General features: G+C 40.5%; 1 protein-coding gene across 2 annotated transcripts; it reads right to left on the bottom strand.

Moving 5' to 3' along the window:
- Window positions 1-12182: 12182 nt before the first annotated feature.
- nr2e1 (nuclear receptor subfamily 2, group E, member 1) lies at window positions 12183-49747 on the bottom strand. 2 transcript variants are annotated; one of them, XM_043687081.1, is made up of 9 exons: window positions 49053-49747; window positions 43522-43667; window positions 42439-42526; window positions 37144-37370; window positions 24572-24718; window positions 21304-21400; window positions 20041-20190; window positions 19376-19481; window positions 12183-13594 (listed from the first exon to the last, which is right to left on the bottom strand). In XM_043687081.1, exons 1-9 carry the CDS (start codon window positions 49075-49077, stop codon window positions 13432-13434), a joined length of 1149 nt encoding a protein of 382 aa, XP_043543016.1. In that variant the 5' UTR covers window positions 49078-49747; the 3' UTR covers window positions 12183-13431. The 2 variants fall into 2 exon arrangements, with proteins under 2 accessions (XP_043543016.1, XP_043543018.1); XM_043687083.1 differs by having other exon boundaries at window positions 49359-49747.
- Between the last annotated feature and the right edge of the window lie 22342 nt (window positions 49748-72089).

Genomic DNA, 72089 nt, shown 5'->3' with positions numbered 1-72089 from the left:
AAGCTGTTCAAATACAGTCCCAACACTGGCATCTACTCAACAGTGTGAAACAACGGACAAATCCTAATCAGCCAAATGTCACCCCATCTATTCTCAAAGGGAAGGTGTCAGTAACAAAATTATCAAGTTGAGGGACTCTTGCATTTACCTACCTGCTTCAGTTCCATACCTTAAATCCCATATAATCTGAAGTGCACCCTTTTTTATTCAATGTCTAACTTGACAATTGAATGGCTCCAATAACTATAGTGGAAAGCAGTTACTTTGTTGACCAGTTACCAGAATATTTCTCTTGGTGCTCATATGAATTTACCACTCTGTAGAGCCAGTTTATAACTGTATCTACACTGTTTTAATAAATATAAATAATTGTTTAATACAGAAACCTGGTCTGTGCTTTCTATTTTTCTGCATCCGAAAGTCAGAAAAATTGGAACATTTTGTGGACTTCATAAATCTTTAGCTTGTCTAATGACTCCAGGAACAGCAGGGCTTGATTTCCAGCATGCTATCCCAGTGAGTTGCATACCTCAGCAGTTTCATGTCCTGCAAACCTTTCCTCTTAACCCAGTACAATCACTCCTTGAGTTTGAAAGCTCCAATCTTTGCCTCCTTCCTATTCTGCAACCAATTATGCCTCATGGCACCATTGTCATTCATATTGCACCACTTACTGTTTGCATGGTGATGACACCCTGCCTACCCATCCATTGTCCCTTTGCCACTTAATGTCCACTCTAGGTATTGATGAGCCAAAATCTTTCCATTTTTCTTCCAGCACTGACATCAGTGATATTTGTTGGTCTATATTTTCCTGGTAAAGATGTGATCAAAATGTTTGTTGCTGCAACTAAATTTGACAAATCTCCAGCTCCATTATGAAACTCCACCTATTTTGGTACTATATTGTCAGCTTTGCTCAAAGCAGTCACAGGATCATTATTGTAGGAAATGCAGGAACGAGTGAAGTTGGAAGTTACTGTTGTGTTCACATTTTAGTGAACAATATAGAAGAGATAAATCTGGCCTTTGCATAAGGATGGCATTCCAATTCACAAAGTATTTTTGTTTTTATTTTTCCTGTTGACCCTCTAGACAGATCCTATTTTATCCAGATGGACACCATTTTACAATATTACAATAGCAACTGGCATGACCATCCTCCTGGAATTCCTGTGGGCATCAAATCCATAGCTCTATTGAAGTCCTAGTTAATTCATAATTCTGAAGATGTTACTGTTCCAGTAATTGGAGATGCACATCTAAACTATACACTCTGAATATCATTTTGATATCCTCCTCTAGCGATGGTGCTATGACAATAACTGGGATGTAACCCCCGTTCAAAATCATCACCATTTGGGAATGCCAAATGCAAATACTAGTGGCAAAGATAAGCACTGAAAAGAGAATAGCCATTCTGTCCAGTTTCCACCAATTATATTGCAAGTGGCCTACGATAGTGCTCACATTAGCAGATTTCTTCAATACCCTGGCCATCCCTTTAGCTAAGTCTATTTGCTGTCTCCACTTTATGGTAACCTGCCACCTCTTAATCTCATGAATTGAAACTGATAATTGTGCCTCAAATAAAATGAACCCTATGTACTTCTTGTTTCTGGGTGACTGCAAGTGTGACATGATTTACCACAACTTCTGGAATTTTATCAGACATTTGCAAAGGACAGGATATCATAGTGGCTCAGTGGTTAGCACTGCTGCCTCATAGTGCAAGGGACCCAGGTTCGATTCTGCCCTTGGGCAGCTGTCTGTGTGCGGTTTGCACATTTCCCGTGTGGGTTTCCTCCTACAATCCAAAGATGTGCAGGTTAGGTGGATTGGCCATGCTAAATTTCCCATAACGTCTAGGGATTTGTGGGCTTGGTGGATTAACCACGGGAATTGAAGGTTACAAGGATAGGCTAGAGTGGGTGGTGGGTGTGGGTGAGATGCTCTTTGGAGAGTTAGTGTGGACTTGATGACCAGCTTTCACCCTGGAGATATTCTATGAAATGGAATATATGTTTGCACTAAAGTTCCACACTCTTGCAGTATCCACAAGACATGTCAGTTAGACTCAAAAGTTTCCATGAATTCAAGTCCAATGAATATCCCACATTGATTTCATTCCCTTTACCCGCAAGGCTTCTTTGTCCAAGACTTATACAAATTTTAAAATCACTGATTAATAGCTGTAACTTGTGTTCTGCTCTGTCCAAGCAACTGAACCTGGTTCAGCTGAGCCCAAAACATAAGATATTCACGGTTTTAGTTATTTCAAGGGGAGGCTATTGTTTAGTGGTAATATAATTGGACTAGTAATCCAGAGTTCCACACTAATTTTCTGGGGACATGGGTTTTGAATCCCACCATAGAAAGGTATTAAAAATCTGGAAGGAAAAGATAGTCTAATGGTGATAATGTTGATCATTGTAAACACCATGCAATTCACTGTTGTCCTTTAGGGAAGGAAAACTGTCTGGGTAATTATGGATAGGTAATAAATGCTCATCCAGTCAGCAATGCCTCCATCCCTTGTGAATTGAAAACTGTTTCTGGAGTCTACCTCTAATTCAGAAATTGCAAAATAGATTTGTATTTCGTGTAGGAGATACACCCTATACATGGAGCCAGTCATCCCAAAGATTTCACAACAGTTATATATAAATCAGATCTTGGAGATGGTTGAGAGTACCTTGGAGTGATGATCACCAACAATATGTCCTGGTCCACCCATGTCAATATGACAGCCAAGAAAACACAACAACATCTGTATTTCCTCGGGTGGCTAAGGAAATTTGGCATGTTCACAAAGACTCTCACCAATCTTTATAGATGCACCGTAGAAAACATCCTGTCTGAATGCACTACAACATGATCTAGCAGTTGTTTTTCCCAAGACTGCAAGAAGCTGCACAGAATCATGAACGAAGCCCAGTCCATCACTCAAACCAGCCTTCCTTCAACAGACTCCATCTATACTTCCCACCGCCTCAGGAAAGCAACCAACATAATCAAAGACACTTCCTACCCCAGTTATAGTCTCTTCCACACTCAGAAGATATAAAATAAGATATAAAAGTTTGAATACACATACGAACAGATTCAGAAACAGCTTCTTCCCCATTGTTATCAGATTTTTCAACAGACCTCTCAAATGTTAATTCTGATCTTTCCCTCTGCACCTTCTCTGCAGTTGTAACAATGTATTCTGCACTCAGTTCTGCTACCTGATCCATTTTGTATGATAAGATTTCCCTGTAGAGCATGCAAAATTATGCTTTTCACAATTTCTTTACATATGACAACAATAAATGAAATGACATAAATGAAACCAATGAAGTGAAACAAATATAGATTTTACATTGTGTGACATTGTTCTTGCTTTGTCCCCGTTTCCTTTGATCACTCAGCCTTAAGAACTATGTCAATATCTTTCTTAAAAGTCTTCAATATTTTGGTCTCAATGGTTTCCTGTGGCACAGAATTCCACATGTTCACCACCCCTGGATTAAGCAATTTCTCCTCATCTCTGTCCTAAAAGGTCTACCTCCTATCCTTAGAATGTGATCCCTTGTTCCCCAATTATTGGGAATATCGTTCCTGCAACTACCCTGTCTAATCCTCTTAGAATTTCATAGGTTTCCATGAGGTATGCCATCATTCTTCTAAACTCTAGTGAAGCTGAAACTTTATTGCTGGAACAGCACAGCAGGTCAGGCAGCATCTAGGGAACAGAAGATTCGACGTTTCGGGCACATGCCCTTCTTCAGGAATTCCTGAAGAAGGGCATGTGCCCGAAACGACTAAGCAACACCTCCACTCCGGTTAGATTCACACATGTATTGGGACATAATTTTTAACCGTTTCACCACAGTATGCCATCATTCTTCTAAACTCTAGTGAACATAATCCTAACCAATCCAATCTCATGGAAATCAGTCCCGCTTTCCCAGGAATTATTCTGGTACACCTTCCCTGCACTCCCTCGATAGCCAGAATATCTTTCCCTAGATAAGGGACCAAAACTACACACAGTACTCCAGATGTGGTCTTACCAATGTCTGTACAGTTTCAGTGAGACAATTCTTGCTACTGCACTTGAATCCTCTCAATATGAAGGACAACATAACAGCTGTCTTTTTCACTACCTGCTGCTTCTGCATGCTTACTTTCAGCGACTGGTGTTCAAGAACACCTGGGTCTCACTGCATCACCCCTTTTCCCAATTTATTCATGTAATGGCAGATGGGACTAGATTGGCTTGGGATATCTGGTTGGCATGGACAAGTTGGACCAAAGGGTCTGTTTCCATGCTGTACATCTGTATGACTCTATGACTCTAAACTGCTTGGAAGTGATGTTGATAGTCACACAGTCCTAGTTATGAGTAGCTCATACTTCAGAGAATTGTGAGTAAACAAGCCCATGCCCAGTCCATGGGTACGAATCCCAAGTTACAGGATATGTTATTGCTTTTGGTCCATGGTTGTATTTTGCTACATCTCAACACTAATATCAACAGTTTTCCCTTGTCGAGAGTTGATTATATCACCACCTACTTCTCTTAATATCTCAATCACAGTCCTCTCGTTATTTGGCTATACTCAGAAATGGACAGATATCAACATTCCTACACATTCTCATGCATTCCTCCTTACTTCAATGATCTACCTGCCACCTCTGTTATATATATTGCCTCATTAGTAGTAATTGCAATATGACAACTGTGCTCCCAGCAGCTCTATTAACCCTTTCATTATCCACATCACGCTTAGGTGATATGACGCAGTATATTGTCACAACACTGGTTCTTCTTACAAGGTTACTGTGCCCTTGAGATTTTTCCAGAGAAGGGACAATTGCCCGGACTCTAACTAGGATATTTTAAAAGTTTTATTGGGGCCCTTTTGTTTACTCCTAACAGATAGTGCTTCAGGCCAAGAGCTTTTGTGTCTCTGAAAAAAAGGTATACTCAAAGTGGAGTGGTCAGCTTGCCGGGTAGCTAACCTTTGTTTTGACTAGAGATTTTTAATTCAGTTCAAACTTTAGTGAGTTCAGTTGCAGTAGGGGCTGTGTGAAACAGGCTGTTGAGCTCTCCCTCTCTGATATCACAAACTGTAAAGTGTCTGTGTCATTTTTACTGTTTGTACTAAGGGATGTGTGTATTGGGACTGTTGCAAGCATCTTTAAGTCGGGTTTGGAGAAGCTAAGTTATCCGGTATTCTGTTTTCTATTCTTTGTGTTTCATTCTGTAATTTTGTAAATAAATTCTGTTCCTTTAAAACTTGGCAGTTGAACCAACTAACTCATTCTGGGAGTATCCACTATACACTTAGCTAAAACAAATTGCAAAGTTATGGTCTGGGCTACCTGGTAAAAAGGTTTTGAGAGGTCTGGCCTGGTCCATAACAATATTCATATTTGAAAACTCAGTTCAGCAAACAGTTTTTAGATGACTTCAGTCTGGACTGTCCCTACAGTACTGTGGTTTCTCATAGAAGCTGTTTGATGTACAATGGAAGCTGAGACATTGCCCATTAGGCATTGGTTGAATGAAGCCTGGTTGAACCACAATTGTACTGACAAAGTTGGCCTTCATTTCCATGCTGGTGAGGATAAACTCCAAGCTCTGCAGAAAACACTGTGCTGAATTGGTACAGGCCTTCTGGCAGGCTTCCCAAAGCACCAAGCATTTTGGTGTAAATGCCCATCAGTATTCTGCTATAGGCCCATGAGGGTGCACATGCAAAAGAACCTGTAAGTCAGTCTTGCTGATTGGGTATTTGCCACCTGCACCATTCCAGTTCCTGTCCTGGCTGCAAAGCACTCATGACCCATGTCTCACCAGAAGCAGATCCCAACTTTGTGCCACTCCCTAAATTACACACAGTATCAATATCTGAACTCAGGACTGTGCCTGTGAGAATGCAATGGAGTATCAATATTATATCTTCATTATTGTAGTCTTCAGGCTAGTCCTCAACTTTCTGATCTCTGAACAAAGAAAGCTGTGAGGATCAAATTGGAGGTGGGAAGGCAAGTAAAGCAAAATGTGCATTCTAATACCTTTCTCACCTTTTAAACCAGAAGAGTGTGGAATGAGGTGGAGGTGGAATGTAAGAAGGAGAAATAGGAATGATGACACTGTCATCTTTGATGTGTTTTAGCCCGACAACCACCACAACTTCAGCAATGGCTGTTCTAATGATAGCTAACATTATCTCCTCCATGGAGTCCATGGCATACAGTTGTCTCCAATCTCCTCCTGCCGCCTCCTGCTGTGAGCCGCCTTTTCCTACAAGTTTGTCAGTATCATCCAATATGTTTGGTTAATGTGGCTGAATCCCAGCCGATGTGTGTAAGTTTTGTGAAAGAGATGTGGGTTTTTTTTTAAAAGAATTTATTTCACAGCATGTGGTATTGCTGTCAGGGCCAGTATTTGTTGCCCTTTTCTAAGTGCCCTTAAATTGATGTGACTCATTAGACCACTTCAGAGGGTGCTTATGAGTTAGCCATGTTGCTATGGGCCTGGAATCACATGTCAGCCAGATCATGCAAAGATTTCAGGTTTCCTTCCCTAAAGGACATTAGTAAACAAGATGGGCTCTTACAATGATTGATAGGAATTTCATGACACCATTATTGAGACTAATCACATGCACTTTTCACAAATTCATTCCAACCAGCTACCATGATGGAATTTGACCTTATGCCCCATTAGCTATGTGAGGGCCCAGTGGAACAAATAAGAGCCATGACAGATTAAGATTATTGGTATATTTGTAATTGGAATGCTAGTCTAGCAGAAGTGTCTCATAAAGCTCATGTTGCATTTGATGCAGGATGGAACACTTGAATATTCATTCTCTGATCTTGACCATTTGTGAGATCTGTAAACTTTTGCAGCATTGCATCCAGAGCAGGACTTGATCATCATGGCTATCTGCCCCCATTGCTTTTTCAGCTTGTGTTTGGGGTTCTGACATTTTGCTTGTTTTCCACCTCCTTATAAATCTTCCAGTGAACCTTCGGAAAACCTTAGCTTCCCCTGTCTCCCATATTCAGATATTCCCTTTCAGATCACATTCAATTCACAAAAGATCCTCAGCACTGACTTCAGCTACAGACCCCCTCACTGTACGAAGATACAGATTTGAGTTAAGCAATGCAGGCTGGCTTTGGTTGGCATTGATGTCTTAAACATTAACCCACACTCAGCTTAATTATCCAACAGTACAAATAACCTTAGCTGGCTGCTGCAATCATTTGAAATGAAGGCAGCATCAAGTTGGTATGTTGTCTTCATTTGCAGTCAACAGATATGAGTTAATCATGCATTATAAGCCATGCAACCATTTTTTCAAGGGCTGTTGAATTTAGCCATCACTACCACCACCCCGACTCCACCCCATTGATTATCTGAATGCAGAGATATGGTCTGCAATAGCAACAAAAATTCTACATAAATGCAAATCTTGAATCTAACCCTACTTTGATGCATCTTGTTGTTTGGCCACCGCAGTAGGTTTTCAATTCTGGTTCATTTTTTAAAATGTTTAAGTCTTACTGAATGGAGAGCAGTTTGTATTGTATCTTAGTATTCTAACACTTGTTGTCAGTGAGGGCAAATCACTTTAAGTTAGCAAGAGAGTACAGTAATTGGTTCAACTCTTGCTTAACATTGCAGATGATTCAGCTAGCAGTAGAAATATGACATGGGCAGTTAGTGAAATATATCATTGGTTTTACAACTTAAATATTAAACAAAATAAATATTTGATTATTTAGTTTATATATGATTTCTTTTTATGTAATTCACACTGAAATTCAACCTTTAAGTTGTAAATGTCTTTTTTGAATAAAATTATCTTGTTATTGCAAAAAGTTAAGCATTCACAATATGTTGCAGTCTTCTTTCCCATGATGTTTAAGAACAATTTGCATTTGTATGTCTTCTTTAACATAATAAAACAATTTAAGGCACTTCACACAGAAATGAAACTAACTAAGAATGGTAATGGATTTAGGAGTGATGGCACAAGGTGCAGTCAATAAGGAACTTTGCAGAAAACTAAAAAAGGTTTTTTTCTTACTTAGTGCATTTCATGACCTCAAGAATTCTTGAAGTGCTTTGCAGTGAATGAAACACTTCTGAAGTATACAATGTAGTGAACACAGTAACCAACTTATGCACAACACAATTCAATAAATAGTGATGCTATGATGACCTGATAATGAGTTTTTAGTAATGATCAATGAAGAATAAATGTAATCAGGATAACAAGAAGCCCTCCCTGATATTCTTTGAAATTGTGTCATACAATCTTTGCCTCACTGAATATTTCATTTTAAAGACAACTCCTCCCACAGTATAGTGTTCTCTTGGTGTTTCACTAAACGACTATCCAAGATCAGATAATGTGAAGTCAGGAGTAGATTGATTAGAAACCTGGCTACAAAATAGAAAACAAAGAGTTGGAATTGAAGATGGGTACTCAAATTCACAAAAGGTGGGAAGTGGTGTTGCTGAGATTACTGTTATGTACATAATTGATTTGGACTCTGGAAGCAGAAGTCGAATTCCAAAGTTTGCAAATAGCACCAAGTTTGAGGTTATAGCTAATTAAGACTAGGACTCTGATGAAATGTAGTAAAACATGAATAAATTTGCAGAAGTGAGCATATGAGTGGCAAATAAGCGCAGATTAAAAATATAAATTAACCATTCTTCTTGGAAAATAAGATTCTAAATGAGTTTAGAGGGGCAGAGAGGATAGAGGTAGGTAAATCACTAAAAGTAGCAATGCAGATCAATAAAACCATAAAAAGAAAACAAAGCACTGAGGTTTATTTTTAGTGTGATATAATTAAAAATCAGATAAATCATATTAAACCTATATCAAACCTGAGTCAGACTATAGAATAATGTCAATAGTTGCAACATAGTAGGAGCAGGAGAAGACTATATAACTAATATATCTTTATATATATATAAAAACTATATATCTTTACTCAGAGAGTGGTAATGGTATGGAATGCTTTGCCTGCAACGGTAGTAGATTCACCAACTTTAAGTATATTTAAGTCATCATTGGACAAGCATATGGACATACATAGAATAATGTAGGTTAGATGGGCGTCAGATTGGTATGACAGGTCGGCGCTACATCAAGAGCCAAAGGGCCTGTACTGCGCTGTAATGTTTTATGTTCTAATCAAACTCTGCCATTCTATATACTCCTGGTGGATCTTGGGTGTCAACTCTATTTTCACACCTGCTTCCCCTTATCCCTTCATTCTCTGAGAAACCAAAAGTCTGTCTATCTAAGCCTTAAATACATTTTAAAATGATGCATTCACAATACTTTAGTGTAGAGTATTCCAAAAATTCACAATCCTTTGGGTGAAGAAGTTTCTCATTATCTCAGTCTCAAATGATCAGCCCTTACCCTGGAGTTGTGCCCTTGTCCTAGATTGTCCAGCCAGTGGAAACAATAGCTCAGTATCCACCCTGTTAAGCCCCTTCATAACCTTAAGTGTTTCAATAAGATCAGCTCATTCTTCTAAACTCCAGAGAATATAGACCCAATTTACTCAGCCCTTCATCAAAGAACAACCCCGGGTCCAATCTAATAAACTTCCATTGTACTGTCTTCAATACAATTATTTCATCCCTTAAATATGAAGTTAAAATTGGTCGCAGTATTCATCTAACCCTGCACAATTATAGAAAATGATACATATTATTGTGCTCCAATCCCATAGCAATAAGAGTCAACATGTCGTTTGTTTTCCTAATTGCTTGTTGAACCTGTATGCTATTTTTTTCTGTTCTTTGTTCATGTACATCCAAGTCTTTCTGAACATCCACAATTTCAAGTTTCACATCTTTTAAGAAAATATCCTGCTTTTCTATTTTCTAACCAAGATTCATTGCTGTATCTTTTCATCTAAGTTATGATATAGCTAGCACATAAGTGCCAATTGACAATAATATGTTTTGGTTTGCTGATGACACAAGTCTATGTGGGAATGTATGCTGTGAAGGGATATAACAGGTTAAGTGAATGGTTAACAAGCTGGCAGATGGAGTACATTGTGGGGAAGTATGAAGTTATTGAGTTTGTAGATAAGGATAGAAAGGCAGAATATTTTCTTAAAAATGTTAACTTGTAGTTGTTGATGTGCAAGGAGACTTGGATGTACTTATACAAGGTACAGAAAGAAAAGCATGCAGGTACAGCAAGTACTTAGGAAAACAAATGGAATGTTAGCTCTTATTGCAATGGGATTGGAGTTGGCTTTCCATCAGTCACACCCGACAAACTTGAAAGTAACCCACTTGTCCCTAATCTCTGCTTCCTGTCCATTAACGAATCTTCTATCCATGATAATATATCACCACTAACCGTCACCCCGCCACCCCCTCCCCACCCCCCACCCCCCACCATCTCCATGAGCCCTTTGTACATGAACCTTTTGTGTGGCACCTTAACAAATGGCTTTTGATCCCTTCTTTATAAAAATAAAATAGAAGCAATGGAGAAGGTGCAGGAAGGTATTAACTAGCATGACAGCTGAGATGCTGCATCCATCACTGAAGATTAAATAAGCTCTTCTCCAAAAAACTAGCCTATGGAATGACTGTTTACAATAATGGAAGTGTTTGATAGGATAGATATAATAAAACCATTTTCATTGACTTTCAGACCAGATCTAAGTGCCATTATTGAAACAGTCGCTACTAAATTGAGTAGGTAATTTAGGAGGACATTTTTATTTATCCAGAAAGTGGTCCAAAAGTTGAATTCATTGCTTCAAGGAATATGCATATTAGGTAAAAAAAATCTAAATCTTGCGCTGAAGGCTCTAGAGTGGGTTTTGAACTCACAGTCTTTTAAGACAGAGAGTGTGCCAAGCCAGTTACCTCAGCGAGCTTGGCAGGGGTGGTACAGTGGTTAGCACTGCTGTCTTACAGTACCAAGGGCCTGGGTTCAATGCCAGCCTTAGGTGCTTATCTGTTTGGCGTTTTCTTCCAAGGGTGTGCAGGTGAGGTGGATGGGCCCTGGTAAATGCGGGGATAAGGGGGAATGGTTGGATACTTTTTTTTTAATGAAGACTCGTTGGGCCGAATAGACTCTCTGTGCCGTAACGATTCTGTGAAAAGACTGTCAAAAATCGGGCCAACGCAAATAGAAATTCTGCTGCCATGCAAATAATACTGTAATGTGAAGGCTAGTGCTAAAGCGTATTATAATCTGGGCTGAGACATTTCACAGATAAGATATGCGAGGGTGTTGATGAACTTGTAAACGAGAATAAGGAATTTTACTTAGATGCGATGTGGAATCAAGGAATTAGTGAATTTTAACCAGGACAGGATGAGTGGAAGTGTAGGTAGGCGTTTTTTTTTTGTGGGGAGAGGGGGATATGGAGATCTATACGGACGACTTGGGATACCCGTGAGGAAAGATATTGCAAGAGTGAGGTATTAATCTAAGCCCAGTCAAGTGGCACTTCTGCCTGTGGGCCAAATGCTCTTAGTTCAAGACCCCGTTTGGGGCTTGTTGGCCAAGGAAGGAAAGTGAATGATGCGGCCCAGCCTATTCATAGCCCTTCCTCTCTGCTCCCTGTGGGTGGGGGAAGAGGTTCACGAAGAAACCAGCTTCGAGTTAAGAGTCTGTGTGGAGTTTGCACATTCTCCCCGTGTCTGCGTGGGTTTCCTCCGGGTGCTCCGGTTTCCTCCCACAGTCCAAAGATGTGCAGGTTAAGTGAATTGGCCAAGCTAAATTGCCCGTAGTGTTTGGTGGATTGGTCAGGGGTAAATGTAGGGGAATGGGTCTGGGTGGGTTGCTCTTCAAAGTGATTGAAATTCTGTTCACGTGGTCCCACCAATGAGGTTACTGCTGAAGCAGCTTTGAGCCGTGTTTGTGCTGAGTATATCGACGTGCACGAAGCTAAGATCTGGGCAAAGAACCTGTGATTCATTTCAGCAAATTGTACGCGCAGTTCACGGGTTTCGTTCTGAACTAAAGTCGCAACTTGGATGTTTCCAACTAAATATTTAGTGAAAATAAATTCCCTTAGAGCCTCGAGAAAAACATGTAAAAAATATAGCAACAGAACCGTGAAGTCTAAAACAGTCTTCTGACTCCGAGTTCTTGGTACTTTCAATAACTTAGCAGAACATCCGTTACTAGTTCTGAACATCGATATTTAATTGTAGAATTAACCTCTATTTCAAATGAATTACAAGAGTCCTAGCTTTGACAACTCAATTACATTTGATCCTTGTACAACAGAACGGCTCAACATACGTTCCGTGAGAGTATGTCCAAGTGCTGATTTCGTCAGTGCTATTTCACTGACCCCCGTGCTGAAAGATGAAACAACGTTCCCGATGAACGGCCTGGTTGAACGTGGGATCGTCCTTCTCCCACCGACTGTCGCTGGGCAGATTCACCAAATACCTCAAGAAAATAAAGAAAGGCACTTCTAAACGAGTCTGTGACAGGTCGGACATTCTCCAATGGCCTTCCATCTGGGCTGGGAACTGCTGGCCTGAGCTCCAGCTTTGCCTGCGGGTTGGCTTTATCTCTCGAACTGTCGCCCCTTCTGGTTTCAGAACTAAGTCACTGGACAGCGACCAGCGGGCAGGGTCCTTCAGTTCACACCTCCCATTCGGTTGGTCTAATTTGCACACGTGTCGAGCACACACCCATTTCTGTAAAGCGTCTTTGAGATGTTAAAAGAAGGGGAAAAATTAAAATGATCTACTAGGAAACACCGCTACCAGACAACCATGCAGGAACCTTCTCACATTTTTGACTAAGCGGCTGCTTTCTTACAGAATGGAACTCACCAGAACAGAACTTAGCAGGAGGTCGCAGTAATGAAACCCACTTGGTGGTTTAGCATGTGGTGTATTGGAAACAAGTCATGAGGGAGCTATTAAGCGTTTGCCACATCGAAAGCACCCACAGTCCCCACACTGTAATTCCGTCTAGCTCCAAACTCAGCTCAAACGGGTCGACTAACCGACTAGTCGCCGAACACAAGATAAACTGGGACCGATTTTAACATCTTGCTCACCGCAAGCGATAGGAAAACGCGCTCACATTGAAATGTCAAGTGTGCCAAACATTCAGTGTTTTTTTAAGGGAAAGTAACATAAATCATCCAAGACTGAACTCACTAATCAAGGCGAAGTTCAAACAGAAATAATTTTAAAATGACAGGCAATTTTCAGATACGAATGGAGTGCTACACAGTTATTAACAATCCCCGGCCACAGTTTATGGAGGTTTATGAAAGTTTTGTTTTGATAGTAATGGCCGCGAGTTCTGTTAGTCCAGCTCAAGTACAAGCCGAAGAAGGTTTCACTTATGGTACCGGTGAAGTTGGTTATCTGTATGAACAGCTTTCCAGTTAAATGTCGCTGGACTTGTACATGTCTGACAAGAGTCTTGTGATGGGGACGTTTCCAATGGTTTTCTTGAAGAACACCTCTTCAATGGTGGAGGGGTTCACCGAGCGTAAAGCAGGCAGAAGTAGAAGCAACTTTCCAAAACGGCACGGTTGTGCTGGATATCTGGAAAAGACAGAGGAGAGGCGTGTTAGCATCTTGAACATGAAGATTACCACCCCAGGTACCATGCTTTCAGAAAGAAGGGCCATGCAACTGGGCTGGCCTGCGCAGGAGGTTTGGTCATAGAGTCATAGAGATATACAGTACAACATAAAAGCCATTCGGCCCATCATCTGCCCGCCGAACAAAAATAGCCACCGAACCATTCTAATCCCATTTTTGATGCTTCACCCCGCTTTGCGATTATAAAACGCATGTTTGTGACCACAGTTTCCCACGTGGCTATGGCAACTCTCATGACTAACCGGAAGAAGAATAAGCTAAAGGTGCTTTCGGCCATATGATGGGAAGGAAGTCATGTATTAACAGCATCAGATACATGATTAGATTCCCTACAGCGCGGAAACAGGCCATTTGGCTCAACCAGTCCACACCAAGCCTCCCGAAGAGTAACCCACCCAGATCCATTCCCCTTCTGACTAATGCAACATAGGAAGACAAATTCATCTGACCTGTAGAAAACCGGAGGAGACGCGCGCAAAATGTGCAAACTTGACACAGACAGTCGCCCGAGCTAGAATCGAACCTGGGACCCTGGTGCTATAAGGCAGCAGTGCAAGCCACCGTGCCGCCCCAGCGCTAAGCCAGCGACCCTGCTCTGTTGTTCAGTGAAATCATGCCTGACTTGATTGGAGCTTTAATTCCATTTCCCTGCTTGCCCTTCCTACATCTGGGCTCCAGAACTTGTCCAGTACCTTGTTGCAGAGTAACTGAAAAGTTAAACAAAAGCTAGAGGGAGCCTGCAATATTAAATCAATTTCTCCAAAGGGGGATTATAAAGTTAAAAATAATAGTGTTATTCTTATTTGTTTTTGCGGAGTTTGCAGTAAGGTACAGACCAGTTATCTGTCGACAATTCGTTTCATATCTGTCATTGGAAAACTGTTAGAATCCATAGTAAAAAAGTAGTAAACAGACGTTTAGAAATACAATCTTTCAGAATCAGCATAAAGGGTGAATCATGTTTGACTAATAGATAGAGTTCTTTTGAAGATAGCACATGCAAAGTGGATAATAGGAACCTGTAGATGCAATATATCTGGATTTCCAGAAGAGATTTGAGAAGGTGTTGCACAAAAAGGTTAATGTACAAGGTAAGTTCACTTGGGGTTGGGGTAATTTATTAGCTTGGGCTCGATGCCGCAGGGGTCGGTCTATATTAAAGACTTTGGACACAGGGATAGAAGGGGCTATAGCCAAATTTGCAGCTCACAGTAAAATAGGTCGGAAAGGAAGTTGTAAGAAAGAAGTAAGACACTTACACATGGATATGGATAGGTGAATAGACCAAACTTTGGCAGATGGAGTTTAATGTGGATAAGTGTAAGGTTATCCATTTGTCTGAAGAATAGAAAGTTAACTTTTTATCCAAATGGAGAGAAACTTCAGAGTGCTTTGGTGCAGAGGGATATGGGTGTCCTTATGCATGAATTGCAGAAAACTAGTATGTAGGGTGCAGCAGCTAATGCAGAATACAAATGGAATGTTGCAGGAAGGAAGTGTACAAGGCATTAGTGAGACCACACCCGAAGTATTACATATAGTTTTGGTCCCCTTACTAATGGAGGGATGTAGTTGCATTGGAGGCAGTTCAGAGGAGGTTCACTAGATTGATTCCAGAGGTGAGGAGCATGTCTTGTCAAGAGAGATTGAGAAGTTTAAGCCTGTATGTTCTGACATTTAGAAGAAAGAGGGAAAAAAACTAATTGACACATATACGATGCTAAAGGAGATTGAAAAAGTAGATGTAGAAAAAAAAGTTTCCTCATGTGGGTAATTTAGGATGAACACAGCTAAAATGTTTGTAGAAGAATTGCTCACATTCTTTTCAAGATATGGACGGCCCACAGAAATACAGATCAAGGGTCATAATGTACATCAAAATTATTTAAGGAAGTTATAGGTATCTTAGGAATAAAACAATTCTAATCCACCATCTAACATCCAGAATTGCAGGGAACATTAAAAGGTGGCATCACACTTTAAAGACTATATTGAGGGCTTATAGACAAGGCTATCCAGAGGATTAGGATAAAAGATTTCCCCATTTGTACTTTTGGTAATTAGGAATGCACCTAATGAATCAACCAAATTCAGGTCATTTGAATTAATGTTTGGGCACAAGGTGAGAGGACCACTGAAATTAATTAAGGAGAAATTAGCATATCAGAGGTCAGAGACTACATATTTGGACTATGTGTCAAAATTTAGACAGGGTTTAAATAGAATGGGTGATTTGGCTCGACAGCATTTAAAAGTAGCAATGGAACAGGGCACAAACAAAATATCACAAATTTACAATTTTGCTAGTGGAGATAACGTGTTAGGTATTACTCCCAGTGATAGGTGAACCTTTAAAAGTTTATTGGGCCTTTTCAAATTGAAAGGAAATTGATAAGAATGCCAGATAGAAAGAAATCTCATAGAGTGTGTCAAGTGAATGCACACAAAAGGTATTTTGACAGGGAAGGAGCACAATAGGAGAATATGTTACCAGTTACAACACAGAATACTCCCAGTGATAGGTGAACCTTTAAAAGTTTATTGGGCCTTTTCAAATTGAAAGGAAATTGATAAGAATGCCAGATTGAAAGAAATCTCATAGAGTGTGTCAAGTGAATGCATACAAAAGGTATTTTGAAGGAAGGAGCACAATAGGAGAATATGTTACCAGTTACAACACAGAATAAAGAACCAAGTTCTGATGATTCTGAATTTGGCACTCCTCAAATTAAACTGGACATTAAGAAAGTTCTCAAAAATTGGGATAAAAAGATTTGAGTTACCTTCCAGACAAAAATCAAAATGACCCGAAATAGTTTTTACAATCACATAGGGATTGTGGGAATAAGCTGGGAAGTGCTAATCTAATTACATTTGATGTAGATATAGGAAATGCTGTTCCAATTAAGCAACATCCTTATAGGCCTAACCATGTAAAGTTGGTACAAATTAAAAAAGAGATTGAAAACATGTTCAAAGATAATATAATTGAAGTGTGTTGCAGTGAATGGAGCTCACCTATTGTAATGGTATGAAAGCCAAATGGTACCCAATGAATATGTGTGGGCTGTTGTAAAGGCAATGCAGTTGCAAATTCTGACTCATATTCTGTTCCATGTTTGAAAGACTGCATTGAGAAGATGGGACAAGCTACTTGTATTTCAAAGTTGGACTAATTCAGAGGATACTGGCAGGTACTTTTATCCACAACAGTGAAGGAAGTTTTGGCTTTCATGGCATAAAATGGACTTTACCAGAATAAAGTCATGCTATTTGGTATGAAGAATGCACCAGCTACATTTCAAAGACTAACGCATAAGGTCATTTCAGGATTACCCAATTGTGTGTTGTATATAGATGATCTGGAGGCTTTTAGTCACACATGGAAGGAACATTTGGAGCATCTAGCAGAATTATTCAATGGACTTCAGGAGGCTCAGTGATATAGCTGGTTAAGAGTGAGTTCACAAAAGCCAAGTCATGCTCCTGGTCCATGCTTTTGGACATGGACAAATGGCCCTTTGGGATGTAAAACAAAGGTGGAGTTTCCCATACCATTGATGAAGAGGAAAATAATATGATTCCTGGGACTGAGTTTTTTAAATCAGAAATTAATACTGAAATTTAGTAGTGCTGTTGCTCCACAACTGATCTGTTGAAGAATTTCAGTGGATGGAAGAGTGTCAGAAGGCATTTAACAACCTGAAAGTTGTATTGACTATTGCTTTGGTGTTAGCCACACCAAACTACAAAAAACCATTCAAAGTAGCTATCAATGCTGGTCATGTAGGTGTCGGTGCTGCACTTTTACATGAAGGTAACAAGAGAATAGAAAGACCTATTGGATATTTTTCCAAAAAAGCTGAGTATTCATCACCAGAAATATTCCACAACTGAAAAGGAGGACTTGTGTTTGATGTTAGCATTGCAACATTTCAATATTTATGTTGCTGGTAATGTTTCCGAGACACTTGTGTATACTGATCATAACTGCTTAAAGTTTTTGGAAAACTTTAAGAATGAAAATTCCAGATGATTTAAATGGAGCTTATTAGTGCAACCATTCAATTTGAAAATTATACGCGTGAGCAGGATGAGAGAACATAATTGTTGATGTGTTGATGAGTGAAGACAGGGGTGCTTGGTGGCGGAAGAAACAGATTGAAATGGATTGTAGTACTGAATGTTTGCATGCTTAGAATCAATGTAATGTACATGTATTGTAATGTATTAATAGCCTAAAGTTTTTTTTAAAATGAAGCAGTCTTTTATATTGATAGTTGAGTTGTTTTAAAGAGGGAGGTGCTTTGTCCTTTTTTTTATTCAGAAAAGTTGAGACAGAGGTGATGGGCAGTCTGTTCCAAGCCAATAAAGTGAACAGCTTGTCAGGCCTTGGATTTTTTTTTTGAAGTTGGAACAATAGAAGCTGCATGAAGGGATAGTGTCAAGCTTTCAGAGAACCAGGATTTTAGTTTAACTTTCAGTAGCTATTGGGGTTTGGAAGCTTGCTCACTGCTCCAGCAAAATATTTACATTCTCTCTCTCCCTCTCTCTCTCTCTCTCTCTCTCTCAGAGATTTCTTTTGATATTCTTTCCTCTTGGATTGGAGTATTGCATGTGAGACAATCTATTTTACTGAATTTGCCTTTTCCAAGGGTGTGTTTATGGGATATTACTATATCAGAATAGTCGCTGTATAGGAGTTCTATACTGTAATCTATTATTCCATCAAATTGTTTAATAGAGCTGTTATGCTAATTCTTCTTTCTTTTGTTTGTATTTTGACAATAGTGTAAGAATAAAGTGCATTTTTCTTCAAGCCTGGTAGTTTGGTCAATCGAGTTGCACCTTACAAATAAGAAAAAGTTGGGCTCCAGGCTATCTTTTGAATATATTTTGAGGGGGGTTAGACTGGTCCATAACAGCTGATATATGGGAAGTAACATTCATGTCTCACAACTGACAGGCAAAGATCGTTTCCAGCAAGAGAGAATTGAACCATCACTCCTTCACATTCAATAGCATTACCATCACCAAATCCCCACTATCAACACTGTGGGAGTTATCATTGACTAGATACAGAACTGGGCAAGTCACTATGGACTCGGTAGCAGGTCAGAGGTTAGGAATTATGCAGCTATTAATTCACGTCCTGACTTCCCAAAGCCTGTGCATAATCTACAAGGCACATATCAACTATTCTATTGGAATGCTGTCTACTTGTCTGGATGGTGCAGCTCCAACAATGCTCAATATCATCTAGAACAAAACAACCCATTTGACTGACAGCCCATCTGACCCACCTTTAACATTCACTCCTATCACCACCAAAACACAGTGTCAGCAGTGTGTATTGTCAACAAGATGCACTGCAATTCACTCACCCACTCTCCTTTGAGGGCACCTTCCATTTATGACCTCTACCACCTGGAAAAATAAGGGCAGGAGGTGGGAAATGCTGCCACCTGTATATTCCCCACTCAAGCCACACATCATCCTGACTTGGAAATATATTGCCCTTCCTTTGTGGTGTCTGGGTCAAAATGCTGGAACCCCCTCCCTAACCACACTGTGGGTCTAGATACATCAGCGGTTCAAAAGACAGCTCACTACCACCTTCACCAGGACAATAAGGATGACCAATTCTGCTGGCCGAACCTGTGACACCCAGATTCCCTCCAGCCTTAGCTGCAACCCTATTAGGAACCTACTCTCCTTTACCTGGTGTGGATGTAGCTGTTCAAAGTCAGCTGAGCTTCGTCCTGCAATGCTGCGATTGCTGAAGCATTCCGGAAATTTCTAAGTTCTGAGCCACTCTGAGTAGGAACTAAGAAACGAAAGTGAAAAAAACAGACCTTCTGTCAGTGAGCTGTTATAGAGTCACGTGAATAAGCGCAAAATGAGTAACTTACCAAGTTGTTAAAAATTGTTAAAACCAAATTGTTAAAAATCGCAATCACTGTGACAATCTGCAATAGTCGATCTAAAGGCTTAACAGCATTAAATATGTTAAATGCTTGTGCACTTCCAGCAGTTTTATTTGTGGAGTGATTGTATCGATCTTTTGTAAAAACTGACCACTTGAGAAGAACGTTATGATAATTGAAACTTCGCAACTTGTTAATATTGGAAAGAAGCAAGTCAGACTGGGATATCTGATCTCAGTTTTGTTTCGAAAATCTGAGGGTGTTTTGTTCTGGGTAGAAGTTTAGTACGTGTTGCCCTGCTTTGAAAGAGGAGCTAACAGGTCTCAGCTTTCCAGGGTAGCCCACAGCCCTCACACCGGGTCACTTCTGCAATCCCATTCGTGGCTCTGAAGCTCAAATTCGCGGTGAGGTTTAACGAGGACGTTGGCACCGCGAGTCCAGAACAGGCTGTGGATTTACCCGCTTTAAAAGTCACGATACATTTCAAACAGGCGAATTCGGTGGCGTCCACCCGGAGCTGCCGGAACCGCGCTACCACCTCCTGCAGGGCGTGGATCTCTGCAATGATCTTGTTCAACTTCTGCGAGTCCGTGTTCTCACTGTTCATCCCTACAGAGAGAGAGAGAGAGAGAAAGTGACGAGGGAAATGGACCAAGTCACTGATCCTTAAATGTTACCGTTTCTGCCGCAGTCGCTTCAGTGTTTTCTTTGAAACCAAGGTACTGCGGCTGGATTGCTTTGCGGAATGTAGGATTTCACGGAGTTACAGTAAGCGGCAGGGAGCGCGGTGCCCTTCAGCCTGATGCTATCAAATCGACTTCATCCGGCTGTACCATCCCAGGTTGTAAAAGATGTTGACAAGAAATATTTTGCAATGTTTGTATTACCTGGAGAATTAGTCTTGTGACGCGTTTGGCTCTAACACGGTATGTCTGTTGTAGGTGTGGGAGAGGGGTGTAACGATAAAGGGAGGGACTGGGGCTAGGGAGGAAAGGGATGGTAGCGGGGACGGGGAGAGGGACGGATTTGGGCAGGGAGGTGGGATGCTGCGTCTCCCGACTGAGCTTCGCTTTTACTAACACATCTCCGATAGCAGAGGTCTGACATGGATTTTCAGAAGCTGGTGGGAGGGCGGGATGGAAGGGGTTACAGATGCAACTCTCATATCAGCGCTCACCTGGGAAACGGTGGGATGTGAGGGTCAGCTTTGCATGTGAATCACGGTGGATAACAGCTCCCGAAGAGTGTGGTGCTGGAAAAGCACAGCCGGTCAAGCAGCATCCGAAGAGCAGGAGAATCGATGTTTCGAGCATAAACCCTCCGAAATGTCGATTCTCCTGCTCCTCGGTTGCTGCCTGAGCGGCAGTGCTTTTCCAGCACCACACTCTTCGACACTGACCTCCAGCATCTGCAGTCCTCTCTCTCTCCTGGATGACAGCTGCCAACAACCTATTAGAGCAGTCCACATAGATGTGGTGCTCTCGATGGAGAACTGTATGTAAGACTCAGTGCCGCCCCAGTCACGCGGACAGAGACTGAAACACACGGAGATTATTGGGCCAGTGAGGCCAATGGTCCCTGGTAGAGGAAGATCTGCATAAAATAACATCGAATATCCAACGACGCCAATGGAACATTTTCGGACATTTTCACTAGCTTAGGTGACATTTACCAGAATGATAAATAAGTGCTATCTTTGAATCTTTAAAAAAAGCCACTTACCAGATACAGCTAGTAAAGTACTCGAATCGATAGGAATAGCCCACTGCGCTATTCCCAGAACAAAAAGTTCCCTCCAGGCATCTTCCAGAAGAATTAGCTAGAATGAGACAAAAATGAGCACTCATTTTCAACAATACCAGCTTTCATTTTGCAGCTTAATAACACAATGCTTGGAGCAACCAAACTGGAAGGACATTTTAAAGGATTTTCTCGACATTGTGTAATTTTCACCACTACCCAGTGGTGAACCTGACATCCCAGATTATTCTCAGTCTCTGCGGAATTCCTGAGTTTCCTGTCCTTTCGCACCTTTGCAAATTCCGTCTGGAACCTCAGATCTGATCCGCCCTCTGCATGTCCTTTCTGCTCATTATCCTACAGAGTGGAAACATCGACTTCAGGTCACTCACCACTCATGCCCCAGAATCCAGAAATTAGCTTTTTTAAAAATCTCGCTCTTTTACAATAAACAAATCACTTCATATGAAATCAAGCCATGATTGAATGGCGGAGTGGAATCGATGTGCCAAATGGCCTTCCTTCCACTCCTATGTCGTATGGTCTTAAATAAAACCAAAAATTGCTGGAGAATCTCAGGCGGTCTGGCAGCATCTGTAGGGGGAAAGAAGTTAACTTTCGAGTCCAGTTACTCTTCGCGAAACATTACCTCTGTTTTTCTCTCCTCTCAGATGTTGCCAGACCTGCTGAGTTTCTCCAGCGCTTTCTAGTTTTGTTTCAGATCTCCAGCGCCCCCAGTTCTTTGTTTTAGATTAAATCACTTAATATGCTGTTTTGAGCTTAAACAAAGGATTGGCATATGGACGAGTTGGCAGATTATCTTTTAAACATCTTAAAAGTCTATTCACACAGAGTCAAAGTGATTTGGATATTAGCTGTGGGGTTTTTGTAGCAGAGCTTTCCTAGTTCGATTCCTTCCCATTTCCAAGTGGGAATTGAATTAGCGGGTTTGCTGAAGTCTGTGGCGGCTGAGTGATGTTGTTCAGGCAAAGCGACCTGCTAAGGCTAGTCATATTGCCATGCTGAGGTACAGGGTATGGGTTTGGTACCTCCAGGCAAGTGCATGTAAAATCGGAAGCAGTTATGTTCTTCTTAATCTCTAAACAAAAAGAAAAAGCACATAAAAGACGTAGGAGTAGGTTTCAGGTACAACTGATGTAGAATCCTGAGGTGGTTTAAAATAGATCCCAACTTGGAATGCATCTTTTCAACATAAAGTTTAATCCTCTACTGTGAACTATTCTGATTTAGACTTACATTTTAAATCAACTTGTTCAGGCACGGAACTTGATCAAATGGCCCATTGGCCGAGGAGTGGCAGATGGAGCCGGACTTATACACTTAATGGTAAGGTCCTGGGGAGTGTTGCTGAACAAAGAGACCTTGGAGTGCAGATTCATAGCTCCTTGAAAGTAGAGTCGCAGATAGTTGGAGAGAAGAAGGTGTTGGTATGCTTGCCTTTATTGGTCAGAGCATTGAGAATAAGAGTTGGGAGGTCGTGTTGTGGCTGTACAGGACATTGGTTAGGTCACTTTTGGAATATTGTGTGCAATTCTGGCCTCTCTGCTAAAGGAAGGATGTTGTGAAACTTGAAAGGGTTCAGAAAAGATTTACAAGGAAGTTGCCAGGGTTGGGTGATTTGAGTTATTGGGAGAGGCTGAATAGGCTGGGACTGTTTTCTCTGGATCATCTGAGGTTGAGGGGTGGCCTTATAGAGGTTTATAAAATCATAAGGGGCATGGGTAGGGTAAATAGGCAAGGTATTCCTCCCGGCGTGGGGGTGTCCAAAACTAGAGGCCATAGGTTTAGGATGAGAGTGGAAAGATTTAAAAATGACCTGAGGGGCAACTTTTCACGCAGAGGGTGGTACATGTATGGAATGAGCTGCCAGAGGAAGTGGTGGAGGCTGGTACAATTAAGCATTTAAAAGGCTTCTGGATGGGTATATGAATAGGAAGGGTTTGGAGGGATATGGGCCAAATACTGGTAAATGGGACTAGATTTATTTAGGATATCTGGTCGGCATGTAAGAGTTGGACCTAAGGGTCTGTTTCCAAGCTGTACATCTCTGTGACTCTGTAACTCCAGGAGATACGTGACTGAGTGTGCGGTACTTGAACCTGGACCTTTTGGTCTACTATTCCGGTTTTACCCCCTTAAAACCATTTATCAAACTTCTTTCTCCGAATTTTATGTCCACACTAGACATTGCTAATCCTCCCCCTTGTTTATATTGGCGAGGTACCGGTGTTTGGCTGGGGCGGACAAAGTCAGAAGCCACACCTGAGGAAGGGGCAGCGCTCCAAAAGCTTTGATTTCAGATGAATCTGTTGGACTATAACTTAGTGTCGTGTGACTTCTGACCTCGTTTATGATTAGATGCCCTACAGTGTGGACACAGGCCCTTCGGCCGAACCAGTCCACACTGGCCCTCCGAAGACTAACCCACCCAGACCCATTTCCCTCTGACTAATGCACCTAACACTATGAGCAATTTAGCATGGCCAATTCACCTACTTGCACATCTTTGGACTGTGGGAGGAAACCGGAGCACCCGGAGGAAACCCACGCAAACACGGGGAGCATGTGCAAACTCCACACAGAGTTGGAATTGAACCTGGATCCCTGGCGTTGTGAGGCAGCACTGAGCCATCGTGCCGCCCACCACTGTACCTCCAGCAGTGGTCCTTTTTCTTAATTAGGCAAAAGTGAGGACTGCAGGTGCTGGAAACCAGAGTCTAGATTAGAGTGATGCTGGAAAAGCACAGCAGGTCAGGCAGCATCCCAGGAGCAGGAAAATCGACGTTTCGGGCAAAAGCCCTTCATCAGGAATGATGAAGGGCGATTGCCCGAAACGTCGACTTTCCTGATCCTGGGATGCTGCCTGACCTGCTGTACTTTTTCTTAATTAACTCATTCAAACGTGTATGAGATATCTCTGGAGTGGGTGGATTTGAAGGCGGGCTTTCTCCCTCAGAGGTAGGGGCATGTCCTCTGGGCTAGAAGAACCTTTCCCAAACTTACTGAAGAAAGGACACCCACTCACTCCACAAGCAAGCCTTTCGTTAAGAGTAACCCGCCTCATGATCGTGCGGCAGCACCTCCATTGGGAGCTGCATTTCAGTGTTAATCTGCTGAGGCTCCCGTCCCTTTTGATTGTCGCCTTTGCATGTTTCTATCCTCACCCGGAGCTGTTTGCGGTTTAACCTGAGTGGAAGGGGAGGCGGTGGTGAGAATCGATTCTACTCACCTGATCCGGGAACGGGAGTGTGGAAAACGCGGGTACACTCTTGGCCCATTTGATACTCATGAAGAGAAGTCTGGCAGCGGATTCGCAGACGGATTCGGTCGCTACTTCATACAGGTACATTGGTGTGCCGTTAACCTCGTGGGGGTACTGCCGGAAGAGTTCACAGTGTCATGTACTTTACTGTTCAGAAGAGAATTGACCGAGCAGAACAACATCTTGGCGATGCAGTGTACTCACCGAAAGGACTGCATCAATATGCATGGCCATCCGTTTGTTTCTCAAGTTTTTGTTTCGAAAGTGGAAACTACTAAAACTGCCTGGACGCGAACTCTCATCCTGTGCTGACTTACCTATACTGGCTCCTTCCTTAGAGTAACTCGATTTTTAAAAGATGTTGATGCTCCTGGTCTGTTACTATCATTTTTATGGTTTACTACATTTCTTAATTTTCTTCTAATTATCTGCAAACTTTGAAATTATGCCTTGTGCAGACAATTCCAGGTGAAAAAGAGAATTGGTTAGAGTACACACCGCTAGAAACAGCACCATACACACTGCAGTCTGAAAAAGCAACTGCTCATATTCACTCACTGCTTTACATTCTTTAACCATCTCCCCATGTACTCATACTACAGACTTCCTTTAACCCCACAGACTTTCCTTACACTCAAAAGTCTATTATTTACTTTAATACTAATGTCATTTCAAAGTTCATATTTTAAAGAGAGCTGCGTTTTTAAAATTTTTGTATCCTTGATGATGGGCTGAAATGGGAAAATAACTTTTAAAAATCTAACATTGCTGCACCTTTTGAAAATAAATAACTTGACATTTGTTCTAAGTGCTGTTATGCCATTCGTGCAGGTAGTGGGGGGAAAGCTCAGGTACAGAAGGGCTATGGCTGGGGGCTATGTGCTAATAATGATTTCGCTGGCAAAAATCTCAGACTGGTCTGAGAACTAGCGACCAGTTACCAGTTGCAAAGGCTTCCTGCCTACCAACAATTAGGCGATTGGCTTTCACTTAAACATTTCTGAACGGCATAAGAATGTAAATATTTGGAGAAGACATTGGATCTCTGCAAGCACAGTAGCTGTCTCTTTTTTCTGCAGTAAAGTCACTTTAACCTTGTCATTGCTGTAAGCTGTGGCTTTAACTGGTAAACCAGCAACTGCATAAGTGTGAATTATCCACCACTATCTTCTGCAAGTAAGCGAAGGTATCTGGAGAAGAAGAATCAAGGAACAGCACATCATTATAAGCCAAAAGAACCATCTCAGGGACTTTGTAAATGGGGACCATTGAATGGTCATCAGGCCATTGAGACTGATGCTTTTTATTTCTTGTCTTGTCGTGTGTGTGTGGGGGGGGGGGGGGGGGGGGGGGGGGGGGGGGGGGGGGGGGGGGTTGCTGGCTGGTGGAGCGGGCAAGGGTAGGCGTTTGTAAGGAAGTAGAGTTTTAACTAATGGAAACTAGTATAAGCTGATCATAATTGTTTATATCGGAACAGGAATAGACCATTCAGTCCCTCGAACTTGCTCCACCATTCAATGAGTTCATTGCTAATTTTTGGCCTAATTCCCTACATTTGTCTTTGGCCCATATCCCTCAATACCTTTGCTTAATAAATCATTATCTATCTCAAAGTTAAAATTAACAAATTATCTATAGTATGAATCCATTAATTTGCTAAAGTCATCCTTATTAAGTACAGAAATCTACTCCATGTTTTCTGTCAACATGGGTCTAAAAGACTGATAAAATTGGGAATTTTGTGTCCTTTCATAAAACCTTCAGTTTTTGCAATGAGTACAGAAACCATGGAGCTTTATTTCCAGGTTGGAGTCCCACTGAGGTGATCCAAGTTTGGGACCTCATCCTGGATTGACTTGAAACAAAGGCAATAAGGATATAGGCGTGGCACTTGGAAATAAAACAGCTAAGGGAAACACTAAGTACTGTGCTGCACATAAGACATGGCGCTATAATGGCAAAAAAATTCATACAAGTGATAGAGGTTTCTCAGACAGTCTAAGGGAACTTTCAAAACTTAGGTTGAATGAATAAATGGGTAAACTGGACGAAACATTGCCTGGCAGATGATAATTCAGTGATAATTGAGGCCTGGCATAACACTTGGAAGCAATACAAGAGAGACCAAGTATTCTGGGGAGTGAAACATCAGAATTGTATGATACACATTTATGGTCAAAACAGGTTGAGCATGAAGAGAGAATGAAGAAAATAGAGATGGCAGATGAAGATAAAGAAAAATATAAGGATAAGGAGATAGAATTGAAAGAACTGAAATGAAAAAACCTAGTTAAAACCACATTAGAAAGTGAAAACAAGAGGATATGATTATTAGCTTAAAATGGTGTCTTTGACACAGAAGACATTAAATGCTGATACAAGTCTTGATGCAAAGAACCTGAGTCATAATTTGAAGTCCAGTAAGGAAAAATTAAAGTTTGCACAGGCCAATTTTAAGGAAAATAATGTGGTGCCATTCTTTATTTTATCTGAGAAAATAGCAAAAAAAATGATTTTAGCATTAGGGGACTGGATGCTGCTCATGCAGACTCAGTTGTCAAGAAGAGCACAGAACATTTATGCTTCACTGTCAGAGGAGGTTTATAACACTATAAAGACAACATATTGGCTGCCTATAAGTAAGTGCCTGAGGCAATAGATTAATGTTCCAGAATTTAAGGAAGCCCAGGCAAACGGTTGAACTCAAAACGGTTAAGCAAAATAATTTAAAATAAGCATTAGAAGTCAAAATCATGTAAGGAGCTCTTAGACAGATTGTTGTCCTAAAGGAATACAAAAACTCATTACTTTCCATAATAAGAATGCATATTGCAGACAAAAGGTCTGCAATTGCTAGACAAGCAGCAATAATGGTCGAAAGCGCCCAGGCGGCCGGGCGCGACCCACTCCGGGGACAGTGGCAGATGGGGAGTTTGACTGGGGCAGTACACCTGTCACACCGTAACGCAGGTGTCCTAAGGTGAGCACAGGGAGGACAGAAACCTCCCATGGAGCAGAAGGGCAAAAGCTCGCTTGATCTTGATTTTCAGTAGAGTACAGACCGTGAAAGCGTGGCCTCACGATCCTTCTGACCTTTTGGGTTTTAAGCAGAAGGTGTCAGAAAAGTTACCACAGGGATAACTGGCTTGTGGCGGCCAAGCGTTCATAGCGATGTCGCTTTTTGATCCTTCGATGTCGGCTTTTCCTATCATTGTGAAGTAGAAATAAATAAAAAAATTAAAAATACAAGATGATTAGGGGCTTAGATAGGGTTGACCGTGAGAACCTTTTTCCACGTATGGAGTCAGCTATTACGAGGGGGCATAGCTTTAAATTAAGGGGTGGTAGGTATAGGACAGATGTTAGGGGTAGGTTCTTTACTCAGCGAGTCGTGAGTTCATGGAATGCCCTGCCAGTAGCAGTGGTGGACACTCCCTCTTTATGGGCATTTAAGCGGGCATTGGATAGGCATATGGAGGATAGTGGGCTAGTGTAGGTTAGGTGGGCTTGGATCGGCGCAACATCGAGGGCCAAAGGGCCTGTACTGCGCTCTATTCTTCTATGTTCTATATTCTATGTTCTATGTAATGGCTGACCATTATTCATAAGGCAAAACTATTTTTCTGTCAACCTCAAAAATGTGAAAGGGATAGAGAATAGGAAAGTGAAAGGAAAACAAGTAACCAAGATAAAGAATACATAACTGGAAATGCCCCAAGGTCTCCTCATATCAGAAGACGAGGTACTGAGAGTGGAGGTGCAAATTGGAAGCTAAGGTGTTTCTTTTGTGACAAGGCAGGACACCTTCATTCAAAATGCCAGAGATTGCAAGGGAAGGCCCTGTGAATTAATGGAGTTTATAAGAGTAAATTTTAAAAGGAAGTGCAAAGGGAAAAATATCACAGATCTGGTTGTAGCTTTGACTACAGCTAAAAGATTGTGGTTAACACTGCTGTGAGTGCAGAAGTACACAGGGTAGATGAGAGATATGAAGAGATTTTGACTGAAGGAAAGCATGTTTTCTTCAAAGAAACATACAAACCCATTAATAATGCTAAGGAATACTGGCTAATGAAAATCTTTGCTGGAGAAGGAATTAAGTTTTCCTTCCAGACAATTCAGTGAAATCCAATGTGCTAATGCATGGGTAAAGTGGAGAGTATACCCAATTCCATTGTACAAAGTCATATTGGAGTTTAACTTGATGATAAGAGTTGTATTAATGGGGTAGCTAAGAACATAAGTTGATTTTCTTCTGGGGAATAATAAAGCAGAAGTGAAAGTTATAGATTCATCTATAGTCATGGAAAAGAGAGGCTTAAGAGATAGGGCAATTTCAAGTACAGAGATAAAAGCAAATACTATGGATGCTGGAAATTTGAAACAAACCAGAAATGCTGGAGACACTCAGCAGTGCTGGCACCATCTGTGGAGAGAGAAACAGAGTTAACATTTTGAGTCTGGTATGACTCTTCCTTAGAACTGAGGTTGCAAGAACAGGTTATGGTATTTTATAGTAACCAGAGCAATGGCTAAACAAAGTTCATCACCAGAGGACACAATAATGCGACAAACCATTAGAGTCACTGAAACTCTATTTAAGAATAAGGATGGCTTGGTGCTTCTTCATTAATTGAAACTCAGGAAGTCGATCCAGATTTACATAAGTTAGCATAGACAGTTCATACTGAAGCTTAGGCTGAAGTTCCAAAGTGCTATTATATTACAGATGTAGTTCTGATGAGGAAGTGGAGACATCCTCACAGATCTATGGAAGAAGAATGGATGGCTGTTCTTTCAGTGTGCTGCCCAATGAGGTATAACAATAAACACAACATCCACTATTTATCCTCATTAATCTTTTCCAATACAGTAAAGAACTCAATTATGTTAGTTAAGGACAATATACCTTTAACGAATCAGTGCTGACTTTCATCCATTAACCATTTTTTCCAAGTACTGGTCAATGGCATCCCTGATTTTAAAAGTATGTTTAACCTGACGTAAGTCTGATTGGCCCAGCATTTACAGGGCTAACCCTCGCTTTTGACCATTAAGGTAATATTTGTCATTCTCAGTTTTCTGGCACCTGCTAGTATCACAGATGATGCACAGCTTGTGATCTGAACCCCAATCTTCTATTGTCACCCTTTTCAGTCATTGCCTCTGTATCTTTTCTACTTTGATGACTGCCAACATTTTTGAATATCCCCTTTATCCACCCACCTGGATACATTTACAAGATGTGCAAGGGATTGGTTAGCTCAGTTGGCTGAATGGCTGCTGTACAATGCAGAGTAATGCATGAATTCAATTCCTGCGCTGACTGAGGTAACTCTGAAAGACTCTCCTTCTCAGCCTTTCCTTTTACTTAAGGTGTGGTGAACCTCAGGTTAAACCACCACTAGTCATCTTTCTATCTCTAATGACAGAGCAGCCCTATGTCCTGGCAAGGCAATAGCCAATTTACTTATGATCAAGCAGATTCAGCATGGCTTCATGAAGAGAATATCATGCCTGACAAATTAGCTAGAATTCTTTGAGGAGGTATGAAGCAGGATAAATTAAGGAGATGCAGTTGATGTAATACAATTGGATTTTCAGAAAGCATAAGGGCCGTTATATTGAAAGTAGTATGGATAGTGGATTATCTAACTACTAAAAGATAGCAAATTGGGATAAGGGGATTCATTTTCAGACTAGCAACCTATAACTAGTGGTGCCAGAGGGATCAGTGCTGGGACCACAATTACTTACATTTATAATAGATGACTTGGATGAAGAAAGTTAATGCATGATACCTAGGTTTTAGGCCATTATCTAAGGAAAGATATACTGGCATTGGAGGCAGTCCAAAGAAGGTTGGCTATGCTGATACCAAGTATGGAGGGACTGTCTTATGAGGAGAGGTTGAGTAGATTGAACCTGTACTCACTAAAATATAGAAGAGTGAGAGGAAACCTTATTGAAACATGCAAGAATCTTAGAGGACTTGACAAGTTAGAGGCAGAAAGATTGTTTCCTCTTGTGAGAGAGGGTAGGATCAAAGGGCATCATCTCAAAATAATAGGCCACACATCTTAAAACAGAGATTAGGAAGATTGCGAATCTGTAGAATTCTTTCCCACGGAGGCCTTTGATGTTGTAACATTAAATATATTCAAGGCTGAGCATTGACAGATCTTCAATCAGTAAGGGAATCAAGGATTATGAGGAAAAGGCAGGAACATGGAGCTGAGGATTAGCAGATCAGACATGATGTCATTGAATGGTGGAGCAGACTCAATGGGCTGATTGGCCTACTTCTGCCTCGTGGTCCTGTTGGTTTGTATGAGGCTCATAACAAGATAAAGAGGAGAAACTTAAAAATTGGTAGTCATTAAAAAAGAAATATAACATGACCCAAAGGCATCCTAGGTTACTAAGGGAAGCAAAAGTGGAAATTGAATAAAGGCTCTAAGTACAATCTTTCAATTTTACTTAGAAATGGGAAAAATACCAAAGGGTGGAGGAATGAAGTGTTTCATTTCACTTGATAAACTGGAGAGGCGGAGACTGTTCTCGATGGAACAGAGAAGTTTCCCCGGGGATATTGACGGATGCGATGGGCCAAAGGGTCTTTTTAATGTTGTAGATCTTCGTGATTCTATAAAGATGTACTCAATATCATGAATAACATTGATAGAGTACCGTTTCCTTTTCTTCCAATGGCAGAAATGTTGATAACCAAACACGGGTTTACATATTTGTAGGTAAATAAAAAAGCATTATGAAAACAGAATGCCCAGGCTGCACCTTATTGATCTAGGAAGCAGTGCTGGAGGGTGGATTCAATAGAACTTTCAGATGGACTTGGAAACTGTTGGAAAAAGTTTGTTTTAACAGGGCTAGCACAAAAAAAATGTGACTAATTGAACAGTTCTAAAAAAGAGATTGGTGGATTGAATGACCTTGAATGTGTATCACTCCACGATTCTATGGTTCCAAGATGCCATGTATTCAACTAGTACTGCAGCACTGCACTCTGCCGCCACAAGAAAATTCCCTTCTTAATCCCGTCCTTCCTCCGATCTCTTACCGCTTACATTTTTCTTTTTAAAAAGAAAACATTGAAACACTCTTTTATGCTAGTTTCCACTCTGATACTTTTATTCTTTGCCAATCTTATTGCCGTTTCCATTTTTTTTAAAGGCTAGATTAGATTCCCTACAGTATGGAAACAGGCCCTTCGGCCCAGCAAGTCCATACCGACTCTCCGGCACCCTGGAGACACCCAGGCGCATATTCACCCCTGACAAAGGGCAATTTAGCATGACCAATTCACCTAACCTGCGCATCGTTGGATTGTGGGTGGAAGCCACGGGGAGAATTGCAAACTCCACGCAGTCATTTATCCCAAGGCAGGGATCGAACCTGGGTCCCTAGCGCTTTGTGGCAGCAGTGCTAACCACTGAGCCACCCATATCTCGCGTGCACTTTCTGTATTAAATTGTGTTTTTTAATGAATTATGAAATGCACATTTATTGTAAGCCTCATACACAAGTTGTTAGCGTGATTGTCAAGAGGGCAACTGGATGCAAATTTGGAGCGTGAAGCCGGAGCCAAAAACAAGCGGTCCATTAGCTTCAATCAGGAGGAACCCAAGAGGGCCGCAAAACCAACCCGCCTTGCAGAATTGACAGAGCCGAACGCCATGCATGCCTTAGCCAAGTGACAAGTTCCGAAATATGAAATAGATCATTCTGAAATATTTAATTGAGCCTTATCCATACTGCACAGTTTACGGCGCACATTGCAAACCTTGCCTTTGAGCCAGGTTCAGTGATGGGCCGCTGTTGGGTTGCTATGCAATGCGTGTCTTATCGGAGATGCTTGTTTTTTTCGGAGGCAAGAAAGCCCCTAGGCTCGGGAGTGTTTCGTGAGCTTTGAAATCAGGATTTGGTATGTGGCGTGGGTCATAGTTTCCTCAGGGGAGGTGCATGCTCAGAGCTGAAATACATCATGTGTTGTCCCTACCGTTCGGAACCAGCCAGTGACGCCACCCTCCGACACACGCAACATGGACACAAGCAGCAAAATTCATGTTGATATATATAGCTGCGTCACAAACTATTTGAAATAAATCGATACAAGTACTTTGCAAACAGACAACAACCCGAGCTGATTTTTTTTTAAAAAAAGCTAATTATATATTTACACAACTTAGAGTGTTCTTTTAAAACTGTACAAATGCGGTTTGAATCTGAGAAAAGGAGTTTTGATATCACTATGTCCCCGGATTGTTGGATTTAAAGTGGTTTATATTTTTTGGCCCCGCTGACTAGGATCATTTTCACTTGATGGGATCGTGTTGCACTGAAGTCAATCAGCATTTTACTGTAGTCAGGTATATTGTGCTCGAATCAATGGGAGATGGTTGGCAGCACAACGTCACAAAGGGAAAAGAAAACTGCCGCGCTTCCATATTCCGATGACGGATTAGTTAACTGATAATCTTTTCACATGGGGTTAGCGTGGGTTCACCCTCCAGCTAAAGCAAGCAACAAAAGACATTTACTGGTATAAACTATTGCCATCGTCCTTATATTACAACAAACGTCTACCAATATCAGTTTGCCAGATGCACTCGATGTGTAGGTATGAAAAAGAAAAGACATGCACTTATATGGCGCCTTTCATGAACTCAAGACCTCTCAAAGCGCTTTACAGCCAACCAGTGCTGGTTAAAGTGTTGTCACTTGTGAAACACAACAACTGGCACGGCAAAATGTAACTGACCAGAAAATATCTTCGAGTGATGCTGCTTGAGGGGTGATTATTGGCCAGGACAGTGGGATTACGTCCCACGCTTTTCTTCAGAATAACATGGGGTCGTTTATATCCACCTGAAAGGGCTAATAGAGCCCCACATTAACATTACATCTGACAGTGTGGCATGAGCTCAATACTGCACTGGAGCATCAACAGAAATTAGAATCACTGAGATATAGCCTGGCTGGTGGTAAGATGGGCACACCCAGTCCGTCTCATCCTGCACATGGAAAGTCTCACATCCATTGCATGTTACCCTCGAAGGGTAAGAAGGTCTGGAAAGGGGCACTGTCTATTTTTTTCTGTCAGAGCTCATCCCAACCAGTCCTGTAACATTAGATTCTGTGCTGATCCTAGGGATGTACAACAAGGCAAGCATCGACTACTTCTACAGGAGCAGTGTGCCACAAGGATCGGTGCTGGCACCACTGCTTTTCATTATTTATATAAATGAGTTGGATGTGAACATAGGAGGTATGGTTGGCAAGTTTGTAGATCACACCAAAATTAGAGGTGTAATGGATAGCAAAAAAGATTACTTCAGAGTACAACAGGAACTTGATGGGATGGCCAAAAGGTCCAGGAGTGGCAGATGGAGAGTAATTTAGATAAATGTGAGGGGATGCATCATGGAAAGGCAAGTCAGGGCAAGATTTATACACTTAATGGGAAGATCCTGGGGAGCATTGCTGAACAAAGAGACTTTTTCGTACAGGGGCGTAATTCCTTGAAAGTCGAATTGCAGGTAGATAGGATAGTGAAGGTGGCGTTTGGTATGCTTGCCTTTATTGATCAGTGCATTGAGTATAGGAGTTTGGAGGCTGTGTTGCATCTGTATATTAGTTGTATCGGTCACTTTTTGAATACTGTGTGCAATTCTGATCTCCCTGCTTTAGGAAGGATGTTGTGAAAGGGTTCAGAAAAGATGTTGCCAGGGCAGGACAGTTTGAGCTATAAGGAGAGGCTGAATACGTGAGGCTATTTTCTCTGGAGTCGAAGGCTGAAGGGGTACCTTACAGAGGTTTATAAAATTGTGAGGGGCATGGATAGGGTAAATAGACAAGGTCTTTGCCCCAGCGTGGAGAGTTAAAACTAGAGGGTATAAGGTGAGAGGGGGAAGACATAAAAGGGACCTAAGGGGCAACATTTTCACACAGAGGGTCTTGCATGCATGGAATGAGCTGCCAGAGGAAGTGGTGGAGGCTGGTACAATTACAACATTTAAAAGGCACTTGGATGGGTTTATGAGTAGGAAGGGTTTAGAGTGATATGGGCCAAATGCTGGTTAATGGCACAAACTTTATTTAGGATATCTGGTTGGCATGGATGAGTTGGACCAAAGGGTTTGTCTCTGTGCTGTACACCATTATGACTCTATAAGTCTATGACTATCATCTACACCTGTCTGAAATATGCTGTTCTTCCAGTACAAAGAGCTGTCCACAGCCAAATACAACAACTGGTTCATCTCAAGGTTCAGGATTATGTGCTGAAGGATGTACTAAAGTTTGGACAACAGCCACAAAGATTCGATAGTGAAATATTGGTACCTAAGACTTTTCTGCCACATGCAACAAAGGATTGGGAACTGTATGGAACCCCCTCAGATGTATGCTTGACATATTATGTATGCAGTAAATATCATGGGTATTACAAGATCGGTGGGACACAACAGAGTGAAATATGGTATAGTTAAATTTTATTGTGATATTTAAAATGAAATGGTTTTGGACTTTTTTTCAACAAATTTTATGAATAAGGCATATTTTTGGTTGAAAAAGCCTATGTTTGTGTCCACGTTTTCTGGATTGGGGCTTTGAACCCATGAACTTCTGACATAGTATTAGCCATTATGCCATGGGTATGAGTATATATGAATATATATTATGTGACTATGGGTAAGAATTCTGTTATATATTTGCAAATCTGACAGCAACTTTGTGGTTAAATGCTAAAAGCTGAAAGTTGCTATCTGATATAGGTAAACTTCAGCAAACAATGTCAAAATTACATTCCTACTGTCAGTCTCCCCACTCAAATGTTGTGAATTATATAGCCCTCATTGTACTTGCTTGATACATATGAACTGAACAGTGTTCATAGTTAGGTTTGTCCACTTCAGACTTTTTGATAATTCAACAAATTTCAATTAATGCCAATACTAACAATCATCGAGCACAAAAAAGAACTTCCAGACACCAAGAAGTCCCATTCCTTCAGCTTTTGATTTTTGGATTATTTTAACTTTTCTTTTGTAGCCCTGCTTTCCTTTTTTATTTTGTACCTGATTTTACATTTGTTTTGATATTCAATTTGACCTTGCTGGTTGAGAATCCATAGCTTTCATTAACAAATTTTCAATCTGATTTGTTAAGAAAATTCACAAGTATTTGCTGGGTTCAGACAGGTGTCAGAAGCTCTGTAGAAGGCTCTCTTCATTAGTAGAAACTACTGTGTAATATTAATGGAAATTAAGAAGGCAGTGACAAATCTACTATATAGTGGTTGCCACTGATTTGCTATCAGTGGTAAAGTATGGGTTGTATATGCATGCTCATGTGTATGTGTCTGTAGCTACTGCAATTTATATGTACACTCAATGTGTATACATAACTGCATAGCTTTACGCGTGCATGTTTCTGTGTACCTGTGTATCTCTATAGGTATCTACATCAATCAATGTGTTTATCTGTATCGACTTTTGTATAAAATCATGAGGATATAGAAAGGTGAACGTTAAAGATCTTTTCCCTAGGGCTGTGAGTTCAAAACTCAGAGGCATATTTTTAAGGAGAGAGGAGAAAGATTTAAAAGGGGCCAAGGGGCAACTTTTTCACGTAGAGGGTGGTTCATGTGTGGAATGAACTGCCAGGACTAAGTGGTAGATGCAGGTACAAGTGCAGCATTTAAAAAACATTTGGACAGGTACATGAATAAGAAAAGGTTTAGAGGAAGCTCAACCCAAAATGTTAACTGACGTTTCTCCACAGATGCTGCCAGACCTGCTGAGCTTCTCCAGCAATATTTATTTTTGTTTTTGCTTTTCAGCCATCTGCAGTTCTTTTGATTTAGGTTTCGAAGCATATGGGCCAAATGCAGGCAGATGGGACTAGTTTAGTTTGGGAAACTTGGTCAATATCGACAAGTTGGACCGAAGTGTCTATTTCCATGCTGTATGACTCTGTGACTCTAAGTATCACAAGATTCTGTGTGTTGAGATATGTCTATGGGTCTCAAGTGCATATATAAAGAATGCATGCATTGTTTTGGAAGTCTATGAATGCAAATATTGTATGTACCCATGTGGTGTGTTTCTACATATGCGTATATAGTATGTAAGTTTAGTATGTGTGTTTTTGTCTATACAGTATATATGTCAGTATTGTTAATGTTTGTTAATTACATATTAACCTCACGACTCACTGCAAATTAAGTCAAAGCAGAACATAAGTGTTAGTCATGTATAGGTAGAACAAATGACTCAGTTCTGAATCTGTTACTATTTAAGACAAAACTACATTCCCTTTTAAACTAACACAATTGTTGGCTAAACCACTGAAGAACTATTCTGTATGAGCATTGCCACATGGCTTACCTCAAAGCATTTGGTTGCATTGACTGATGGATGTACAAATGACAAACTGCACCAATTTCTTTGCTTGATCATTGATTTGTTTTGTTGTAATTGGAAAGCAGCTGGTGTTTAATGGTGGAAATGATCAATTACCTTTGGAGTTGGTTGTGGTAAACCGACCAACGCCTGGCGATCAGACCCCGTAGTGAGATCAATGTTGTGAGTTTCTAACTGGGTGACAGCAGTGAAGAAAGCTGGTCCAGGTAAAGCAGTTGTTGGATAAGGATTAACACCTCCATTTACTTCCTTGTGCCCCCGAAAATACAGGGCTACCTGTTTTCTTATTGTTGATGTCCTAGGTCCCCTTTCATGTTGCACAGCTATGAGGAAAACACATAAGAAGATGGCATTGGAAGAAGCAAATAAAGCATAGTAGATGCATTTTAATTTTCTGATCTATTAACTCATTCTCTGGTTATTTTTTATTGCAAAAAGGTAATGGAATTTAAGAATAACAAATCTCTTTTGTCAGATATCATAGTGCATAGCTGAAGTTAAAGAAGAAGGGAAACATTTATGGGCACCTGCTGTCTTCATGATTGAACAGGACTGGAAGGAAACTCTATAATAATTATATTTAAAACAGTGACATATCTAACCTAGGTAATTACAGTTACGTTAACCAAAGGTAAGTAAGAAGTGAGATTAATCCAGAAGTGTACCCAAGTATAGAATGAGAAATGATTAAAGAGGCAATTCAGTCCATCTTGCCTGTTGCAGAATTTAAAAAATGAATGACACAAATCACAATCTATTCATAAAACTAAGCCACAAGTCATTGTTCATTTATTGAGGCTATTATAAATAGCTGTCAGTGTTGGTCTGTGGTAGCATGCTTGCCTGTAGGTTAAAACAATGTGGGTTCAAGACCCATCTCATGGCTGATGCAGTAATTATGGCTTGCAAAATAACTGTTTATTGTAGTGATACTAAACTGAAATCTTCCCTCCATGCTACATTTTCTATGGCACTATTTGAAAAAGAGTATAGGAAGTCTCGAATGAACTTGCATTTTTACAGTGCCTTTCAGTTCATGCCACCTGAAAGTGTTTCACAGCCAATCAAGTACATTCTGAGGAACAGTCCTTGCTGTAAAGTGGCCAAGCAATTTGCTCACAGCAATAATGTACATAATCAGGTCTGAAGGTGACATTTCCTGTTTTCTGGCCAACATCTACCACTCAACCAACAAAATCTAAAACAGATTATCTGATTATCACATTGATGTTCATGCAACCTTGCTGTGCACTATTTGCTATGCTATTACAAAAGTATTTAGTTGGCTTTAAAACACTTTCAGGAAGACCAAAGCTATTAAAGGCACTATATAAATGAAAGTTCCTTATTTAAAGTAAATTGCAAACCCTCCTTGCAAGATTGAAAAATCATTCATTTTGTTGTGAACAGACACTGAATTGGATGGCCCCCTATTCTCAGGGCTTTGGAAGAATAAGCATTGATCTGAATGAAATATAAAACTCTTCTAGGGCTTGGGAAGGTAATGTTAAGAGGCTGCTTCCTCTGGGTGGAGAGTCTAAAATTAACATCCTTAGTCTTGGAATAAGGGGTCAGCCATTTAGTATTGAATTACAGAGTAGTTCACTCAGCTGTAATTTTTTACAATTCTCTATCCCCCAAATAGCTGTCAAGACTCAGTCAATCTGTCTATTTAAGACTGTGATGAATCAATTTTGGGAACCCAGGATATCAAGGTATATGGGAGTAGGGAGGGGAAGTGAAGTTGATATAAATATTGAGCCATAATCTTATTGAATTATGAATTAAGGGAACCAATAGTCTACCCAGACTCCTGTTTATGATATTCTGTGCACCAGAAGACCCTCAACCAAGTTCCAGCTCAAAAACTTGAATTGAACCAAAAAGGAGGATTATAAGCTGGAAAAAAGACACTAGATGAAATCATGTATAGCAAGCAGGAATCTCTTATGACTCCTGTCTCAGACACAATGGAGATACCCATGGAATGTCAGTTGAGTTAGTTCTTTGGCCTCTATTAATTTTTATCAGCATAAATATACTGGAGATCCAGACACTAAGTGTGACTTAATTAAATTAGCAAATGTCAGTAAAATAATGAAGACTGCAGCAATGTAGCATCCAGCTGATGAATAACAGATAAACTTCAATCAGTTGCTCATTTGTGTGCCAAAATTGAGAATGGTTAAAAAATGTCAATTGAATGAAAAGTGAGCAATTAAAGTAGAATTATTACATGAGATTTTAAATGAACCTGTGAGTAACAATAAACTGGTCACTTTCAATCTTAGGTCAATGTAATTACACAGGTAAATGTTAGCATCTGCAGCTGGCAGAGTGGAATTACATGCATACAATGATCATAATGCAGTTCTATCGACAGTTTTGCTCAGCACGAATTAAAAAGTATATACCTCCTTTGCAAAGGATGCCACTAACTACAGCTGGAATTATTAATGAAGAAAGCTTCGTGAAGCTTAAGTTTCTTTTAGTTTAATTGTAAACTTGGTAGTTCACAGCAAAACTAACTTTGATTAACTTTGAAAATGGATGAGAGTTTCGAAATGCTTTATCATCGGTGCAAATTTGCCCACTTTCACGGTTGTGCTGAGGACAAGGAAATGCTCTTGGTTAATGAGTGCACGTCAGAACGATTACTTTAACATGTTAACATAGTATAAATCAGGTTGGATTTTTAAAATTTCGAAATAAAGAATATTGATGCGAATTAATTTTATCTTTTTAACGTAGCCTTCACTAGCCGTTCACCCCGAGTAGTTGGGTCAAATTGTGACCCGTGGAGATGTTGCCACGGCAGAACTAAAAGTGGGTTTGTACTATAAAATCACAAACTTTGTAAGAGTGAGGAACCCATTCGGGTCGTGGGGTTTGTGCTGGTTTTATTGAGCATATTATTCGATCATCATTCCACTTGTTTAAATTTTCGGCACTAGCTAGGAAATCCTTGTTATTGTTGGCTGTGTGACCATCTAAGGAATCCTGCCAGCCTTGTGACCAAACAAAACCAGGGAACAAAAATAAGTTAGACTGGACACACAAGTGTCGCAGTATTGAAGGCAGGATTTTGTTGTAGTATTAAACGTTTAAAATTGGAGGTGAAATCTAATAATTGTTTATGGATATAGGAAGCTCTCCACTGCCCTTTGCAGAGTTCAAAACTATGGTTCAGTTTAGCTGTGTGCGCGTATCACAGCACCTCAGTTTTACAATTCTCTACAACTACAGTTACAAACTCAACTTACAATAGTTTTACAAAATATTCCGGGCGGCGGAAGGAGAGGTGTGCAATACTAGTGAGGCTATCATCGGATTTAAATATTAAACCGAGTGCAATGGTAGTTCATATTAGGTCTAGGTGAATGAACATCCCGTCAGTACCAGACACAGACGAAGTATCTCTCTGTCGTACCGAAATTGTCCAACCTCCTAAAACATTGTACAGTCAATTTTATCGGCTGGCCGGGACATCTAATTGTCTTAATCATAAAACTAAAACACCAATAGATTGACACTCAACCGTACTTTAACTTGAGATATACTTTTCCAACTAAATCGTGTCAACCAACTTATTTGATGTCAACTGATACCATGCAGACAATTTGCAAATAAACAGTCAGCAATTTCAGACTGAAGTTTGAATACTGAACTGTTCAGCTCGCCCCCACCTTCCCCAGGGAGAAAGTGAGGTCTGCAGATGCTGGAGATCCTTCCCCAGGGCAGTTAAGGATGGACAATAAATACTGGCCAAGCTAGCGATACCGCATCTCCTGAATGAATAAGGACAAAATCAATATGAGTCAGGGTGAGACTGATCATCGGTTTCCTCTACAATTGTGACAACGAAGTACTACAGATTTAAATATGTTCATAATTGTGCGTATGCATTTCCTCAACAGTGACAGGATGGGATGTTAAAGGAACCAGGTCTAAGAGGGCAAGTGTTCATGAGAGGGAGGGTCTCACTGAGCGAGACGCATAGAGAAAAACAGATGAAGACGGTAGACTTAAAAAGCAAAGCAGCTTCTTGTGGTTCAGTGCTGATGTACATACATCTGAACTTGAAAAAGTCTGAGTTTAAATCCAACCTGCCCTGGAGAATGCCATAGTTTATCCAAATGGTCGATTAAAATAATGATGACAGAAAGCTGTAAAAGTCTGACGCGAAGTCCACATTAACTTCGGTTTAGCCTCCAAACCGAGTTTAAACCATTACATTTACTTCCCAATAGTTTAGTCTTCTGCCTAACGGCAACATTGTCGAGACAGCACATAAGTTGGAGAATAATGGTATAATACAATAAGAACTGATACGGTTTTTAGTATACATATGTGTATATATAATTCCAAACAATGGCATTTTAAAAAAATAATAATTTTGAGTTTTCGTGAAAAAAAATGTACGAACGAATGCATTAACCAATCCCATCTTTAGAGAACACCTGCATTGTGCAGGGGAATAAATTGGCCCTTTTAAAAATTACACCAGTCTTGCAAGAACAGATCGAAACTCGGAGGAATGACACTCCAGCCTGGAACCAATAGGAAAAACCTTAACTTCAGTGTGCAATTCGCCGTTAGGAGATTTAGCTTTCACAAGAACTGTCATGATACCAAGATACCGCAATAGAAAACACAGATCTCGTTGCTAGTGTGTGTCTGCGTGTTTGACAGGAATGACTCGAACCTTAATTGTCCCTTTAAGTTATCCCAAATTTCAGTCAGGTATGAACTGCAATCACAATTATAGGGAACAGGGCAGTTAATGTATACAAAACAATGTCCCTCAACCAGCAATGGAACAAATGCCCCGATCATCTTTCCAAGAGTTTGGGCTGTGTGTGAGGAATTTTCTATTTATACTTTCCATGAGGTGATTATCTTCAGCAAGAAGTTGGAAACTGCAATTATTAAAAATGTGCTTGAGTCTTAAGCGTCCCGTGGGCATTTAGGAATGGACAATAAAAGCTGGTTTAGACAGCAATCCCACGTCCCAAGAATGAATATTTTTTAAAAATCAAACAATGATATTTTTCCTATTTTGAGCAAAGAAGAAAATTAAGGGAGAACGAGTCAATGACAGTAGTTTTGGTACGGGAGCCCTGACGGTATTTTGTGATGTGCTCCATCATTGAGTCTCTAATGTTCTAATTTAAAGGGTTTTTTTTTATTCTAAAGAGTCTGGGGAAAATAGTTTTTTTTTTAGAAGTTTATGAATTGTTTAGATATGAGACATATCTGGCGAGGAGTCCGGTGTTTTTCTTTAAAGGGAGGATTGGTTACTGTTTAATTTCACACAAAACAAACTTCAAACACAGTCAGACAGATGGGGCTGGTGTAGTGAAGATGGGAATCTGACATGAGAAATGTTACCGTCTTTGTTCATGTTAACTTCAAGACACTTTTTCAGCCGGCAAGCTCTGCACTGGTTTCGGTGTGTCTTGTCTACGGGACAGCCCCCCTTTAAAAAGATAATGAATAACAAAGTAATGATCCACAAAATATTTCACAGAGACCAAATTTATTTCATTTCAATCACTAAATCGTCTTAAATCACATGCTTAGATTCATTATTTAGATATAGATATTTGGCGAATTACAAACTAACTCTACAACTTCAGGGTACTGATTAAACGCCTGATTTAAGCAAAGTATATATATGTTTCATACATTCACTTTGCTATATATACCCCATGGCTCTCTCTCTCTCTCTCTCTATATATATAGCCTGAAACTAACCAGCAACAAACTGCTCGTGGTTCCGTTGAAACATTACCAGCTACATATTCAACACATTATGGGAACAACTGATAGTTGTCTGGGCTGGCCACAATAAACTGTAACCCTGGTCAAAGGTAAATGAGCCCCAACCAAAGTTGATTAAACTTTTGAGATTCTGGTAGTGCGGTTCCAATTCAGAGCAGTGAAGATCGATCCTGTCCCCATTGGCCAGCCCGTCTCCCAAACGTTTTCCATGAAGGCCAGGAAAGACAGCGAAGGCTCCCAGCCCGTCCCTAGCAGCCAATAACAAGCAGGAGCTCCGTCCTGTCTTCTTCCAACAGAAGATTGAATCACTTTTTTTTTAAGAAATTGAAATAATTTAGGACAACTTGTTCCTGGCCATAAGCCCCGAATCATTCTCACTCTGAATTCCAGTGTATAGACATCTCAGTAATACCCGGATGAGATGTAACTGGGAAGAGAAGCGCTTTCTACACGAAAATATCGAAGAATTTATCTTTTGGAAAAGTATGTTGTTTTGCTTATTGGAGTGGTTTAAATCATTTCATTAGAAAGCACCTCCAACCCCCTCCCTCACAACCCTCCCCCCAGAAGGTGAAGACAGGCAAAGCGCATTTTAAAAAGAATGGATTATTTCCAATGTTTAATTGCGCCCAAACGCACGGTGTGCACAGCGAGCCTGGGTAGTCTGCGCCCCCAGCGTTTGCTCAATACCTGGTTGCCTGACTTGCAGACGTAGGTTCTGTTCCGACGAATACTACGCTTGAAAAACCCCGAGCAGCCGTCACAAGCATAAACTCCATAATGTTTCCCAGAACTGCGGTCCCCGCACACCTTGCACGGAATATCCAAAATGCGACCTTGGAAAACAAAAGCCATGTTGATCGGTTCAAGTTTGCATTCACGCAGCGGCCCGGGACAGTTAAATCAAGACAGTCAGTGACCCAGCTTCACACGGTGCTGGGGCCCTACAGTGAATGATTAGAATTGAAGATCAAATCTCGCCAAAGCTTGGACGAAAGTTTGTCAAATCAGGGGCGGGTACACTGCGGGTGGAATATCGGGGCTTTTTCTGATGTCTCGTAATTACATTGTGATGTGAATTTCGGATTTCTGCAGCCGCAGGCTGTGCATTCACGAGGAGAGATGTTAGATTCAAGGAAGTCAGAGGGACCCATGACGGAGTGTCACAGATTTAGCCGAAATAAAAGACACCAGATGTACTTTATCAGCTAAAACTTACATCCTGTCATTGTGAATCCATCAAAATCATTTTCTACTCGATAGGTCCAGACTAGTAAGCACAAGGAAGTAATTCCAGCCACATTACATGTGACATTAGTGATCAATCAGGATTAATTAGTATCAAACCGGGAGATTTGCAGCAAGGAGATGTCTATATTGTATATGAAACTGATTGTATAAACATGTTTGCAAGAGACTGCAACCAACATTAAACTAGAAGCAGATTACAGTCACCACTGGAACTGATAACACCTGAAGAGATCTTTCAGAATAAAAATCAAATTTGACGGAATCTAGCCACTTTCTCACCAAACAAACCTCATTCTGCGGCAGAGGAGAAATCTGATTGAATTTGACAGCCGTTCCTTCTGCTCACCCAATCAACATTGGATCTTCAAAAACAAGTTCGACCCCAGAGCTGACCAACTCGTATTTGAAGAAGCAGAAACAAATCTCTCATTCTTTCTAAGATGTAAAATATTATAGCAAAAGTCGAAGACGTTCTGAAGGGCCGGTGAAATGGGAGGGTAAACCACGTGTTTGTTTCAGGAATTGTTCAATACCCTCTCGCATGTGTCCCTTCGCTGAACATAATTCGTCCCTCGTCACTTCAACTTGTCAACGTGTTTCTTAATTATGAATTGGGAAACGCAGTCAACAATGTGAAAGGTGACCATACACTTAAAACTGAAAGAGCTACGAACGTTGGAAATCAGAAACAAAAACAGAAGTTACTGAAAAAACTCAGCAGGTCTGGCAGCTTCTGTGCAGAGAAATCAAAGTTAACCAGGGAAGGGTCACCAGATCCGAAACTTTAACTTTGATTTGTCTTCACAGAAGCTGCCAAACCCGCTAGGTTTTTTTCCAGCAACTTCTGTTTCTGTGACCATGCAATCCTTAGGCGATGGCTGAATGGTTTTAGCGTCTAATTCCATAAGTGACTGTGCGGGACAGAGGGTTCCAAAGTAAAGTGGGCAAAAATGAACCTGGCTTTGCCTCATCATGAGAACAAACTTTGTTATATTTTTGTCAGGAAAAGAATTGATCTAAAATACGAGAGAGGAACGATTGGTGCAAAACGTATCCCTTGAAGCTGGAATAAAATTGTGCTGTGGGTTAATATTTGCACAGTCTGTCGCTTTATCTGAGTTCATATTGAAAGCTATTGCGAAGCCTGTCCTCAATAATGTTTGGAAAGCCTCGGGCTGACCGCAGCACCGTAATGCGCATCATTGTACATTGAGGTGTTTATCACACCTTTCGGAGCTGCTGCTGCTGACCACTGAACGACTTGTGCGAAACTCTAAGCCGCAGGTGGCGTTCGACGGGAATGTAAAGGCTGGGACTTTGAGAGACTGGATTTGCACAGACAGCGGGAATTACAACAATGTCTGGGATGGCCAAACTCCGAGACGGGAGATTGGGGAGAAAGTGTTCAGTCAACGATTTCCCATTGAACTCGTTGACTGCTCCCAATGAGGACAAGCTGTCATGACTTTTTTTTTCAATGAGTCCCGACAGCTGCTTTATACAAGAGCTGAAGAAAAACAGGACTATAGTGAAGGGGGTTGAGGGGGTGGATTAAAACTTTTTCCAAGGATGGGGATTCAAAAGTAGCACAATGAACCAGGGCAGGAAAAGTATAGAACACCAAGTCTCACTTAAACAGCTATTCTGCTGGAGTTCTGGATAAACGTCAGTGTCAAATGGAAATGAAATAATTTGGTGGATGTATAATTGTGGTGAGCATGTTCCCACCTGCCCATTGATTTGCCAGTGACCCGTCAAAAACGGTAGCATGGGAATTCGGAAATGCCAGAATGTATCCAGGGAAAACCAATCGATATATATAGGGAAACGGGTCCAATCGTGTGGTGTCAATTTCACGTCAGACTGGCAAGGCCAGGCCACACAACAACTTTTCCAACGTCGAAATAAAAATAAAACTGATACCTTAATTTATTCACTTTGTTGCTCCTTTGTTCGTAACTTCACCAAGTTGTTCAAAAAAAGACCTCGTCTTTAAATATATGCCAATAGGGAGGGTGAGTACAATAACCTGCAAAAGGTCTTAGGTATTCTATGATCGCAGCTGTGTACCACTTGCCAACAACACTGGGAAGGTCAGGTGGAATTGTTATAAAAACAATTAAGCAATCTCAAAGCGTTTGAATGGTTACTTGCTATTCCATTTCTCTTCTGTGAAATAAGAAAGAGAAACTGCATGTCTGTCAGACAGATAAATTATTACAAACATATTAAGAATTCTTGTGACTGAACCGCCTCTCCTATGACTTAAAGCGAAAGGACATATTTATTAATATCCTTCTTTCAAAGCTGTTTGCTACTATGTAGCTGCATAAGATGGCTTTCAATCCCGTTCCAACCCGTAGTCAGTGTTTGCAGCGTCCAAACCTTTCTCGTTTCTGAACTTCTCAGTTATAATTTCATAGGTGCAGGTTTGAGGGACATGACTTAACCACTTCCAGGCAAATACAGTGACTTTGAAAGTGAGAGGAACCTTTACTCTTTTTTTCCAACAGGATTGTTAACAAAGCAACTGTCTAATCAGTCGATCGACTGCTTTAGTCTTGACGTGTGTAAAATCAGAAAAAAGAAACACGATTTCATCCACTAGGAAACATGCCTTTAACTTCTGTCAGTAGGGGGTCATTTGACACTTATTGTGTGTAATTATTACTTAAAAGTATATGGCATATTCTATTACTGTAATTACCCTCAACGTTATAAACCGTTGAAAGAAGTTATCTTTGATTCAAGGGAAGTGATTGTTGGGGGACGAGTCGGTTTCTATTGCCACCCATGCAGCGGTCTTGTTTGTGCTTCACATAAACTAACAGGCAGAGTTAGAGAGAGAGAAATAAAATAAACTTTATGTTTCCACAGCCCATCCAACAACAAAAAAAAAACAAAACAAACCCAGCGCTGGGCATGCGTAGGGCTACTTTGCAAATAATGCAGAGGAAGGAAAAGGAACACTGGAGAATCATTCTATAAAATCCTGAGAATGAAAATCTCTGCTCATAAAAAGGCCCTTAATTTATAGTCCACAACAATTCTGGACTCCACATAGCAGTACCATTTCTCAATACACCTCTTGCAAGAGTGCGCTCTTCTGTTGGATTGTCCTGTTCTGAAGTTAACATTTCAAATTACTTATCTCTTTATGAACTCATGTTTGTTGAAATAAAATCAATCAAACTTTGCCTTTTTACTGGCCGCTTGCTTCTCCTAGTAGCTGCGCTTGGAAGATTACCTTGCTCCAACAGTAGAATTATATACATCAAACTTGGGGAATTCAGGATGCTAAGATCATTTCTTTAGTTGCTCGTTTTACATTTGTTTCCCATACAAAACTGATCAACCTAACTCTGTATCTTACCAAATCACTAATCTATATTTTATCTTCATTTACACTCCCCCTTTTTAAAAAAATCTCGATGTGTTCTTTATGATAGTAAACATTAAGTCTGTTTCGAAAAGCAAAGACGCGCATCTTCTGTATCTTTGACAATTAAAAGTGTATTCACTTCCCTCTCAGTCTCCATGCTGATGTAAATTTCTAACCGTGCCTTTTATAAGCTAGTTGCTTTGGAACATCTTTCATTAATATCAGCCACTCCACTCTTTACGACTTTGACTTTTTTTGAGATCGTGCGCAGATTTACAGAGGATTAAATACTTTGTTCGATGAGATATTCGATGTACTTCTTAATGAATTCCTTACTAATACCTCGAATGATTTTATGTGACTGCTTGATTGATTTCACCCAGATGGATTTAAGCTTTCATCTGGAGGCCATTTGACTGCGATTTGTTTGTGAGCGCGTAGTTTTAAAGTCTACATTTATACTCTTAACATCCTTCAGTACCAACAAGATATTTACAATTAAGGAGAGTGTGAAATTGTTGTTTAGCCACTTCAACGATATTAACACGCAGCTGTGGCCTGCAAAGCTTGGAGTAAGCGGGAAGGAAAAACACACTAAATAAAGGGATTCAATACAGTTCAATGATAGAATCTCCTAATCTAATCGTTAGTGAGAAATAACAGCCTCGGTGTGAGAAGTGAGCTATCACTAAACACAGCTTTATTACCACGGGAAGGGTGTGTGTGTTATCCTATATTACATGCGTGTAACATAGTAATCCTTGAGATAACCCACACACCTGAAAAATTGGAGTCGATATACTGATAATTGCGAAAATACAATGTACCTGAAAAAATCTGGAATCGTGGAGCTAGGTTAAAACGAGAGATTGCTGATTCTTTCCTGAAATGGGGAAAACACACTTTGTCCATGTGTCTCAAAAGTAACAGAGGCCAATTACCGATTGCTGATCGAAGCTTCTTTCAGTTTTCAGATCAGGAGTGCCCCAATATAACTTTTTCTTATATGTGTGGATTAGGAAGGAATCCACCAGGACACTACACTATCCTTAAAAAGGTGTCACCACAGACTTGAAAGAGAAGCAAAACTGTTCTGTTGCGAATCCGGCTAACTAGGGTGAGAAAACTTCCCGTGAAATAAGATCGGTTTGCGTTTCACTGTGAATAGACTTTTTTTAAAAAAATGAAAACCCACATCACGTTAGCAGCCATAAAAACTTGGAACTTGTTCCCAGGCCACCAAGTAAGATCTTAGGTACTTGGACAAGTACCGCACTGTATCTCACTGAACTCCGAGCTGTGGGTCGCTATGGTCTGGGTTAAGACTGTCGAGAAGTCAATTACCTTACTCCGTGGCCCAGCAAAAATAACCCCTGCAACCTGAACTCAGATCGCTGAATCCAATGACAATCATTACAACGAAAATTGTTGCCTTTCTAAAGCACAGGCTGAGATGAAAGTATCAAAATTAAGTTCTAGCACACACCCACTTCCCTCGAACCAGCATTTTTAACCCAAAGAGTTGGGATGCATCTCCCGCCCAGGGTTGAAATCATGGAACAAATTCATATTTATACACATCACCCACTTGTTGATCCGGCAGGCTTGCTCATTCTTGAGGTGTTAGATCTGAGGATGGTCGGGGTAATGTTTAGTATAGAGCGGGTACTTTCATGAGGCGGTCCAACAGTGCGAAGCAGCGCGAAGGGAATTCGGTTACAGTCCTTCCGTCGATCAGCCCCGGCCGCTCTCGGCTCACATAAAGCGGAACGAGAACTCCTAATAACATCAGGCGCCTTTGCACCAGTCAGTCTTCAGCCCGTGACGTCCATAAGTGGTCAGCTCTCACCGGCTCTCTCTTGGGAAGTAGGAAGGGTCTGATCGCTGAACTCACCGTGTCCATCCGTCATGCAACAAGCCTGTGGAAGTTCCGATCGTCACAGCTGTCAGCGGTTTCAGAGCGAGAGAGAAAGAGAGAGAAAGAGTCCTGACTTTCAATTTGACCGGACAGAGAAGAAGTTGCAAGCAGCAGCTTCCGGTAACGTGAAGCAAATGATGATGATTTTTTGTTTTGGACACTGGTGGGATGTGCAATGACTGTGACCTCCCGGATCTGGTTTTGGAAGGCAAGGCTTTCACACAAACAGGAAATTTGAGGAAATCAGCGCGGGTTAACAAACACCTCCCTTGCCCAGTCTCCAGCGTGCATCTCGCTGCTTTTCCTTTGGCCACATTAGCCTCTTACGTCAGTACCCTTCAGCCTTTAAGATGCCAATTGCATTTCTGAGCCTTGGCTAGGCTTTAAAGTTACAACGAAGGGGTTTTTTTGCGCCGAAAGGTAGTTGGGTGGGAGGGGGTAGGGGGTGCGGGGGTGGTTGGGAGGGGAAGCTGTGATTTTGTCATCTGATCCAAACAGAGAGAGAGATAGAGACAGAGATTCTCCGCAATAAAATGTTTCTGTTTTGAATCAGATTCACTGGCCATGGAGAGGAAACTGGAACAGGCACATGCGCACCGTCCTCAATAACAAAACGGGCAGCGATCTTTCATTTCAATAAAGTGTCTTTTAACCTTAGCTCACAAAGCCGGTGAGTAGAAAACAACATATTCCTGTGTAAGATTGTTTAAGTCTGTTAGTTACAGAAAACATTCCTGTTAAACGTGGCATCCCTCTCCTGCGGTATTAAAATTTAAAATTACCGAGGAGGTTCTCTAAAGTGGAGCCCGATTGACAAACTGCAGTAAGTAAACAGAAGTATTAAGTTCTTGAATACCTTGCCAGGCGCTGCAAAATGCAGAAAGCCAAACCTTTGTGGTCTTCACCACGCGCTAATATTTAAAACCACTTTTTGTTTTGCTTACTGAGGTAACAATAATCTGTTAATCGGTTAAATGTAACAAGGAGACTCTGTAAGTTATCAACTGCCGATCTCAACTGATGCAAAAACTGCTCGAGAGCTTCCCTAGCTCTGTATGTTGAACCTAAAGTCGCTTTTATTGGTGATAACTGGTGAGGCAAGAGGTTGTTAACCTCTCGGATGAAGTTGTGAGGATTGATACTTTTCCCGAGCTACCACTCGGTTGTGATTAAAGGCTCAGTGCATTGTTCTTGTTCGCTCTTGGGAAGGGTTTGGCCCAGGGCGCCGCAAATCTGACTAAAAGTTTCTGCACCTTTAATCTGCTACAGTTACTAACTACATAACGAGCAGGGATCCGCGGGTTTTTTTCTCTCTCTGGCTGAAGTGGCTTGCGCTGTGACATCGGTCACGGTGGACTGATGGACTTGGCTTTAGCTGCAAATCCTCTTGTCCGAATCTATCTGCGAGTTTGACTGTGATGCCCTCTAGGCGATCTCGGTTATCTAACTTGTTCAATCTATTACCAGCATGAAATCTCCTTGGAGCAAAGCAGTGGCAGCCAGTTCCGCCCACTCGCCTCCATCCACCATCACCAGTCACATGACCTGTGAAAATCCCACATTAGAAAGATAGTTTAATGCCATTTTGAAAACTTGAGTACAGATCAATGAGGTTAAGGCAACATTACATTCAACTGAAATCCAGGGCTTTAATATATGCCACCACTCCAATGCTTTACATTGGAGATTGGATTCAGAGCACACGAATGAAAAGTCACACACCTATAAAACGTGGCAAGTGCAGATTTTCTTTTTAAAATGCAATTTTGCCAAGCATCACTCGGGGAATCTGCAACTATTTAAAAGTGACACTACTGTAATCTTTCTGAGGCTATTCATTGTAACTATATAATTTATTCGAAACTTTACTTGATAACTCACTTTTTCATTGGAGTTCAGAATACTCAGCATTACTTAATGAGATGCTTGTTGTCTGTACAACGTTGGGGAATGGTAATGTTCGCCCGGTTAATGCCCTCGACCAATAGTGTAGCAAAGTAGAAATAAAAAAGTTAACTTCAAAACTTTCCAACTCTTACAAACAATCAAAGGTGAATGGTGGAAGGAATCCGAAAGTTTTTTTTAATTGAACGATAAGGACATTCAAAGTTGTTTGATTTGTGTTATATCTTTGAACATTTAAAATAGTCGTTCTTATTCCGAATAAGGGCAGGGAGAGACAGGGAGGACCCGCAATCTATAAGCTACTGGGAAGTTCTTGGGAAGTTCTTGAGCAGTTCGCTGATCGAGCCTAAAAGTATTGCAGCATTATATTAGGGATAAGCTTAACACCTCCTGTTGTAAATTAATAAATTCAAATGGAACATTTCAGAAAGAAAATGCAATTGGCGATAATTTCATTGACAAAGCGGAATATCAATTCAGATCATCAGAAAGAGCTGGGTTGTTACACTATAATCTATTCTAATAATTATTTCAGAAACCCGGTATGAATTTGACGCATTCTATCAGTCTTGATCAAACCTAAGCGATTTCACTGCCTCTCGGTGATTAAAAAAACAGGCTTACCTGTAATGCTGATCATGAGAGTTTAATGTGAAATACTCTTCCCACAGTCTCTCCAATGCCACTTCCTGGCTAGCTCACATCCAGTGATGCCTTGAGCACCTTGACATGCATAACAAGATGTTGCAATCTGGAGACGCTACTGCCCACTCACTCGGGATCCTACATTCAGCCCTTCCGTCACAAAATGAGATAAATCTTGGGGGAAAGAGCAAGAAATCCTGGTTATAATATTGCAAACGAAAATGTATTAGCTGGTCGAAACACGACCTCCTGGAATACATTGTCCTTTAATCTCAATCCAGAACCCTTGGGCAGCAAATTCAGATTAATCTCAATGTCGCCTCTTTGGAAGAAAATGTTATTTTTGTATTGTAACCGCTTAATTTATTAACGTTTGTTGTAACATGCCTCCACAAACACCTTCCTTCCCAATACACGGATTGAGTCTTTCCCGTATTGAACACAAATTCTAGGCTAACATTTCAGCGCAGTAAAGACCTACACTGTAATGTGCAAAAGTTTGCATGATATATTCAATCAAGGACCCATCTGCCCTCGCATGTGAATGCAAAAGATCCCACGGCACTTTACAAGATTAGGGAAGCTCTCCCCAGTGTCCTGGCCAATATTTTCCATCAACTGACATCAATAACAACCAAACAATTGGGCCATTTTCACGCGCTCATTTAGTGCACATGGCAATGGACACTACACTGGATGTCTGTATGCAACAGTAACTACAGTTGAAAAAATAAATTATTGACAATAAATCACTTTGGGATGTCCTGAGGTATGCAATGCATTCCATACCTGCAAATATTTCCTTTTTTTGCGGTTGTTTCCTAACGTTGACTAACGAAGTGTTGCTCCAGATTGTAACAAATGAAGCTTCAGGCAAAGATGCAAACGCGGCGTCTTTTTTTAAGCGTGATAGCGTCAATTTATTTTTTATTCGCTCCTGGGGCGTGGACGCCGCCAGTATTTATTATTCCTAGTTGCCCTTGAGAAGGCGGTGATGAGGTGTCCTTGTGCAGTTCACATGCTGGAGGCTCACCCACAATGCCGTTGGGAGGCAATTTCTGAGAGTAGATACTCCATGTATCTACTGCCCTTGTCCTTCTGGGTAGAAATGGTCATGGATTTGGAAAGTGATATCTAAGGATCTCTGGTGAATTTCTGTAGTGCACAATACACATAGTACACACTTCATGGGTACAACTAGTGAGATAATATATTTTTCCGCCTTTCGCGTTAAAGCCAAGTAACCTAACCGGGGTCATTTACAGTTTATTTGTACAGTAAGTCAACAGAAGGACTTGTGTTTTCAGCTATTTTCACCATCATCCGATGTCTCAACTCACCTCACAGACAAAAGGCCACTTCTGAAGTGCAGTCATTGCTGTAATGTAGGAACATGGCAGCCAATGTGCCTACAGCAAGCTCTCACATACATTAATGTGATGATGACTAGGTAATCTTTTTTTTCATTTGTGATGATTGATATACACATATCGATCAGACAAGAGGGGATAAGTCTCCGGCCTTTACAAACCCTGTGGATTTTTTTACATTCAGCAGATGGAACGTAGTTTAACATCTCGCCCAAAATACAGAACCTAAGGCAGTGCAGCTCTCCTTCAGTACCACACGGGGAGTGTTAGCGCTGGTGTTTGTGCGCATGTCCTCGAATGGAACTTGAACCTTCAGCTTTTTGACCTGGAGACAAGAGTGGTACAAATTCAATCAGGTCTAGTATCTGAAACAAAGTATTTTATAACTGCTGGAAATACTACATTAGAAAAAAAAGGCAGGACAACTTTAAAGGAGGTGGTGGAGCAGAAAGACCTGGAGTTGTGTATGAATGTATGGAGGCGGCATTGCAGGTTGTGAATGTGTTTTATATAGGTACAGAACACTGGGTTTTAACTGGGTCATGTGTGAAAAAACGAGGAAGTTGTCATAAACCTTTACGAAACATTGGTTCAGCCTCAATTTGTGCATTGTGCCCAGTTTTAAGCAGCACACTTTAGGAAAGATGTGAAGGCGTTAGAGAGGGTGCAGAAAAGATTTAGGGGAATATTTCCAGGCACGCGAGACTTCAATTGCATGGATAGAATGAGGTCAGCTGGGAATGTATTCCTTGCAGGTGAAACTGAAAATGAGATTTAATAGTGAACTGTCTGGACGAAGTAGGAAACTTCTAAAACCAGGAAACACCAATTTAAGGTGATTGACGAAGCAGGCAACTGTACCCTCAGGAATAGGTTTTTATTGGAGTTAACGGTTAGGATCTGGAAAGCGGTGTCTGAAGGCTTAATAGAGGCAACTTCAATCACGGTTTTCACAAGCCAATTGGATAATTACCTGAAGATTAATAAAAATACAGGGTGGCGGGAGCAGGTGGTGAAATGACACTAAATGAGTTGCTTTTGCAGGGAGCCACAAAAACACGATGGGCCTAACGGTCCCTTCCCATGCTGTAACCATTCAATGATTCTGTACTAACATAGTTCAATCCAAGCTAGAGTACTCGGCAGCGGACACAGTTGGTGTCTACTTTCCAAACATAGGGTTCGCATTTCCTCAATGCAAGGCTTAAGGCGAAAGATTGTAAAAGCAAACTGGTAACAGGGAAGTCTCCGAGAAGCCAAGAGTGGGCTGGATTTTAACATGATGCAATATTTCCCGTCTGGATCACTCAATGTAGCATGGCATTGCTGTGAGGGTTAGCAGGGCAGGAAAGGAAGAAAACCCAGCCAAACCGGCAGTTCCACTCAGCAAATCAGTTCAGGTGATCGATAATCGATGCGGGAGAAGCTTGATTTGCTGAGCCCAAGCATTTGAGTCTGTGGGATAAGGTTGCACTATCCTGGAGGAGCATGACTTTCCAGTTGGGAGCAGTGTTCCTAACTTGCATTTTACAAAGAATTAATAGTGAATAAAACAGCATCCAAAAATAGTAAGTGAATGCCTGTACATCGATTGGTTTCATCACAAGTTTTAACATTTAAACTAAATGCAGAGAAGGTTACCATAGGCTACAGGTGATCGTCGAGAGGGCCGTTCAGTTTGAGGAGCAACAGCCACTTAATACATTTTCTCAATCACTAACTCATTAAAGGCGCCCGTACGTATATTGTAAAATAAGAATTAAAAAACAAAACAAGCAAAACAAAGCACAGGTTTGCTTCTGCAATGTTGTACAACTGTTGCCGAACCTGTTGCAGGTCGGGCCACGACAAATCTATCTATTTGGGGCAAATTGTGAGTGAGAAACTTCCGCTCGAACTATTTTAGACAAAACTTTCCTGTTGAAATGGATAAATCCCGCCACATGAAGGTCTGAACAATGGCCGAATGCAGTGTGGTGGCTGTGGCCGAGCTGGCTCGGAGCTTACAAAGAGCGGATTAATTGGTGCCTTGGCTGACTGATTCGAGATGGCTCCAGTCATTCAGCACCACGGGGAGTCCTATTGTCCCCGGCCTGATTCCGAGTTTTCACAAACTCGAAACAAAAGTCAATTTCTTTTCAAAATCATCCCCGTGTTTTTGCTCTATGAGGTGACTTGTCGGAGTGGCGGACAGACGAGAAGCTTGACTCTCTTTTGCGTCTAGGTACGTCTCTAATGAGTGTGAGAAAATCGCATTTTCTTACATACACAAGTGCAGGAATGTACTGGCACACGGAAAGTGCAAAGGATTTGCTTCGAATGCTGATTTGCCGCGATCCAGAGAATCACATGAAAAAAAAAGGGTGTACTGTACGGCCAAATACTAGATTTCATTCATTACTAGAGAGGGAGCATTCCTAAGCCGCAGTTTGTATTTCACTGACTGCATCTCAGTTTGAAGCTAGACCTGATTGATATATGTTGAAACGTTCAGCTGTGCAGTCACTTTGTACAGCGTTGGCTTCTGCACCAACCAGTATCAGGAATCCACTAAATAAATAGGACAACTCACCCAGTTCATTCAACAAATCTATTATCCGACCTTTAACAAGTAAATTAAGCCTTCGTGTATATGTTTGTGGCTATCTTAAAACGGCGAAAAAGCAAGCCAGCCCTCTCTTCTCTCCAACCGCAATTACTCACAGAGAATGGTGAACATAAAGTGGGTTTATGATCCTGGGAGAAATGATGTTGTGTGCAGCCACAATCAGTCCTAAGTTGAGTCTTTTTTTGTGCCTAATCTCTCATTCGAGCCAAAAAAAGAGTAAGTTTACAACTAGGAGCACAAAGCCTCCCTTCTCTTTTAGGTTGGGGAGACCTGAGTGACCTACAAAAGTTAATTAGGAGGTTAACAAAGAATAAGCTGCAGCAGAATACATCAGCTCTCATCCCCAGCAGAAGATGTTATCTATTAATTAGGAAAATCGTTAAGGTGGCTTTATGGAAGGGTAGAAAACCTGCGGTTGGCGGTCAACGGTTTGATCCGCCCGCCTCAATTACAATGTAGTTTAGTTAAACTGAGGAGAAGAGAACAGTCCCTCTTCCCACCCCGCCCCCCCCCCCTCCACCCTCCCCAAACCCCAGAGTTCAAAATCGGTGAGTGTGAGTTTCAAGGGATACAGTCGAATTAACTAGCCGGCAATTGTCAGCGCCTTGATTCTCAGGCCATCCAAACATGCCTTGGCCATGATGTAACGGAGTGGACCTGTAGGGAGAGACGCAAGCCGATATACTGGCAGAGCGTTGGAAGTTAACATTTCGGTTCTCAGGCACGGCTTGTTTGACCCCATACTTCTCATCAGAGTTCGGCCTGTTTGTCAAGCGAAGAGGCACGGGAACAGTCTTCTGGTGCTGAAAAGCAAAGAGTCGGGATACAGCTTAATTGTTTGATGTTTAATTAACTCCCCGACTCTTTTCTGCTTTTATGTAATCAACTAATGGGGCGCTACATTCATATTTATTACAATTCATCGCATTATAACACTTCGCCAATTCATAAAAAGCGTCCCCACGCCAATATGACAAATACTAAAATTTATGTTATGGTTATTGCATCTGGCATTATGACAATAGGTTTTTGTAATACATTTATTAAACATGTTCGCCTAATACATATATATGGATCTCATGTACTCCATCCATGACCATGAAAAGCGAAGTATCTGCGCCCAGGTTGCACACCGCGTTTGTGACCTGCGCCTTTTCGTTACCGTTCAACTTCATTTGAACATCTGTGGCAACCATAGGATCACAGAAACAGAAAACATAAGTCATTTCTCAGAGGCTAGGTTCAGATGGGAAGTTGTGAGGGCTTTTTTTTCCATTGCTCCAAGTAGAAGGTTGCCTCTTTCCGTGCTTTGTTGACATGCGCGTCCCCTTAGCTATTTGTTTATTTGGGGTAATGTTGTGCACATTATAAACTGTCTTCTGCTCATTTCCCCTTCCCCTTCCCTTCATAGGACACATTCAGAGGTCGCACCAAACCTATTGCTGCGTCTGTTGAATTCTCATTAGTCTCTGCCTACACTCAATTAAACATTTGAAAGAGTTATTATTGCATCGAAAGTGCCCCCAAACGCAACAATAGACACGGGTTGGTAAACACTAGGCTTTGTGTATCAGTGTTAGCAATGTGCTCAGTCTACCAGACGTCATAAGTACTCATTTGGAGCCTTCCTGAACCAACACTCTGTCACCTTCAGCAAGTGTCAGGTCGTCTAAAGGACATTTATGTCCCACAGACAAACCAATTTCACTTTAAACTAATCTCTGACAATCCGAAATAAAAAGGTATGGCACAAGGTACGGGACGCTACCTGATAAGGAAAGCCGACGCCAGCGCATGAATGGAAAGTTTGGGGACGTTTAGCGGTTTCTGTGCGTTGAGAAGGAGGGAATATTAGAATTAATGAATCTTGAGACATTTGGGAACAGAAAATATCAAGTTGCACAGAAAAGAAAACATCTTCCCAGAAATGGGTAACCTGCTGTCTATATTTTACATGCTTTATTATTATGTATGGCTTCTGCCATTAATGGAAACGCCGTTCTGGGGCGACTTTATAACTTTTCACAGCATTTTTCATGTGAAAGTACACGTGACAATAAATGTCTATTCTATTCTGTCAGAAACGAGGTGCTTACTGTATATAACGATAAATTTCGTCACCACGCTTCAAAATACATCAAATTGAATGGTATCAGATGCACATTTAAAAGGAATGGAGCAAAGTTACGGATATCCGTGTGTGTGTTCCTAAGTACTCGCTTCTAAGTCACATTGGCTTCCAATACTTTTTACACATCCCAAATCATGGTATAATGCTGATAAAAGACGGTCATACTGCAATCAAAAAAACAGTCAGACTACAAAATATTACGCATTGTTTAACATGACATCCTAATTGTAGACAAATGAATGATTGGCTGGTTAGTAAGCTGTCTCAATTTATAAGAGTTTCTAATGTTTGACTCTAATGTTTAATATGCTGGAACAACTGCAGTTCAACATTGGAGATAAGGCAATCGTGATCTGTTCTCTATGTAAGTTATGGATATGTTTTGGTCCAATGCAGTCTCCCGTACCATGAACCATCTGATTTCGTAAATTCCAATTTGATGCATTGCAATTAAAAGTACGAGGGATGCGAGAGAATCGAATCGGCTGTCAAACTGTCAAACTTCAGACAGCCTCTCTCTCTAATAGATATTGCACATGGAACCCTTTGAGTGACAACTCCATATATGAGCAGCCAGAATTTACAGTCGCCGCAAATCCCATTCTAATCCAACACACACAGACACAGACACACACACACAGACACACAAACAGACACACGCAATCACACAGATACACACAGACACACAAACAGACACACACACAGACACACACACAGACACAGAGAGTCTCCAACAACACACACGCAGAAGTTCCAACGCACACATACACGTAGACACACACAGGCTCAAATAACAAACAGTGATGATACAAAACAACTGGAAGAAACGGTAAGTTAATACATGGTCAGTGGATTACGAAAGGTCTCGGATCTCGACCGTGTTTTTTCAGGAAAAGTCACTTTACACCAACTTCAAGATGTTTAAAAGAGGGTTTGAGAACGGGACAGACTGGAAATCCGACTCGACGATGATAAAAAACTGAAGTGCAGGTAACGTGTTTTTTTCGTCAGAAAGTCATCTCTAACGGTGGTGTGTTAGTATCATGAAATGAGGTGGATGGTATCTATTTTCCTAATGACAAGCCAGGACCATTGCTAGACCCATTCCCTGCAGATGCTGCGCGTTCCCTTTTCAAAGAGACCTTTTCACACGAGTCCCAGAATTACAGTTCATGAACCATTCAAGCAATTGACCAGCATGAACCTCCCTTGAATGGCCTAATCTGATGGGTGGATCTATGTGTTTTGTTGCTTGTCAAAAACAATCACCCCTCAGCCCATTACATTTACAGCACGTCGTCCTTTAATTGGTGTAACACACTGAGAATTGAAAAGAAGAAAGTCCTACCAAAGAACCCGAGTGAATGAGCCCTGACGCAAAAAAATGCGAGCTCGTTGTTCTTCAAAGGTTGAGTCTTGGCTACGAACAAGGAGGTAAACAGTTATTTAAAGAGCAATTTCACGAAAGCGCCACCTTGGAGGCGCTTATCGCAAAACGGCTCGCTACCTCGCAAATACTAATTGTAAAGGGCTATCTTCAGTTGTCTGCCACAACGGACTTAGCTATATGTGTGTGTGTGTAAAGGGCTGGTCAGAGGGTTCTGGTGGTAGGAGTGCGGGATGGGGTGGAGGGTGAGAGCTGCAGTTATAACGTTCAGCGCTGTGCTGACAACTTTGATTAGTTTGATCTGCAAGCTGCCACAGCGGCGTTTCTGCGGGCCAGAGGGAGGAGTGCTACACTTTTTCCAGGAGTCAACCACCAACCCCCTCCCACCCCATCCCCGCCACCGTTACCTCCAAACCCCCCCGCCGCCCCGCCCCAACCCACCCCATGTCAACACGTCATCGCCCAGCAGAATTTGTCAGCAAAAGTTTAACAAGATTCCCAATTTTGGCAGAGTTTGAAATAAGTTCGCTTCCTGTCCTGTTACGAAACAAGACGTATCCCACTCCCTCCGTGTGCCTTTTTTTTTATGTGTTGTGAAGGGGGTGGGGTAGTGACGACACAAAGCTGGGGCAGCAGTAGATGTGCTGCTACCATCTTTGAGGCGACCAGCAGCGAGGAAGTCAAAGCGGCCTTTGTGCGCTTCTCTCGGCTGCGTGTTTGTTAATTATCGCCCTGTCTGCACCCCTAAAAGAACCACCCAGTTTATTGAGCAGGCAGACAGCACGCACTTAGGGAAGATTAACTTCGATTAGATGATAAAGAAAAACTTCATTCCTCGACAACTTTTCACTCGGGGCCCCTACGTGTGTCCGCAAATAAGTTGGTTGTATAAATGATAGGTGATTTTTTTTTTGGGGGGGGGGAATGTAATTTAATAAAAGTAAAGCTCTCCAAATAGCCATCATTGTCGATTTCTGATTTACCCCATTACCTGCTTATCTCTTTAAGTATGTTTAGCAAGATCCTCTCTCCGTGGCTACCATCTATCAATCATTGATCTATCTAAATCCTAAACCGATTAAATATATGACTGCAGTCCCTGTGTATGGAAATTCTGCTACTTTTTGCTCCAGTTCCCAACTCCTGGATTGTAATCCGTAAAATAAAAGCTATTGATAGCTGTAGCGTTACTTTTTAAGACGTTAGAAGCAATTTGTGCGGATCTTTTTTTTGCACTGAATACGTTTCACCAAAAAACGCCTTTATTATGCGCCTCAAACAGCCTACTTGATGAGTTCGCTGGCACAAATCAGTTCTTAGCAATCCCTTGATCCACGTCAATTGTCATATAGAGTTGGGGCACTTTGACCGCGAATAGTGGTGAAGTCAGAGCTAATCCTCTGAAGGAATCACGGGAAAAGAAAAGCAACAATAACTAAGTCAAGCGTAAAAAATGAAAGAGAAATCTCTATTATCAGTCACTACATTTCCCAGCTATGTAGTGAAAAATAAGCTATTTTGTCATTCGAGTCAGACACCTAGAGAAGAATATGAGGTCGTGGTGGGTTGGGAGACTCACACGACGTATAGAGTAATATTTTAGACTAAAAGATCTCACATTTGGCACATCTCCCCTCCTCCCCCCCATCCACTATTGCCATTTCATATGGATTTGCTTTTATTTCATATGAACATAATATACGGAGCTCTCATGCATGTTAAAGAAAGCTAATTATGGGAGATTAGGAATAGTCGGACAGACTTTTGCCTTATCATTTTCAGTACACTGGACCATTTTCAGATCCAGAATAACACTTAGCTGGCAGTACACACGCCGGCCTTATGCAGTTACATGACTGTCTAGTTTAGGAAGCAATTTTGAGGCTTTACGTACGTGATGGCTTGCGGCACAGGAATAGTATAGCAGATCATTTCCTCATTCCGGAACGTCTAGTCCCACTGCACCTCTCCCGTGTAACCTCTCTGATTGTTGCAACAGATGTTAAAATTAGTTGGACACGACAGCATTCAGAATGGTCGAGTAGCTTTATTGATATCTCATAAATTCAACACTTTATTGTTGAAGATTGTAACTATTGAAGCATTTCTTTTATGACCCCTCTTTCTTTTCTTGCAGTGTAATAACCTATACTACATGCAACCTCAATTTCCTTTCGCAGGCTTGGCTTCATAAGGGTATATTCAAATGCAGAGACCCATTTTGACTGTATCACATTAGCCGTTGATATGCACCTCCATCCCGCTGCTCATCTTAATAAAGGAGAGTGAATTTAGTAGAGCATTTAGCCTCATAATTGAAAGATCCTTTCATCCCAATCGCTCTTCAGACTTATGGTTCTCAATTTAACATTTGAATTTAAACTAGAGATCAATTTGAATTTGGTGTACTCCCCATTTTAATTAAACGCGAAATCCCACTAACCTTTGAATGATCATATTTCTATATATATATATCAATCATTTATTTTACCAAAATTGAAATTGCTATGTCCTGTCACAGATTTGCATAAAAGCGTTTCTGCATCAGCCAGGCACTTGAAACAGTGCTTGAAGCTTGCAAGACACTCTGCAATCCTAATTAGTGATTTTTGTCCTCTTATGCTGCGCTCGGTATCTCATGCAAATTAACACTTCATTGCAAGCACGATTACATTCATGCAAAATTAACTGCATGTTATCCTTAATGTTATGCTGAAATTCTGTTATTCTCGGTTTCCTTTTTTTTAATAAAGTCCTGATTACTTTAATCAATACAGAAAAAAATATTGGCGTATAGCAATATCTCAGGGAACCCAACATCCTTTCGGCCTATTCACTTATATCACATATCACCAGCAAAAAAGTTAAATAACTGCATATTCATTTTTAAAAATAAAAATTCAACATCTTTTTAAGTTGGAAGAAATTCAACGTCCCATTGCATTGCTGTTTCGTGTTGGCAACTACTTTTAAACGGTCCGTTATACCCAATTACCCGCTCCTTCACGGCCACAGAAAATGAAGCAACACAATTTTCACAGAAAATGAAGCAACACACCGGTGGGAACCGGTACTGTGCTTGGAAGTCAGGAGGAACCGGTTAGGCGACATCATTTTTTCCGGCGGTTAAACTGCAAAATGAAACGAGACAATAAGTCCACTTGTCACAACGTTAGAGAGAGAAAAGATAAGACTTTCAGGTGGGTTGGCGCACTTCTCAGTCGGAAGAAGATATTTTAGAATATTAATGCGAGATCAATTCAAATAAAACGGTTTAATTTGCGTTGGTGAATTAGAAGAGGCGAAAACTTTAAATCTAGAATGTATGTTCCAAAGTGGTGATTCATCAGGATCTTAAATTAATCCGTTTCATCTGTCACCTCTCCTCAGGTATTATCTCCATTTGAGTTGCCTTTGGTGAACATCACCACCCCGCCCTTCACAGCATAGGATTTTTTTAAAAAACTACCTGTGCAACCTGTACTCCAGGGAATCATTTTATGGAGACACCACTCGGTACATTCCTGAAATCTGTTCGAATATGTCTTGAAGTAACTTGCTTTGTTTCAGCGCGGGAACTAACGAGAAGAGAACTCATCGCGGTTATTCGTGATGTGTACCCATTAAAAAGAGAGAGAAAAAAAGATGCTTGAAGTTAGGATGTTCTCAAGTTTTTATTTTGGGAAATACAGGCAGTTTGTGTTGTGATTCCACTCACTAAACCCAGTTGAATAAGAACGGGCAGATAACTTTCAGACACAAATTGAAATTTCAAGGCAGACCCATACCTTGAAATTTCAATTTGTGGGCTTTCTCTAGCATTATGTTGGATTTCTTCCAATTTTTAAAAAAACTGTGGTTTTTGGATTATTAAAATTAAGGTCTGAGTCTTTTTTTAAAAATAAAACTAGATTCTTCTATTTTTTAGAAATGCACATCAGATCACCAGAGATTGGAAGAAAATCAAACGGTGTTTGAATAATTGCCTTTAGTGTGGTGCTCAGGCCAGATCCACTCAGGCCAGCGGGTCTCAGCTCGTTCGATACTCGGGTTGGGGGGGGGGGGGGGGGGGGCGGAGGGGAGTGTTGCCACTGCCTCAGCAAGACCTATAGAGGGACAAGCACTGCTGGAAATATGTAGCATATCAGTCAGTATCTGTGGAGAGAGAAACAGAGTTGTCAAATTTCAGATCAATGACCTTTCATCAATACTGGAAGATGTCGGTAGAGATTGAATGCCACTAACATCTTCTAAAACTATTAAAACGACGATACTACTCGTAATATACGGGATGAGACACTTCATCAAAAACACTTAACCTTTTAAAACACACACTCACACATACATTTTTGAGGAAGGGTCAGTGTAGCCGAAACATTAACTCTGATTTCTCTCCACAGATGCTGCCAGACCTGCTAAGTTTTCTCAGCAATTTCTGTTTTGATCTCTGATTTCAAGTATCCACAATTCTTCTGGTTTTTACTAAACCTCTCGATGAAATGTTTCCTTTGCGCGTCTCCCAATACATTTCCACCCTCGTCCGAAGCGAGGTAGGCAAGAAAAACACGCTGACTTGAATTTCTCGTACACCTTGCACGATCTCAGAATGACCCAGAGCAGGAGTCCTTTGGCTCGTCTCGAATTCTCTGTTATCGATACTTGACTCCTCTCCGTTTCAGATTGTCAAGATTCTTTGTTTTCTTTTCAACGTTGGTCTGTTATTTCTCCCAAGTTTGATCAGTAATGCCGCAGAGCATTATTGGTGCTTTAACTCTGAGCAAGACTTAAACAGATACATCGAAGCATTACCCAAAATTAAACGTTTTCACAATTCAGAGTTATGAACAGATTTAGATATGACTGGTCATATTGCCCGAACTGATAATGAGATTGCAATTTTAGTTTGTTCTAGAACCTGGTTCACGTGTTTCATGAAATGCTTTCAAAACACATCACGAATCCCAGCAAAAAAAATCCTTGCACAAACATCTTTCGTTTGACCACTATTGTGTGAGGTTTTAAATGTATACTACTTAATCAGCGTACGGCTTTATTAATTAAAGGCATGCGATGTTACTAATTAAGTGACAATATCTATCACTGAGATAAATTCTCCTCCTTCCAGAGGAAAACTTTGAAAAGTTACTCCTTTCTCACCACATGTAAATAAAAGACAATACCAGATGATCAGTCTAATCCTGCATTCACTGGCTATTTTCCTTAGCATAATAGCAAAGGACAGGACGTTGGCTCAGTAGTAGCTCTCTGAGTCAGAAGATTGTGGGTTCAAACCCAAACTAGTTGTCAAACTCAAGACTGACAATCTAGTGCAACACAGAGTAATCGAACCATACAGCACGGAAACAGACCCTTAGGTCCAACAGCCCACGCCGAACAAAATCCCAAACTAAATTAGTCTCATCTGCTTACTGCTGGCCCATATCCCTCCAAACCTTTCCTATTCATGTACTTAATCAAATATGTTTTAGATTTTGCAATTGTACCCATATCGATCACTTCCTCAGAAAGTTTATTCCACACGCGAACCACTCTTGCTGTTAAAAAAAAGCCTTCAAGTCTTTTTAAAACCACTCTTCTCACTTTAAAAATGTGCCTCGTAGTCTTGAAACACCCCCCCCCATCCTAGGGAAGAGACAACTACCATTAACTCTATGTATGCCCCTCATTATTTTTATTTTATACACTTCTATAAGGTCACCTGTCAACCTCCTGCGCTCCAGTGAAAAACGTCCCAGCTTATCCAGCCTTTCTTTATAACTCAAACCTTCCACACCCAGCAACATCCTGGTAAATCGCTTCTGAACCCTCTCCAGCTGAATAATATCCAGGTGAATTGTGGACTGCTAGAAATGCTGACTTTTGAAGGAGTTGAAGTGCTGGCTACCTTCTCAGGTGAATGTACAATATTCCATTGCATCATTTTGATGAGAAACAGAATAATTCTCTCGAATATCCAGATCATTATTTATCCCATTATCAAATCCCTGAAAACAAACAATTTGATTTGACTCATGGACATTGCTGTGGGGGGAAATGGCCACTACTTTCCCTCCATTGACTGTGATTACTGCCCAACAATACACAATTGGCTGTTAAGCATTTTGGACATCCTTGATTGTGAAAGGTGCTATATAAATGCACAACCACTTTATGCTTCACAAAGAATACCAACACTGTTTTCTGTACTTATTGTGATACTTGAAAAAAATGCTAATCTGTACAACACTCGCCATTCTTCTGAGAGTTAATTCAACACACCCACTGTGGTCAAAAATAATCCAAACTCCTCTTGCTTGTGGTTTGTTAATTTGCTATTCATGTGCATTTGTCCTGTGTTCATGGTGCAAACTAAATTTGCATCCATATAATCCATTCCTTTCAAAACAGATTATTTGGTCATTATCACATCGCTGTTTGTGTGTATGTATGTGTGTTGTGTTTGCTGTGCACATATCGGCTGCTGTGTTTCCTATATTACAACAATGGTTACACTTCAGAAGCACTTCATTGGCTGTAAGGCACTTTGAGATGCCATGTGATTGCGAAAAGTGCTATATAAATGCAAGTTTTTGAGTACTTTTGGAAAACTGAAACACCTTCCCTCTGAAATTCCTCTTTGAATTCTTAACATAACCTGGAAATAAATTCCAGGTGTTCTTTTATTTTTATCTGCTGAATCTTCCCCAACACAAATGTCTCTTTTGAAAATCAGGTACCAGAAACAGAGGGCAATATTTCATTCATTAAACAAGGTTAGAATGAATTCTCCGTTAATAACGACTCTCTCTACTATTTTCTTTTCCAACCTTTCCGTTGAATACTAACTTGCTGTGTTCTGTGAGCAGTGGACACTACTTGGTACCTTTATTTTTATTTAATGATCTTACTATTAAAATTTAATGTGATTGCTTCAAATAAGTTTGCTGGCTTGATTTGATTCATCCAAAATCCATGCGCATGAATCGACCCGCCCTGAAATTCCACGAGCTCCTCTTGTGCAGTAGAACACTGGACGGATCTCCACACCATTGCACAGTGTTCAGTTCCAAAGCTCCAACTGCATATGACATGATACAACCTATTGACCATATTTAATGTGTACTAGGTATATTTTCCCTGATCTAATATTTTAATTCTGTTTGCTGTTTCAGTGCACATTGGTTTAAAAATCAGATAAAACGTTTGTTGTGTGTATCATGCAAGGAAAAGCAATTAGTTGTATCCCTGTTGAGCTAAGTTTGTCTGGTCTTCTATTTTGACAGACTTAGCACAAAATAAGGCCCATTTAATGTTTTCTGGACAAGTAGGCATCTTATTGATTTTTCTTTCAAACTCATCTGTTTCTGATGAATTGATTTATCTTTGTCTCTGTTTCGCCGAGTCAAATTCGGCCTGGAAATTTGGAGTGTAACCTTTTCAAGGGGTTGTATTTGAATTTAAAGTAATTGGCAAATGAAGCAAAAGCAACGTGAGAGAAGTCTTTTCAACGCAGCGAATGGTTAGGGTCTGGGATGAACTGCCTGAATGTGTGGTAGAGGTGGTTCAATTGATGCATTCAAAAGGGAATTAGACTGCTATTTGAAAAGGAACAATGTGCAGACTTGTGGGGAGAAGGCAAGAGAATGTTCATTCAGAGAGCTGGTGCAGACATGATGGGCTGAATGACCTCATCATGCACTGTCAAGATTCTGTGATTCCGAATGTATCTAGTCATAAGTCTACTTCAAATAGAAACAATTTAGTTACGTTCTATAATGAACACATGGGGCATTGTTTTAATTTCCCTGGTCTTACCATTTTTATTGCCTTTTTTTAACCTTTGACCCACCCTACCAATGTGCTCTTGAAGTTGCTGTTATTTCATCTGATGTAACATTGCATTTAATCCTTTTTAAAGTTCTTCTCATAGTTCTAGGTTTCCCTTTTGAATAATTTTAAATTAATTCTTATTTAGTTTATAATATAAAATGTTTGGTAAAGTCGTCCTGATCGACTTTGGTCGACTGTTAAGTGATAAATCGGTCATATCCATCCCAGCATTCTGTTTACACATTAATTTAAGAAGCTGTTACTTATTTCCTCTGCAGTTGCTTAGTGTTTCACATCTGCCTCCATTTTATTCCTAATTTGTACCTTTTGCACTTTGATTATCGTTACAATATCATTCTTCTTGCCAAAACTATTTTCTGTCACAATGTTGAACTCAAACTAATGATTTGCATGTATTTCTGTCTTATATGTGCATAGCTATTGTGTGTGTTACTGGTGAATACTTTATGTAGGTCTTTGCCTTATGTGTGTGCAGAGAATGCATATATACGTGCGTATATATGTGTGTACAGAACGCATATATGTGCATGTATAATGTTGTGCACCTTTGTATAAATACTGCCAGGCAGTATGTATGCAACTATCAACGCGACTTTGGCCACGGCTCATATTATGTGTTTAACAAAGGCGACTCCTACTGGTCATAGAACGCTAATACCTTCCTTTGCTTCCACCAGTTCCTAATTAGATTTAAGAACATCAGGTTATTCTTTTAAGTATGGCCAGTGTTTCTTGTGATGGGTAAATGTTTTAAAGTATTTCAAAAGCCAATGATAACAGTGACACTTAACTGGTATAATGCTTGGTTTTGCTGGAATAACTTACATTGACAGTTATAATAAATGACATGTAAATGTGAAGTAGAAATGTAAATCTGTAATGTAAATATAACATGTAAAACTACATTTAAATCTATGTGTCTCAACATCCATGATCAAACTCTGGCATTACAAATGTGTCAAGTTCTCAAGTTAGTTCATTTTTACAAGAAAGCTTATCTGAACATTGCGACAAGAATTTATGCAACAGAGCCTTCGTGACATCTGAAGGAACACAGCTGCTCCAATTGACTTTATATAAGAAAAAGCACAGATCTAGCTGTTGAATCTTCTGACTGGAACTGTGAGCTAATTCTGGGTAAGTAGCAGAAGTGTTTCAGCAGTACTCCTCTTGCATTGCAATTGGGATTCTATATGCATCATCCAATGGCAAGCCACATGATTTTCACATCCACAGTAGACTCTTTCCCAAGATTTTCAGGGAACTATTGTTCAATATCCACAGGGCAGGAGGCCTGAAAATTCAACCCATGTAATCTTATATCAATGAGGAAGACCATTGACCCATTTCATCCTTGTGGACTCTCTGACAGAGTGATTTAGTTTGATTGCTTTTCCCCACAGCCATTTAAATCTTTCTTTTAAAAAAAATTGCATACTTCTTTTAAAATTAAAATGCACCCTTCTTTCATCAATGTTTCTGTATTTCTTTTCATGTCCTAACAATTAGAAGACTTCTCGTAATCTTTTGCTGCTGATGATAAATTTAAGAAGCACAAACAGAGTGTATTGTATTGTACCAAATCTATTTACTTGTGCAGGTATATCTGTGAATGAGGGAAGGGACTGCAAATCACTTCTGTATGGTGTGCTGGATATTGTACTCCTGTAATTGTGAATCCTCACATTGTAAATAGTATTCAGAATTAGTTACAATTCAGCTTTTAGGATTCACCCATATTACTCTGAAAACCTGACATTAAAGTTCATGTACACTGAAATATGTTGAATTGTACCCAATTCAAGAGATTAAATAACACTAGAAAAATACACAACTTATTGTTTCATAAACCCCACAAATATTTTTCTCTAAAATAATATTTTTTTAAAAATCACCAACTCTCCAAAACAAATGAATGCAGAACATAGCCATTATTTGTGCAGATGCAAAGATTTCAGAAAAAATGAAATGTTCTGGAGAGTAAGGAATTATTCATCTTTGTGCTCCATTGTGTACAATAATAATCAAACGTAATCATTATTACTTTTAACTTTCATTTTATATCTGATATTTTTACATGACATATGTATTTAATTAAAATCTGAGAAAATATTCTACCCTTTCCCATAATTTATTTATCTTTCTGTAATTTCTTTCTACAATAATTTATAAAATAAATTTATAAAATCCTAAAAAATAATTGATTGACTAAGAATAAAATATTTCAGTCATTTTATTCTATCTTAATCATTATGTATTCATAACTAATATTTCCACACAATTTTTGATATTGCTTGAGTTCCAGTCATCCACATTACACCATACATCCACTTGATCACCAAGACTATTACGTCCACTTCCATATCCTTGTTCAACTTTGTTCCTGCCTCATCTGACCTGCACTGAAACTTTCACCTATCCCTTTCTTATCTCAAGAATTGATGATTCCAATCTTCTCCTAGTCTACTTCCCAGTTTGCAACCTCCATAAATGTGAACTCAGCCAAAACACATCAATCCTTATCTGAATTCACATCACATTCCATTCATTTATCTTCCTTCTCTGTGCTTGCTGACCTAAAGTAACCATGATCGGTCAATGCCTGAACTTTAGAATTCGCATCCTTGTTTTCAAATCATTCTACAATCTTGCAAGTTCCTATTTCTATAAATATTTCCAGCCCGAAAATCCTCTAAAGTTTCTGCCTCTATACAATTCTGGCCTCTGCGTTTTCCTGATTTTTATTGTCGCAACAATCATCACTGACAATGACATTCCTGATGAAGGGCTTATGCCCGAAACCTTGACACTCCTGCTCCTCGGATACTGCCTGATATGCTGTGCTTTTCCAGTTCCACACTTTTTGACTCTGATCTCCAGCATCTGCAGTCCTCACTTTCTCCCTGTTCTCTGGTGTTGCTTTTCTGTCTGCATTTGGAGATTGCCAATGAGGCCCATCCTCAAAATGGAATGAGCCAACAGCTGTGAACTTTAAGAGCTGACTGGCACATCCCCTGGCATGTTTACCAAAAAGTCACTCAGAAAGAATGCGCTCAGTGAAGCAATTCCACCCTTGCTTCACTAGTTTGATCAACCACCAGCAAATACAGTGAACATTGAACTCAACTGGAAAGGTTTAAAGGAACAATTTCAGATTTGTAAAGGTAAAGTAATTCTAGCAGGAGGGAATCAATCAGTCAGTTAGATCTGGAAAAATAAATGGTAATTGAAGATCTTTACTTTGTTTTAATTTTGATGGTTCTTGTTTCATCTGCCTGTCTTTACTATTACTTTGTCCAGTTCTTTCTGTCCAAGTCTGTTTTTGTTTTTCTTTAATCTTTGTCTGTTGCTCCCAATTTCACTTATCTCACTTCACTGAATGAAAATATTTGATTTTGAACTTCACCAGTTTGCCCAGGTTTGGCTCATGTAATGACAGACACAGTAAGGTGTTTCTTGGAGTCATTTGGTGAGGGTTCTCCACAGCAAGTCTATTACATTAAAGGTTGCCTTCCCAGCTGTAATTATGACCAATCATAGCTAATACCAGTCCACAGGTTTGCCAGACGACCATTACTACTTAATGGTGGGAGATTGGAAATAATAGATATTCAAAGCAACCGGGTGTCCTTGTCATTGAGCCACTGAAGTCTAACATGTAGAGGCAGCAAGCTCGTAGAAGGCTAATAGGACGTTAGCCTTGATTGTGAGAGGATTTGAGAACAGGAATAGTGAAGTTTTGTTTTAACTGTAAAATGATTGGTTAGACTACACTTGGAGCATTGTGTGCTTTCTGGTTCCCTTGGCTCCAGAAAGATATCATTGCCTTGAGGGACTTCAATTCAGGTTCACCAGACTTCTGTCCAGGATGGTGGGACTATCCTATGAAGGGAGTTTGGTCAAACTGGGCGTGTATTCTCCAGAATTTCGAAGAATGAGAAGTGTCTCATTGAAATCTACAAAATATTCAAAGGGATAGGCAGGGTACATGCAGGTCAGATTTTTCCCCTCACTCGGGAGTCTCGAACCATCAGATACAATTTAAAAATAAGAGGGATGCACTTAGAACTGAGAAAAGGAGGAATCTCTTTACTTAGAGGACTATGTGTCTTTGGAATTTTCTACCCCAGAGGGCTGTGGAAGCTTAGTATTTGAGTATGTTTAAAGCTAGAGATGGATAGATTTCTGATTATCTGTGCTATAAAGGGTATGGGTATAGTAAGTGTAAAAGACATGGAAAAGTTTGATTAGCTATGATTGCATTAAATGGCAGAATAGGCTCAATGGACTGAATGGCCTACTCAGGTTCTGATCTTCTTATGCTTGATTGTGATAAAAACAATGCAGCTTGACTCTAACCAATCAAATTGTAGTTTTAAACATTTTGTAGTGGATGTTGTATGGACTGAGATTCCAGTAACACAATTCTTAAAAAAAGCCAAGTTGGTTCAAAAAGGACATTTTTGTGCCAATGTTATTTAGCAAACATAAATAATGACATTATTAGTTTAGCAATAGGTCTCATGGCAGAAGTGCTTCCAGTATTTTCAATGGATCTGGTATTCCATTGTGCACCTGCCAAATACCTTGAAATGGTGGGGGTGAGTTGTCCATATCCGTTTTATTCTATGTGTGTTTTAAACTAATTTTAAATCAATTTGAAATTATGATATTTTTCTTGTCAAGGATTCAATTATTATGTTTAAAATTACGTTCTCCCTTTCAACCTTCTTCAAACATCTCAGATCATTGTGTTATTGAAAAGGAAACTGTGGAAACTACTCTCACAACTTCAAGAGAACAATGGGGA

The sequence above is a fragment of the Chiloscyllium plagiosum genome, chromosome 3, assembly GCF_004010195.1.
Source record: "Chiloscyllium plagiosum isolate BGI_BamShark_2017 chromosome 3, ASM401019v2, whole genome shotgun sequence".
In the NCBI taxonomy this organism is placed as follows: domain Eukaryota; kingdom Metazoa; phylum Chordata; class Chondrichthyes; order Orectolobiformes; family Hemiscylliidae; genus Chiloscyllium; species Chiloscyllium plagiosum.
The sequence above is the reverse complement of the archived record's forward strand: the minus strand, read 5'-3'. Positions and strand labels throughout refer to the sequence as shown.

Bases quoted from the DNA above. Each gene is read 5' to 3' on its own strand.
- nr2e1 (XM_043687081.1), bottom strand. From the start codon at position 49,077: ATGAGCAAGCCTGCCGGATCAACAA. The intron at 19,482-20,040 runs GTAAATCCACAG...TTCGTTTCTTAG, and splicing joins TATCGTGACTTTTAAAGCGG to TTCCTACTCAGAGTGGCTCA. The intron at 13,595-19,375 runs GTAAAGGAGAGT...TGTCTTTTCCAG, and splicing joins AACAGCTACATCCACACCAG to ATATCCAGCACAACCGTGCC.